We start from the raw sequence: 72,089 nt of genomic DNA on the forward strand, positions 1-72,089 counted from the left end.
CCACCACCCCCACCCCCCAGCAGTGCAGGGGCAGCCTCCACCAGGCCCCCATTCATGTCCAACTCATGTCTCCCTGCACCCCCACCCCCAGCCACCAGGGGCAGCCTCCACCAGGCCCCCACACATGTCCCCCTGCACCCCCACCCCCCAGCAGTGCAGGGGCAGCCTACACCAGGCCCCCACTCATGTCCCCCTTCACCCCCACCCCCCAGCAGTGCAGGGGCAGCCTCCACCAGGCCCACACTTATGTCGCCCACCACCCCCACCCCCAGCCACCAGGGGCAGCCTCCACCAGGACCCCACTCATGTCTCCCATCACCCCCACCCCCCAGCAGTGCAGTGGCAGCCTCCACCAGGCCCCCACCCATGTCCAAACCATGTCTCCCTGCATCCCCACCCCCCAGCAGTGCAGGGGCAGCCTCCACCAGGCCCCCACTCATGTCCAACTCATGTCTCCCACCACCCCCATGCCCCAGCCACCAGGGGCACCGTCAACCAGGCCCACACTCATGTCTCCCACCACCCCAACCCCCCAGCAGTGGAGGGGCAGCCTCCACCAGGCCCCCACACATGTCCCCCTGCACCCCCACCCCCCAGCAGTGCAGGGGCAGCCTACACCAGGCCCCCACTCATGTCCCTCTGCACCCCCACCCCCCAGCAGTGCAGGGGCAGCCTCAACCAGGCCCACACTTATGTCTCCCACCACCCCCACCCCCCAGCCACCAGGGGCAGCCTCCACCAGGCCCCCACTCATTTCCCCTATCACCCCCACCCCCCAGCCACCAGGGACAGCCTCCACCAGGCCCTCACTCATGTCTCCCATCACCCCCACCCCCCAGCAGTGCAGGGGCATCCTCCACCAGGCCACCACCCATGTCCAACCATGTCTCCCTGCACCCCCACCCCCAAGCCACCAGGGGCAGCCTCCACCAGGCCCCCACTCATGTATACCACCACCCCACCCCCCAGCAGTGCAGGGGCAGCCTCCACCAGGCCCCCACCCATGTCCAACTCATGTCTCCCTGCACCCCCACCCACCAGGGGCAGCCTCCACCAGGCCCCCACTCATGTCCAACTCATGTCTCCCTGCACCCCCACCCCCCAGCCACCAGGGGCAGCCTCCACCAGGCCCCCAATCATGTCTTCCACCACCCCCACCCCCCAGCCACCAGGGGTAGCCTCCACCAGGCCCCCACTCATGTCTACCACCACCCCCACCCCCCAGCAGTGCAGGGGCAGCCTCCACCAGGCCCCCACTCATGTCCCCCTGCACCCCCACCCCCCAGCCACCAGGGGCAGCCTCCACCAGGCCCCCACTCATGTCTCACATCACCCCCACCCCCCAGCAGTTCAGGGGCAGCCTCCACCAGGCCCCCACTCATGTCCAACTCATGTCTCCCACCACCCCCAACCCCCAGCCACAAGGGGCACCCTCAACCAGGCCCCCACTCATGTCTCCCACCACCCCCACCCCCCAGCAGTGCAGGGGCAGCCTCCACCATGCCCCCACTCATGTCCAACTCATGTCTCCCACCACCCCCATGCCCCAGCCACCAGGGGCACCGTCAACCAGGCCCACACTCATGTCTCCCACCACCCCAACCCCCCAGCAGTGGAGGGGCAGCCTCCACCAGGCCCCCACACATGTCCCCCTGCACCCCCACCCCCCAGCAGTGCAGGGGCAGCCTACACCAGGCCCCCACTCATGTCCCTCTGCACCCCCACCCCCCAGCAGTGCAGGGGCAGCCTCAACCAGGCCCACACTTATGTCTCCCACCACCCCCACCCCCCAGCCACCAGGGGCAGCCTCCACCAGGCCCCCACTCATTTCCCCTATCACCCCCACCCCCCAGCCACCAGGGACAGCCTCCACCAGGCCCTCACTCATGTCTCCCATCACCCCCACCCCCCAGCAGTGCAGGGGCATCCTCCACCAGGCCACCACCCATGTCCAACCATGTCTGCCTGCACCCCCACCCCCAAGCCACCAGGGGCAGCCTCCACCAGGCCCCCACTCATGTATACCACCACCCCACCCCCCAGCAGTGCAGGGGCAGCCTCCACCAGGCCCCCACCCATGTCCAACTCATGTCTCCCTGCACCCCCACCCACCAGGGGCAGCCTCCACCAGGCCCCCACTCATGTCCAACTCATGTCTCCCTGCACCCCCACCCCCCAGCCACCAGGGGCAGCCTCCACCAGGCCCCCAATCATGTCTTCCACCACCCCCACCCCCCAGCCACCAGGGGTAGCCTCCACCAGGCCCCCACTCATGTCTACCACCACCCCCACCCCCCAGCAGTGCAGGGGCAGCCTCCACCAGGCCCCCACTCATGTCCCGCTGCACCCCCACCCCCCAGCCACCAGGGGCAGCCTCCACCAGGCCCCCACTCATGTCTCACATCACCCCCACCCCCCAGCAGTTCAGGGGCAGCCTCCACCAGGCCCCCACTCATGTCCAACTCATGTCTCCCACCACCCCCAACCCCCAGCCACAAGGGGCACCCTCAACCAGGCCCCCACTCATGTCTCCCACCACCCCCACCCCCCAGCAGTGCAGGGGCAGCCTCCACCATGCCCCCACTCATGTCCAACTCATGTCTCCCTGCACACCCACCCCCCAGCCACCAGGGGCAGCCTCCACCAGGCTCCCACTCATGTCTACCACCACCCCACCCCCCAGCCACCAGGGGCAGCCTCCACCAGGCCCCCACTCATGTCTACCACCACTCCCACCCCCCAGCAATGCAGGGGCAGCCTCCACGAGGCCCCCACTCATGTCCCCCTGCACTCCCATCCCCCAGCCACCAGGGGCAGCCTCCACCAGGCCCCCACTCATGTCTCCCATCACCCCCACCCCCCAGCAGTGCAGGGGCAGCCTCCACCAGGCCCCCACCCATGTCCAACTCATGTCTCCCTGCACCCCCACCCCCAGCAGTGCAGGGGCAGCCTCCATCAGGCCCACACTCATGTCCAACTCATGTCTCCCACCACCCCCACCCCCCAGCCACCAGGGGCACCCTCATCCAGGCCCACACTCATGTCTCCCACCACCCCCACCCCCCAGCAGTGCAGGGGCAGCCTCCACCAGGCCCCCACACATGTCCCCCTGCACGCCCAACCCCCAGTAGTGCAGGGACAGCCTACACCAGGCCCCCACTCATGTCCCCCTGCAACCCCCACCCCCCAGCAGTGCAGGGGCAGCCTCCACCAGGCCCAAACTTATGTCTCCCACCACCCCCACCCACCAGCCACCAGAGGAAGCCTCCACCAGGCCCCCACTCATGTCTCCCATCACCCCCACCCCCCAGCAGTGCAAGGCAAGCCTCCACCAGACCCCCACCCATGTCCAACCCATGTCTCCCTGCACCCCCACCACCTAGCCACCAGGGGCAGCCTCCACCAGGCCCCCACCCATGTCCCCCTGCACCCCCACCCCCCAGCAGTGCAGGGGCAGCCTCCACCAGGCCCCCACTCATGTCTCCCACCACCCCCACCCCCCAGCAGTGCAGGTGCAGCCACCACCAGGCCCCCACTCATGTCTCCCACCACCCCCACCCCCCAGCAGTGCAGGGGCAGCCTCCACCAGGCCCTCATTCATGTCCAACTCATGTCTCCCTGCACCCCCAGCCACCAGCGGCAGCCTCCACCAAGGCCCCCACACATGTCCCCCTGCACCCCCACCCCCCCAGCAGTGCAGGGGCAGCCTACATCAGGCCCCCACTCATGTCCCCCTGCACCCCCATCCCCCAGCAGTGCAGGGGCAGCCTACACCAGGCCCCCACTCATGTCCCCCTGCACCCCCACCCCCCAGCAGTGCAGGGGCAGCCTCCCCCAGGCTCATACTTATGTCTCCCAACCCCCAGCCACCAGGGGCAGCCTCCACCAGGCCCCCACTCATGTGTCCCATCACCCCCACCCCCCAGCAGTGCAGTGGCAGCCTCCACCAGGCCCCCACCCATGTCCAAACCATGTCTCCCTGCACCCCCACCCCCCAGCAGTGCAGGGGCAGCCTCCACCAGGCCCCCACTCATGTCCAACTCATGTCTCCCACCACCCCCACCCCCCAGCCACCAGGAGCACCCTCAACCAGGCCCACACTCATGTCTCACACCACCCCCACCCCCCAGCAGTGCATGGGGAAGCCTCCATCAGGCACCCACACATGTCCCCCTGCACCCCCACCCCCCAGCAGTGCAGGGGAGGGGCAGCCTCCACCAGGCCCACACGTATGTCTCCCACCACCCCCACCCCCCAGCCACCAGAGGCACCCTCAACCAGGCCCACACTCATGTCTCCCACCACCCCCACCCCCCATCAGTGCAGGGGCAGCCTCCACCAGGCACCCACACATGTCCCCCTGCACCCCCACCCCCCATCAGTGCAGGGGCAGCCTCCACCAGGCCCACACTTATGTCTTCCACCACCCCCACCCCCCAGCAGTGCAGGGGCATCCTCCACCAGGCCCCCACCCATGTCCAACTCATGTCTCCCTGCACCCCCACCCCCCAGCCACCAGGGGCAGCCTCCACCAGGCCCCCACTCATGTCTACCACCACCCCCACCCCCCAGCACTGCAGGGGCAGCCTCCACCAGGCCCCCACCCATGTCCAACTCGTGTCTCCCTGCACCCCCACCCCCCAGCCACCTGGGGCAGCCTCCACCAGGCCCCCACTCATGTCCAACTCATGTCTCCCTGCACCCCCACCCCCAGCCACCATGGGCAGCCTCCACCAGGCCCCCAATCATGTCTACCACCACCCCCACCCCCCAGCCACCAGGGGCAGACTCCACCAGGCCCCTACTCATGTCTACCATCACCCCACCCCCCAGCAGTGCAGGGGCAGCCTCCGCCAGGCCCCCACTCATGTCCCCCTGCACCCCCACCCCCCAGCCACCAGGGGCAGCCTCCACCAGGCCCCCACTCATGTCTCCCATCACCCCCACCCCCCAGCCACCAGGGGCAGCCTCCACCAGGCCCTCACTCATGTCCAACTCATGTCTCCCACCACCCCCACCCCCCAGCCACCAGGGGCACCCTCAACCAGACCCCCACTCATGTCTCCCACCACCCCCACCCCCCAGCAGTGCAGGGGCAGCCTCCACCAGGCCCCCACACATGTCTCCCATCACCCCCACCCCCAGCCACCAGGGGCAGCCTCCACCAGGCCCCCACTCATGTCCAACTCATGTCTCCCTGTACCCCCACCCCCCAGCCATAATGGGCAGCCTCCACCAGGCCCCCAATCATGTCTACCACCACCCCCACACCCCAGCCACCAGGGACAGCCTCCACCAGGCCCCCACTCATGTCTACCACCACCCCCACCCCCCAGCAGTGCAGGGGCAGCCTCCACCAGGCCCCCACTCATGTCTCCCATCACCCCCACCCCCCAGCAGTGCAGGGGCAGCCTCCACCAGGCCCCCACTCATGTCCAACACATGTCTCCCACCACCCCCACCCCCCAGCCACCAGGGGAACCCTCAACCAGACCCCCACTCATGTCTCCCACCACCCCCACCCCTCAGCAGTGCAGGGGCAGCCTCCACTAGGCCCCCACACATGTCTCCCATCACCCCCACGCCCCAGCCACCAGGGGCAGCCTCCAACAGGCCCCCACTCATGTCCCCCTGCACCCCCCCCGGCCACCAGGGGCAGCCTCCACCAGGCCCCCACTCATGTCTCCCATCACCCCCACCCCCCAGCAGTGCATGGGCAGCCTCCACCAGGCCCCCACCCATGTCCAACTCATGTCTCCCTGCACCCGCACCCCCCCAGCAGTGCAGGGGCAGCCTCCACCAGGCCCCCACTCATGTCCAACTCATGTCTCCCACCACCCCCACCCCCCAGCAACCAGGGGCACCCTCAACCAGGCCCACACTCATGTCTCCCACCACCCCCACCCCCCAGCAGTGCAGGGGCAGCCTATGCCAGGCCCCCACTCATGTCCCCCTGCACCCCCACCCCCCAGCAGTGCAGGGGCAGCCTACACCAGGAACACACATATGTCTCCCACCACCCCCACCCCCCAGCCACCAGGGGCAGCCTCCACCAGGCCCCCACTCATGTCTCCCATCACCCCACCCCCCAGAAGTGCAGGGGCAGCCTCCACCAGGCCCCCACCCATGTCCAACTCATGTCTCCCTGCAACCACATCCCCCTGCCACCAGGGGCAGCCTCCACCAGGCCCCCACTCATGTCTCTGTTAGGGAGAATTTTCTGTTTAGGCTGAATGTCCTAACCTAGTGAGTCCCCCAGCAGCTTTGCTGTATTTCTGTAGTTTGTTTTTTTCCATCCTGCCAAGAGTGAGACTCTTTTTCTCCCAGTCTTGGATATGAGTGTGTGTAATTCCTTTGAATGTCAATGTGTTCTATGGGCTATGGGGTCTTTTACTCCATAGGGTCTCATATGTTTTGCTATGTGTGTTACACTGCACCCTCCGTGCCGTAGCACTGGGGCATCCTAGCGGACCTCCATCATAGACTCCATACCCTGGGACTGACTACTGTCTCCACGGGAATTGTGGGATGTTTTTATCCACGCATCCAAGCCCTACCTCAAAACTGTGCAGTACTGACATGGAAAACATCATGATGGCCAGAGCTTCCCAGAAAATGCACAGGGAAATGCATGAAGAATAGGCTGCCACTCATTTTTGCCGATGTTATGGGCACAGAAGGACACTGCCTAAAACCACCATTGGACTACCCACACAGTAGTCTGAAACCATTGGGAATGGCAATGCTGATTGCCAAAAGCAAACCCATAACTGTTGGGAATTCATTTTCTTAAATCCCAAAAAGGGGTGCAGTACCAGTACTCACCACTATCAGAAAGCCGGCGTTTTAAAACCACCAGATTTTGTTTAAAACTGAATAAATGAACCCAAGGCAAGCCAAAGAAAGACTTACTGAGAGGTGGATCCAATGTAAAGTTATATTCTGAAGTGACTTGAAGGTTTATAACAAGACTGGCTGAGCTGTGGATTTCAGCAGTTTAAGTAAATTTGGACTGAAAGACACTAAAAATCTAAATGTTTAAATTGACTGAGTGACCTACTTTTGAGTGTCACATAGGTTTCAATTGTTTAAATGCCATAGTTGAACTTAGAATCAGCATTCTAGCTGCATATGTAAAAATGTTTAGTTTTATTTGAATGCAGAAAACTGGGGAACTGAAATGACATGTAGCTAAAAACTGGCTTAAAGAGATTCCAATTTTGCCTGGCAACTACCCCCCATCAGGAGTGAAACTTGAGTCACAGCTGTGTTCCCAGGCCTATCTGCCTTTTGCTGGCCACACTAAGGATATGCCATCTCTCTGATAATTGAATTAAGGGGAGCCCCCACAGAATACAGGAGTTCTGAACAAAGCCCTGACCTGACTCAGGCAAATGTTTTATTGGCGGGAGTCGTAAATGGAGCTTCCTCCTGGAAGGACAGGGGAGGGGCACTGCCTGTGAGAGCAAGCTGGCTTGGCAGAACTGGAAAAACCAGAAATTCAACCTTGTGCTGGGGGGAAACCACACCCCTTTGGGGCCAGAACATAACTCTAAAAAGATGAATAACTCATAGTACGGACTTGTGAAAATTATTTAAATGATACCATAATTCTTGTGATTTTTCTGCCCACATTTTAAGACGTGTTAGGACCCGGTGGTATGTTCAGGGGGGTTTTAGCGGAAAAGAGGATATTACTCAAAATGTGTGCATGTGAACAATCTGACACTTCATCAACTAATGTCCATACTCCTTGCGCACATGTGTGTAAATTTGGGTTAATGTCCGAAATTGCAAAATCAGTTAAAAAGTGCAAATATTGCCATTTCTGAATGCAAGCTCCCAGGAAGAGCAGATTTGGACAAGGGTATACCTCCTGTGATATGTGAGGGGTGCATATGATTTTAAAACAATATGTACCTCTGAAAATATGTATTTGGTTCAAATCTAGATTTGTGTGCAAGTTGACAGGAGGAGTGGACTTTCTGCAGGCTGTAAAATGACATCACTCTGACACAACTTAGCTCCCCCAATCAGGGGAGAAATGAAAGCTTGGCCAATTGCAAGTGGAGAGGGGTAGAGCCTAGTGTTGCTGCACACACACCCATTTTAAAAACAGATAAAAGCAGACAGACAGGACAGATAGGGACATTCAATTCCATTTGCTGCAACGCGCTCTGCCGGACCATACCACATCCAGAGATCCAGACTTCAAATCCATCAATCTCCAGAATCAAGAGAGGCTAGAGAGAGAGCAGACCAGACCGCTGTTAGCAGAACCAGAGAGAGCTGACCCAGATCACTGTGAAGTGCAGAGACCAGAGTCCAGTCTAAAACCTGAACAGATCCGTGGCGAGGCCCATTCTATTTCTAAATATATTGTGAGTACATAGCAGAACTGTGCAGAACCAATCTCTTAGTTAAAATAATATAATTCAAGCTATTTTAATCTAAGTAGAACTGTCTCCTAACTGTCACTTGTCATTTGTAAAGCTGTCACCTGTCATTTTCTAGTTGCAAGCTGCACTTGTCTTTTTGAACTTTAAAATTTCAAATCTGAAAAACGACCTTTATTTAATCGCTCATATCTCCGTGACCGTTTGTCCTAGAGACTTGCAGTAACTTTCCTCTGAAAGCTGGGAATCGTGGCTTTTCTACGAACCTAGAACCTAGATACTTTTGCCGCCATCGCGAAAAACGCACGCACGAATTTGCCGCGATTTGCAAATTTCTCAACGTGTGAAAACAGCAGTTTTTTTGCTTTCATTTGCCAAAAATTCGTTTAACCTGCTAGTTACTCCTAGATCCTTGCTAAAGTGAGCCTGAACTCATCCCAAGTATATTTCACTCACCCTGAACCTCCTAGAGGGAATTAAAAGCATTTTAGTATATTTTTCACTTCATTGCCAGCACATATAAAAGCATTTTGGGCCTGTGTTTAAAACTCCGATCTGTAATCTAAGCTTGCTGGGGTGAACTGAATTACAGTTGATTGCATTTCTGAGAACTGTGTGCTTTCCTTCCATTTCCTTGCATTGCATAAAGGGGGGAGGGGATTGCCAGAGAAAAGTGATTACATTGTTTTGTTGAAAGCATATTGAGTATTTTCTGTACTGCATTTTCATTCCACCTTACATCCATCTGAACTTATATAAAGCATTCTCTACCACCTTATTCTTCTGTTCCTATTCACAAGTGTGCTAGTGCCAGACTATCCATTATTGATTACTGCTCAGATTCAGTGTGATATCCAATTATTAAATTATTATAAAGTGTGATATATATATCTTTTGTTTAAATTATCAAATAAACCTTTTAACTTGCAAAACAGAACTACTTCTTGGCTCAGTGGGGTCAGGGAGATTCAAAGAGAGGGGTGTTATATAGGGGTAGTCATCCAGAACGCATGAACTGGACATAAAGATATATTAATAAGGGTTTCCATTCAGTATCCCAGACTAGGCATTGACTTAGCTGTAGTGTTGAATGAATCCTCTTACAGCATGTAAAGTCACCATTGGCTTTACTAGACCTAAATTTACTAACATAACCAGTACAAACCATCCTATTGTGGACATACTAGTAGGGGTAATTTGATTACTCCTGGGTCTATTATTCGAGGGGGCACTGTCCCGTCCCCCCTCGTCGAGTTTTGGCTGGTGGCAGTGGAAACTACTTGTTATGTTCGATCCCGAATATAACCCTATGGTATTCTTCCCATTGTTGGAGATTGATACTTTTCCTCGTTAATCTCTAAAATACCACCAGTTTACTTATCTTAAATAAGTCTATCGGATGGTGTTTTCTGCCAGAACTCGGTTTTTAAAATGGCGTCTGTGTTCGTCTCTGTGACTCCTAAACCAAAGGTTGAGCCCTTTGTTCCACTTTTGGCGGGCTTCTGTACAGAGACCCTCCAAAGTGGTGCCATTCTGTCTGGGTTACCACAGGGGTGTGGGAGGGGGTTTAGGCACCCTGGACTGAGTAGCCTTGCCAATTCCATTCGCACTCTGGTGTGATTGGCCCAAGTGGTGAGCCACCCCGCTCACCACTTAGCGTGTTTTGATTGACAGCTAGGCTGAATGAATGGGGGTTTTCTGCATAAAAGCAGGGCTTTTGGGACTGGATCTTCAGAAGTCGCCACAGGACCTAAGAATCCGACGAGGGTAAAGCTGAGCCGACCTGCAATGATGACACCTCTGGTGGAGCCCTGCGGAATCGACTCACCACTTCCCAACGACAGAGGAGATCTCCCTGCCGGAGAGTCTCTTCCCCTGACTGGTGGGAACAACCAGTCCCCTTTGCTTTTTCTTCGCTCCAGGACGCAGTGGTCGAATGGCCCGTGCAGAGCACCTCGGCAACCGGATAGCCACTACCCCTGTACCACGACCAAAAGGTGGTGCCTTGTGACGGAGCACTCCGTGGCTGGTCTCTTCCCTGGTGGTGCACCGGACTTCACTTTTCTTCGACGACGAGATCATCTCTACTCTTGGCAAAGACCCGACGTGCATCAATCACCAGGAACAACTGCCCCCGGCGGAGCTGTCTCTCCACAAACAAGGTACCGTGTCCACCTGGCTTCCCTTTCTGCCGGATTGAGTGAGGTGTCTAAATCCTCGCCTTTCCATTGGGTCGCCTCCAAGCTTTCTTTAACGTGCTGTTCTGAACTGGTCCAATCTTTCCATAACAATTTTGCGATAAAGACTCGAAGCGCATTTCCACTGAGACACTTTTTGGGACATATCGCCTTGCCTCTCTCCGAGTGGGCCTGGCCTCTGAACTTTGTGATCTGCAGTAGACCCTGCCTTACTTGCCTTGCATTTGTCCGAAAAGTATTGGTACCGAGTTGACTTCATAACCTGCCTTATTTTTCTCTCCCGTCCTAACGAATACTAGAGTACCATTTAGTTTGAAGCATACACCTCTGTCTGCAAATAAGTGATGCCTGTGAACCTAGACTTGTCAAACTATTTGTTAGGCGGAAACCTGTGCAGTTCCCTCTGGGACCACTGCAAAAGATTTAGGACTACAGGTGTTTGGCAGTAAACCCACTTGGTAGCAGTCTGTACCACACAGATTCACTTGGTAGCTGTGGCTGAGCAGTCAGACTTCCCTCAAGAAGAGTTAAGCAGTATGTGGAGTATACAATATAGAGCAATTCTTCACAGTAAGACAAGCAAACACGCAACAAGGCTTCAGTGTAAAGATATACAGGTATTTATTTATAACGGAACATCTATAGAAAACACTCTGGCACTATCACGGCAAACAATTCAATTACAATTACTCTACGAAGCAAAAGATCAATCCCCCTTACAAAAGTTTTTACCAGCATCACTTATTTGAAGACAGAGGTGTATGCTGCCACCTAGATGGCACTCTAGTATTCGTTAGGACGGGAGAGAAAAATAGTAGGTTACGAAATCAACACAGTTCAATACTTCACGAGAAAAATGCAAGGCACGAAGACAAGAACCACAATAGATCATAAAGTTCAGAGGCTAGGCCCACTCGGAGAGAGGCAAGGCGATATGTCCCAAAAGGTCTCTTTGTGGAAATGCGTTCGAGACTGTGTAGCAAATTGTTAGTGGAAGATTGAACCAGTTCAGAACAATACGCTAGAGAAAGCTAGTAGGCGACCCTATGGAGAGGCGAGGATTAAGACACCTCACTCTATCCCGCAACAAGGGAAGCCAGGCGGACACAGTACCTTGATTGTGGAGAGACAGCTCCGGCGGGGACAGTTGTTCCTGCTGGTGGATGCACGTCGGGTCTTTGCCAAGAGTAGAGATGATCTCGTCGTTGAAGAAAAGTGAAGTCCGGTGCACCACCAGGGAAGAGACCAGCCACGGAGTGCTCCGTCACAAGGCACCACCTTTTGGTCGCAGTACAGGGGTAGTGGCTATCCAGTTGCCGAGGTGCTCTGCACGGGCAATTCGATCACTGCGTCCTGAGGCGAAGAAAAAGCAAAGAGGACTGGTTGTTCCAACCAGTCAGGGGAAGAGACTCTCCGGCAGGGAGATCTCCTCTGTCGTTGGGAAGTGGTGAGTCGGTTCAGCAGGGCTCCACCGGAGGTGTCGTCGTTGCAGGTTGGCTCAGCTTTACCATCGTCGGATTCTTAGGTCCTGTGACGACTTCTGAAGATCCAGTCTCTAAAGCTCTGCTTTTATGCAGAAAACCCCCATTCATCCAGCCTAGTTGTCAATCAACACACGCTAAGTGGTGAGCGGGGAGGCTCACCACTTGGGCCAATCACACCAGTGTGCGACCTGAGCTGGCAAGGCAACTCGGTCCAGGGTGCCTAAACCCCCTCCCACACCCCTGTGGTATCCCAGACAGAATGGCACCACTTTGGAGGGTCTCTGTACAGAGGCCCGCCTAAAGTGGAACAAAGGGCTCAACCTTTGGTTTAGGAGTCACAGAGACGAACACAGACGCCATTTTACAAAAACTGAGTTCTGGCAGAAAATACCATCCGATAGACTTATTTAAGATAAGTAGACCGGTGGTATGTTAGAGACTAACGAGAAAAAGTATCAATCTCCAACAATGGGAAGAAACCCATAGAGTTATATTCAGGGTCGAACATAACAAGTAGTTTCCACTGCCACCAGCCAAAACTCGACGAGGGGGGATGGGACAGTGCCCCCTCGAATAACAGATCCAGGAGTAATCGACTTACCCCTACTAGTACGTCCACAATAGGATCGTTTGTACTAGTTCTGTTAGTAAATGTAGGTCTAGTAAAGCCAATGGTGACTTTACATGCCCGGGGAGACAGTAGTCAGTCCCCGGGTATGGAGTCTATGACGGGGGTCTGCTAGGACGCCCCAGTGTTACGGCACGTAGGGTGCGGTGTAACACACATAGAAAAACATATGAGACCCTATGGAGTAAAAGACCCCATAGAACACATTGACAGTCAAAGGAATTACACACATTCATGTCCAAGAGTGGGAGAAAAAAGAGTCTCACTCTTGGCAGGATGGACAAAACAAACTCCAGAAATCCAGCAAAACTGCTGGGGGACTCACTAGGTTAGGAAATTCAGCCTAAACAGAGAATTCTGCCTAACACTCGCCCCCACCAGACTAAGGGACAGGAGGATTTAATCCACTCCTGGATGAATCTCATACCTCTAGTCGATGACATACATCCTAGAGAGACCATCAGCATTTTGGTGGTGACACCCTGACCTGTGCTCAATGGTGAAATCGAACCCTTGCAGGCAGATCGACCATCTCAATAGTTTTGGGTTTTCCCCTTTCATTTGCATTAACCATCTGAAGGTTTGGTGGTCAGTCTGAATGACAAAAGTAGAACCATACAAGTACGGCCTAAACTTCTTCAGAGCCCACACGATAGCAAAGCACTCTCTTTCGATTGTTGCCATTGACATTCAAAGGAATTACACACATTCATGTCCAAGAGTGGGAGGAAAAGAGTCTAAATCTTGGCAGGATGGAACAAAACAAACTCCCGAAACAAAGCAAAGCTGCTGGGGGACTCACTAGGTTAGGAAATTCAGCCTAAACAGAGAATTCTCCCTAACACTCGCCCCCCTAGACTAAGGGACAGGAGGATTTAATCCACTCCTGGATGAATCTCATACCTCTAGTCGATGACATACATCCTAGAGAGACCATCAGCATTTTGGTGGTGACATCCTGACCTGTGCTCAATGGTGAAATCAAACCCTTGCAGGCAGATCGACCATCTCAATAGTTTTGGGTTTTCCCCTTTAATTTGCATTAACCATCTCAAGGGTTGGTGGTCAGTCTGAATGACAAAAGTAGAACCATACAAGTACGGCCTAAACTTCTTCAGAGACCACACAATAGCAAAGCACTCTCTTCCGATTGTTGCCCAGCTTGTTTCAGGATCCTTCAGCTTGCGGCTGATGAAGCAAACGGGGTGCTCCCTACCTTTCCCATCCAGTTGACTGAGCATGGCACCTATTCCTACATTTGAAGCATCTGTCTGCACAATGAAGTGTTGGCGGTAATCAGGAGCTCTGAGTACTGGGGCTTGGCAAATTGCCTTTTTCAGGTTTTCAAAAGCCTCATTGCACTCCTCGTTCCATCTAACCTTTTTAGGAAATTTGGGCGAGGAGATGACATTCAGTGGAGAAGCTATGGTCCCATAGTTCTCTATGAACTTCCTGTAGTACCCAGTGAGGCCTAGGAAGGCTCTCACTTGGGTTTGAGTAGTAGGTGTTGTCCAATTTTGCCCAGCTTCAATCTTACTGAGCAAAGGCCTTATTTCTCCACCGCCTACCTCATGTCCAAGATAGACTACCTTACTCTGTCCAGTTTGGCATTTACTCGCCTTTATGGTCAGATTGGCTCGTCCAAGAGCCTGCAAAACATCTCTCAGGTGGGTTACATGTTCTTCCCAGGAATTGCTGAACACTGCGATGTCATCCAAGTATGCCATGCAGAAGTCCTCCATCCCATTCAGAACCTGGTTTACCATCCGTTGAAACGTAGCAGGTGCATTCTTCAATCCGAAAGGCATTACCTTAAACTGGTATAGGCCAACGGGGGTAGAAAATGCAGTTTTCTCCTTGGCATGGGCTGTCAGGGCTTTTTGCCAATAGCCTGACGTCAAGTCAAATGTGCTGAGGAACTTGGCGGCGCCAAGTTTATCCACCAACTCATCTGTTCTTGGCAAAGGGTGGGCATCAGTCTTGGTGACTGCATTAAGAGCTCTATAATCTACGCAGAATCTAAGTTCTTTAGATCCGGCCTTTGGTACTAACACAACTGGGCTAGACCATGGACTAGTAGAGGGCTCTATTACCCCGAGATCGAGCATATTGCTGACCTCACGTTTGATGTGGGTTTGTACGTTTTCTGACATGCTGTATCCTCTGCTTTTGACTGGCAGACAGTCACCAGTGAGTATGTCGTGCTGGCCCCAAGGGGTCAAGCCTGGTGAAAGCGAGAACAGAGAGGCAAACTGATTCAACATAGATTTGCACTCTTCTTGTTGCTCGGGTGTCAGCTTGGAGGAGAGATTTACTCCTTCAATTTTTTCATCTAAAGGTAAGCCTCTGAGGAGATCCGGATGAGCTTCACTCTCTTCTTCTTCCTCGGATCATGCTAGAAGCAACGCTCCTACATCAGGCCGTGAGACATACGATTTAAGTCGGTTGGTGTGAAAGACTGTCGGAGCCTCCTTGGGATTGCCCAAGTCCACCAGATAGTTAACTTCTCCGAGTTTACCCACGACTCGGAAGGGTCCCATCCACTTATCTTGCAAGGCCCTCTGCTTTGTTGGGATCATAACGAGAACGAGCTGGTCTTGAGCAAACTCAACCATGTTAGCCTTTTGATCATGCCAGTGCTTGACCAATGCTTGTCCAGCTTTCAAGTTATCCCTTGCTTCCGTCATCATGTGTGACATTCTCCTCCGGAGACCTATCACGTAGTCAGTTACTCTGACTGGCTTGGGGGAAGGAGCACTCTCCACCCCCTCCTTAATCAGGGCCAATGGACCTCTGACGGGATGACCATAGAGTAGTTTGAAGGGCGAGTAACCTACGCCCTCCTGAGGTACTTCCCTATAAGCAAAGAGAAGGCATGGCAGTAGAAGGTCCCACTTACGCTTAAGGGGTTCCTCTAAAGCACCTATCATGCTCTTCATGGTTCGGTTGAACCGTTCTACCAACCCATTGGTTTGTGGGTGGTAAGCTGTTGAGAACTTGTAAGTAACTCCACAGGTTTTCCACATGGCCTTCATGTAGTGGGACATAAAGTTTGACCCCCTGTCAGAGATTACTTCCTTCGGAAACCCGACCCTAGTAAAAATACCAAGGAGGGCCTTAGCCACAGCCGGGGCTGTAACAGTCCTCATAGGAATTGCCTCAGTATACCTAGTAGCATGGTCTACTACAACAAGTATAAACCTGTTGCCTGAGGAGGTTGGAGGATCAAGGGGACCAACGATGTCAATCCCTACTCTCTCAAATGGGACTCCCACGACAGGGAGAGGCACTAAAGGTGCCACATTCTTGGAGCCAACCTTACCAGAGATCTGGCAGGTGTGGCAGCTCCTGCAGTGTTTTTCCACTTCGGCCCCCATCTTTGGCCAATAGAAGTAGAGAGAGAGCCTTTCTTTAGTCTTCTTGAAACTCAATTGACCAGCCAAAGGAATCTCGTGGGCTAACTGCAAGAACTGTGGTCTGTTCTCTTGCGGTACTACAAGTCGCTTGTAGTCTCCAGGTGCAGACTCGGTCGGTTCACTGTAGAAGAGGCCATCTTCCCAGTGCAACCTGTATTTCCCAGGCTCTTGCCCTTCAGCCTGAGCTTCTGCCTGGTGGCAAAGACCTTCCAGAGTTGGACATTCCCTCTGTCCCTTACTGAAGTCTCCCCTGCCGGGTCCACCTTCTGCCAGTAAAGACTGCAGCTAAGGATGGTCAACAGGATCCAGATCTCCAATGAGTTCCTGGTCTTCCCTTAGCTCTTCCTCAGAGTCTAATTCAACCACACATGGTTGTACCTCCCTCTCAGCCTCGGCGGGAGGTGGAGTTACGGGTGTAACTTTGGACAACCGCGGGGAAGTCTGTGTTAGCTGCACTGGAAAGCTGGCTGCTGGTTTCGGGATAGAAGTCTTAGGTTTCCCTTTCGCTTCTGATTTCTTGGAAACAGCGGCCGACAATTCCAGTGGAGCAGGAGTGATTTCCTTCTTCATCATCTCCTGGAGAGTACCGCGCATGGTCCTCTCTCTTGCGAGTCTGGTTAGCTCCTGTAACCATTTACTAGGAGGTCTGGGAGTATGCGATACAACTCCGAGAGTTTTCAAATCGTTACCCAACAGTACGCGTCCTGGTACCTCACTCTGTATGCTGACAGGTATCTTCACAGTCATGTCGTTACACTGGATGAGAACTGGTAATTGGGGAAGCATCTGCACAGGCCCTCCAGCTAACTTGGTGAGGCGTTTGCGTGCCTTAGCAACATCCTCAGCCTGAAAAAACGATTTATTCACCACAGTTATGCTGGCCCCAGTGTCCATAATGGCAGGAGTCTCCTGACCATTCACCTGGACACTGTCCTTATAATACTCTTTAGTATTATCGGGGATAGAATTATAGACATCTAAACTGTTAACTCAGCTTGCTTCTGCTCAGCCAGGGCATTCATCTGTCTGAACTCGAGCTCTTGGTTTCATTCAGATTGAGCCAAGAACTGTTTGTATTCTAATTCGAGCTTCATTTTTTCAAGTTCAAAATAAGCAGGGTTACTTGTGGGACTTGGTATGGGCCCCGTAGGCACAGCTGGTAAGGCAGGTGGAGGAGCAGGGGAGACAGTTTCGTTAGCCTCTCCTTCCTCGTCAGCCTCTTCATCGCTATCATCAGAAATAGGATTTAGATGAACACCATCACTGTTATCTACATTTGCTGGAGAGATTGGTTCCTCTGAACCAGTACCCAGACTTTGGTTCGCCAGCAATCTCTCTATTAGTTCTAACTTCTTACCTCTTACAGGAAGATTCTCTTGCCTACAGAGAGCTCGCAAACTCTCAGTATTTTCATCTAACAAGGACTCTTGACTGTAAGCTCTCATCGTAGACATGTTTCTGAAAGTTGCTTTTTAGTGCTAAGTTTTGTGGTTAGTTATCCTAAAGTGTCGAAAAAGCACTCTAAACGGTATACTCGATACAAATCCCACCGTTGTACACCAGTGTTAGGCGGAAACCTGTGCAGTTCCCTCTGGGACCACTGCAAAAGATTTAGGACTACAGGTTTTTGGCAGTAAACCCCCTTGGTAGCAGTCTGCACCACACAGATTCACTGTTGGTAGCTGTGGCTCAGCAGTCAGACCTCTCTCAAGAAGAGTTAAGCAGTATGTGGAGTATACAAGATAGGGCAAGTCTTCACAGTAAGACAAGCAAACACGCAACAAGACTCAGTGTAAAGATATTAAGGTATTTATTTATAACGAAACATCTACCAAAAACCCCATGGCACTATCACGGCAAACAAATCAATCACAATTACTCTATGAAGAAGAAACGATCAATCCCCCTAGCAATATGTCGACAAGTCTAGGTTTTTCCGGCACCACTTATTTACAGACAGAGGTGTATGCCTCAACCAAGATGGCATTCTAATATTAGTTAGGACGGGAGAGAAAAATAGGCAGGTTACGAAATCAACACAGTTCAATACTTCATGGGAAAAATGCAAGGCAAGACGCCAAGAACCACAATAGATCATAAAGTTCAGAGGCCAGGCCCACTCGGAGAGAGGCAAGGCGATATGCCCCAAAACTCTCTTAGTGGAAATGCGTTCGAGTCTTTGTAGCAAATATTTATCGGCAGATTGACTAGTTCAGAAAAATACGTGAGAAAGCTTGGAGGCGACCCAACAGAAAGGAGAGGATTAAGACACCTCACTCGAACCGTTCGAAAGGGAAGCCAGGCGGACACGGTACCTTGTTGTGGAGGGCAGCTCCGGCGCGGGCAGTTGTTCCTGGTGGTGGATGCACATCGGGTCTTTGCCAAGAGTAGAGATGATCTCGTCGTCGAAGAAAAGTGAAGTCCGGTGCACTACCAGGGAAGAGACCAGCCGCGGAGTGCACCGTCACAAGGCACCACCTTTTGGTCGCGGTACAGGGGTAGTGGCTATCCGGTTGCCGAGGTGCTCTGCATGGGCAATTCGACCACTGCGTCCGGAGGCGAAAAAAAAGCAAAGGGGACTGGTTGTTCCCACCAGCCAGGGGAAGAGACTCTCCGGTAGGGAGATCTCCTCTGTCGTCGGGAAGTGGTGAGTCGGTTCTGCAGGGCTCCACCGGAGGTGTCATCGTGCAGGTCGGCTCAGCGTTACCCTCATCAGATTCTTAGGTCCTGTGGCGACTTCTGAAGATCCAGTCCCAAAAGCCCTGCTTTTATGCAGAAAACACCTATTCATTCAGCCTAGCTGTCAGTCAACACACGCTAAGTGGTGAGCGGGGAGGCTCACCACTTGGGCCAATCACTTCAGAGTGCGACCGGAGTTGGCAAGGCAACTCGGTCCAGGGTGCCTAAACCCCCTCCCGCACCCCTGTGGTAACCCAGACAGAATGGCACCACTTTGGAGGGTCTCTGTACAGAGCCCGCCAAAAGTGGAACAAAGGGCTCGACCTTTGGTTTAGGAGTCACAGAGACGAACACAGACGCCATTTTATAAACTGAGTTCTGGCAGAAAATACCATCCGATAAACTTATTTAAGATAAGTAGATCGGTGGTACGTTAGAGATTAACGAGAAAAAGTATCAATCTCCAACAATGGGACAAATCCCATAGGGTTATGTTCGGGGTCGAACATAACAAGTAGTTTCCACTGCCACCAGCCAAAACTCGACGAGGGGGGACGGGACAGTGCCCCCTCGAATAACAGATCCAGGAGTAATCGAATTACCCCTACTAGTACGTCCACAATAACATGGTTTGTACTAGTTCTGTTAGTAAATTTAGGTCTAGTAAAGCCAATGGTGACTTTACATGCCCGGGGAGACATTAGTCAGTCCCCGGGTCTGGAGTCTATGGTGGGGTCCCACTATGACGCCCCAGTGTTACGGCACGTAGGGTGCGGTGTAACACACATAGAAAAAACATATGAGACCCTATGGAGTAAAAGACCCCATAGCCCATAGAACAGATTGACATTCAAAGGAATTACTCACATACATGTCCAAGAGTGGGAGAAAAAGAGTCTCACTCTTGGCAGGATGGAAAAAAGACTCCAGAAATCCAGCAAAGCTGCTGGGGGACTCACTAGGTTAGGAAATTCAGTCTAAACAGAGAATTCTCCCTAACAGTGGAGGCTGCCCCTTGTGGGTGGGGGGTGGGGGTGATAGGGGACATGAGTGGGGGCCTGGTGGATGCTGCCCGTGCACTGCTGGGTGGTGGGGGTGGTGGGAGACATGATTGGGGGCCTGGTGGAGGCTGCCCCTGCACTGCTGGGGGGTGGGGGTGATGGGAGACATGAGTGGGGGCCTGGTGGAGGATGCTCCTGCACTGCTGGGGGGTGGGGGTGGTGGGAGACATCAGTGGGGGCCTGGTGGAGGCTGCCCCTGCACTGCTGTGGGGTGGGGGTGGTGGGAGACATGAGTGGGGGCCTGGTGGAGGCTGCCCCTGCACTGCTGGGGGGTGTAGATGGTGGGAGACATGAGTGGGGGCCTGGTGGCGGCTGCCCCTGCACTGCTGTGGGGTGGGGGTGGTGGGAGACATGAGTGGGGGCCTGGTGGAGGCTGCCCCTGGTGGCTGGGGGTGCAGGGGGCCATGCGTTGGTGGGCAGTAGTGCAAGGTGACATGTGGGTTGGCTGGGGGGCATGGCCATGGTGGATGGGGTGCCTGCAGGACATGTGCAGTGTAGACCCCTGTGGTGTGGGCCACCTGCAGGGGCCGTGGAGGGTGTAGAGGGAACACCTGGGAGGACCCACATGTGCAATTCACGTGTGGTGCTCCCCGCGCACCCCTGTAATACACGTACCCTGATGGAATCGCGTGTGATACTTCCTGCGCACCCCTGAAATACACGTACCCTGCTGCTTTTGCGTGTGATACTTCCTGCGCACCCCTGTAATACACGTACTCTGATGGAATTGCGTGTGATACTTCCCGCGCACCCCTGAAATACACGTACCCTGCTGATTTTGCGTGTGATACTTCCCGTGCACCCCTGAAATACACGTACCCTGCTGCTTTTGCATGTGATACTTCCCGCGCACATCTACCAAAAACCCCATGGCACTATCACGGCAAACAAATCAATCACAATTACTCTATGAAGAAGAAACGATCAATCCCCCTAGCAATATGTCGACAAGTCTAGGTTTTTCCGGCACCACTTATTTACAGACAGAGGTGTATGCCTCAACCAAGATGGCATTCTAATATTAGTTAGGACGGGAGAGAAAAATAGGCAGGTTACGAAATCAACACAGTTCAATACTTCATGGGAAAAATGCAAGGCAAGACGCCAAGAACCACAATAGATCATAAAGTTCAGAGGCCAGGCCCACTCGGAGAGAGGCAAGGCGATATGCCCCAAAACTCTCTTAGTGGAAATGCGTTCGAGTCTTTGTAGCAAATATTTATCGGCAGATTGACTAGTTCAGAAAAATACGTGAGAAAGCTTGGAGGCGACCCAACAGAAAGGAGAGGATTAAGACACCTCACTCGAACCGTTCGAAAGGGAAGCCAGGCGGACACGGTACCTTGTTGTGGAGGGCAGCTCCGGCGCGGGCAGTTGTTCCTGGTGGTGGATGCACATCGGGTCTTTGCCAAGAGTAGAGATGATCTCGTCGTCGAAGAAAAGTGAAGTCCGGTGCACTACCAGGGAAGAGACCAGCCGCGGAGTGCACCGTCACAAGGCACCACCTTTTGGTCGCGGTACAGGGGTAGTGGCTATCCGGTTGCCGAGGTGCTCTGCATGGGCAATTCGACCACTGCGTCCGGAGGCGAAAAAAAAGCAAAGGGGACTGGTTGTTCCCACCAGCCAGGGGAAGAGACTCTCCGGTAGGGAGATCTCCTCTGTCGTCGGGAAGTGGTGAGTCGGTTCTGCAGGGCTCCACCGGAGGTGTCATCGTGCAGGTCGGCTCAGCGTTACCCTCATCAGATTCTTAGGTCCTGTGGCGACTTCTGAAGATCCAGTCCCAAAAGCCCTGCTTTTATGCAGAAAACACCTATTCATTCAGCCTAGCTGTCAGTCAACACACGCTAAGTGGTGAGCGGGGAGGCTCACCACTTGGGCCAATCACTTCAGAGTGCGACCGGAGTTGGCAAGGCAACTCGGTCCAGGGTGCCTAAACCCCCTCCCGCACCCCTGTGGTAACCCAGACAGAATGGCACCACTTTGGAGGGTCTCTGTACAGAGCCCGCCAAAAGTGGAACAAAGGGCTCGACCTTTGGTTTAGGAGTCACAGAGACGAACACAGACGCCATTTTATAAACTGAGTTCTGGCAGAAAATACCATCCGATAAACTTATTTAAGATAAGTAGATCGGTGGTACGTTAGAGATTAACGAGAAAAAGTATCAATCTCCAACAATGGGACAAATCCCATAGGGTTATGTTCGGGGTCGAACATAACAAGTAGTTTCCACTGCCACCAGCCAAAACTCGACGAGGGGGGACGGGACAGTGCCCCCTCGAATAACAGATCCAGGAGTAATCGAATTACCCCTACTAGTACGTCCACAATAACATGGTTTGTACTAGTTCTGTTAGTAAATTTAGGTCTAGTAAAGCCAATGGTGACTTTACATGCCCGGGGAGACATTAGTCAGTCCCCGGGTCTGGAGTCTATGGTGGGGTCCCACTATGACGCCCCAGTGTTACGGCACGTAGGGTGCGGTGTAACACACATAGAAAAAACATATGAGACCCTATGGAGTAAAAGACCCCATAGCCCATAGAACAGATTGACATTCAAAGGAATTACTCACATACATGTCCAAGAGTGGGAGAAAAAGAGTCTCACTCTTGGCAGGATGGAAAAAAGACTCCAGAAATCCAGCAAAGCTGCTGGGGGACTCACTAGGTTAGGAAATTCAGTCTAAACAGAGAATTCTCCCTAACAGTGGAGGCTGCCCCTTGTGGGTGGGGGGTGGGGGTGATAGGGGACATGAGTGGGGGCCTGGTGGATGCTGCCCGTGCACTGCTGGGTGGTGGGGGTGGTGGGAGACATGATTGGGGGCCTGGTGGAGGCTGCCCCTGCACTGCTGGGGGGTGGGGGTGATGGGAGACATGAGTGGGGGCCTGGTGGAGGATGCTCCTGCACTGCTGGGGGGTGGGGGTGGTGGGAGACATCAGTGGGGGCCTGGTGGAGGCTGCCCCTGCACTGCTGTGGGGTGGGGGTGGTGGGAGACATGAGTGGGGGCCTGGTGGAGGCTGCCCCTGCACTGCTGGGGGGTGTAGATGGTGGGAGACATGAGTGGGGGCCTGGTGGCGGCTGCCCCTGCACTGCTGTGGGGTGGGGGTGGTGGGAGACATGAGTGGGGGCCTGGTGGAGGCTGCCCCTGGTGGCTGGGGGTGCAGGGGGCCATGCGTTGGTGGGCAGTAGTGCAAGGTGACATGTGGGTTGGCTGGGGGGCATGGCCATGGTGGATGGGGTGCCTGCAGGACATGTGCAGTGTAGACCCCTGTGGTGTGGGCCACCTGCAGGGGCCGTGGAGGGTGTAGAGGGAACACCTGGGAGGACCCACATGTGCAATTCACGTGTGGTGCTCCCCGCGCACCCCTGTAATACACGTACCCTGATGGAATCGCGTGTGATACTTCCTGCGCACCCCTGAAATACACGTACCCTGCTGCTTTTGCGTGTGATACTTCCTGCGCACCCCTGTAATACACGTACTCTGATGGAATTGCGTGTGATACTTCCCGCGCACCCCTGAAATACACGTACCCTGCTGATTTTGCGTGTGATACTTCCCGTGCACCCCTGAAATACACGTACCCTGCTGCTTTTGCATGTGATACTTCCCGCGCACCCCTGAAATACACATACCCTGATGGAATCGCGTGTGATACTTCCCGCGCACCCCTGAGATACACGTACCCTGCTGCTTTTGCATGTGATACTTCCCGCGCACCCCTGAAATACACGTACCCTGCTGATTTTGCGTGTGATACTTCCCGCGCACCCCTGGAATACACGTACCCTGCTGTTTTTGCGTGTTGTACTTCCCACGCACCCCTGATGCACACATACACAGGACAATCGCGTGTGGAACTTCCCGCGAACCACTGAAATACACGTTCCCCACTTGGCGTTTGCTGTTTGCCAGCCCTGTGAACTGGTCCAGTGTTAGCGCAGCCCTTTGCGATGATTTCAGGATTTATAAGGCTTTTCCTTGCGCGAGGGCGTTCTTGGGGGCGTAACTGGCGCTGCTGCAGGGTCGCTGCGCCACTCTGCGCCACGGCTGGTTTTGGAGGCTAAAATCCATGAATACGCTGTGCGGTGAAAAGGATTTTTTCGCACGCGGCTGGCGCAGTGTATCGCACGGGGACACTGTGCGTCAGCCGCGTGCGCCATTTTTGTGCGAATTTCTATGAATTACCCTGTAAATGTTTTAAAAGTAAAATTAAATGTAATGGGCCTCATTCCGAGTATGGCGGTAAGGGATAGCGGCCACCGCTAACGAGAGCGGTGGCGGTAATCCCTTACCGCCATACTCCGAGTTCCCTTAGCGCCATGGTGCTTTTAACACCTGCTTTTAGCAGGCGTTAAATACCATGGCGCTAAGGGACCTTGATGTTAATTACGCCACCGTAATTTACGGTGGCGTAATTGACGCCTTCCCCACTCCCATTATGCCCTATGGGGCAAGAATGGGAATGGGGAAGGGTAAATGGGGATTGGGGAATTACCGCCCCGCCAACCTTGGAATGGGGCGGTAATTCCGCCAACCACCAAGGCGCTGCCGGTCCGGGTACGGCGTCAACCAAGGCGTTAATAGCGCCATTGGTTAGCGCCGTACTCGGAATGAGGCCCAATGTCCTCAAGCATATTACCATTGGTTGGCCTGAACCTGTTTTTATTACTGGTACTCAAAAGGAAATTCTTCAACTAATGTGGCACCTTCGAAGAAAGAGGGTTTCTGCTGGTCACCTTAGTGATGTGATGTGAAGGGCGGGGTATGTTAATATTATGATGTCATGATATGGGTGTTAGAGGGTTATGTTCCAGCAAATGTGTTTGCCCAATCAAAGATAACCAATATATGTAGCACTATAGGGCCTCAGTATTACTTACCAATCATTTCTTTTGACCTGCCCCAAGGTGTAACTTATTACGTTATGGAATTTGTTTGGGTTTTCCTTATAAAAGTCGAGGTTGATAACTTTTTAACCAGTTCAGCTTGCAGGACTGCCTTAATTGCTCTTCTCCCAGTTGTGGGGAGGTAATATGTGTGTGCTTTTTCCTGCACAGTGTCACTCTTCTATTGTGTACTTTTTGTATCTTTTTTCAGACTTTGGGCCTCTTTACGACCCTGGCATTAACCAATGGCGCTGTTAGCGCCATGGTTAACGCCGGTAACTTACCAAATCCGCCACGGTGAAATGGGGAATTACCACCCCATTCCAAGGTTGGCGGGGCAGTTATTCCCCATTTACCATCGGCCCTTCCCCATTCCCATTTTTGCCCCATAGAGCTCAATGGGAATGGGGAAGGCAGTAATTACGGTACCGCAAATTGCGGTACATAATTACCTTCAAGGTCCCTTGCGGGTCCCTACTTTACCGGCTGGTACAGACCAGCCTTTAAGGTCGAGAGCCGCAAAGGGACCTCGTAGTAAGGCGTTAAGGGGTTAACGGCGCCGCAACCTTTTACGGCGCCGTTAACCCCTTAATGCCTGGGTTGTAATGAGGCCCTTTCTCTTTAGGAAGTCCCTCTTTACAGATGGCGAGCCAGCCAAGAGGCTCAGTCTACTTGGACTGCAACTCACAGCAGCTTGAGGGCTCTCCTGTTGCATAACACTGAGGGCATGCAATGTGTCATGCAGCACCAGATAGTGCACTGAAGGAAACAGCTTAAACCTGCCCTATTTATCAAAACAGATGACTTGAATTATGGACCCTCCATGACCCAGAGTGGGATGCAGGCCCTTTGACGGGAGTGAGTCAGCTTCATAAATTATGTGAGCAACTACTATGCACAAAGGAAGCACAATGTAGATAATGTGGTATTTGGGGTAGAGGTTTATGTTTTGGTTGAGAGATAAAAAAGAATGGTATACTCGTGACAAGGGTTGTGGAAGACCACGTGGTATGCTTCTTTGAGGGGCCAATATAAAGAGAGGAATACTCCACATATAAGGGAAGAAAGCTGAATTTTTATTATTTTTATTTATGTGAATGTTGGTGCCATTGTTTTGTTGTGGTATAAAAATAGGACATTAGAGGAGTTTTAAGTATGTAATATATATATATATATATATATATCAGTGAAAAAACTTTGTTAAAGGGACGTTATGGTTAAGTTGCGCTACTAAAAACCTATGAAATTCAGTGAAAAAAACTTTGTTAAAGGGACGTTATGGTTAAGTTGCGCTACTAAAAACCTATGAAATTCAGTGAAAAAACTTTGTTAAAGGGACGTTATGGTTCCAAGTACAACCGAAAAACCCTTGAAATTCGCCAGTTATGGTAAGCTAAGCAACCATAACTCGCACCACCACCGTGCACTGCTAAGACTGACACCCAGGACATCAAAGATGACATCACAAATGTCATTGATGACATCACTGATGACATCACATGTCTGGCTCACTATTTTTTCTTTTGCTGACATATCTAGGCCACATGGTTTTCTTCAGTAACAGTCAGAAACTAAGAATTGTATTTTATTTGTAGACATATCCTTCTAGTAGGTTCTTACAGTAATTCCCTTAGAGTACAGTCACATCATATGAAACATATACATATGGGAAAACACAAGCTTGAAAGACAGCTATTCTTTTTGTGCATAACGATAATCACTAGACTTATGAGCACTTTCTGATAGTTCTGTTTTTTTTATGGCTGTACTTTCCCTGTATATGGTGATATTTGTATACATTGTACTCACACTAATTTCCTTAGGGTCCAATCACATCAAGTGATACATATACATAGGGTAAATAGCAGCTTTGAAACAGAGCAATCATTTATTTGCATGAAACTAATCAGTTAAGTTATGAATTGTTTCTGCTACTACTTGTGCTTTTTTGCTAACTTCACTTTCCCTGTATATACCCATATTTGTATGTGTTCTTGTGTCTTTGTGTTTTGTCTATAGTAATGCAATTATGTAATACATGGGTTTTATTAGCTACTTATTACATATTTCACAGTACACAAAAATCTATTAAGAAAACAATTATCATTTCATTATTCAACATATTAACATTACGAATATCATACCCTCATCTTGTACGCTGCACACAATGTTATGTTTCTGTATGAGTAGCTTAGTATACTAGATAGAACCCCATAATAGGATGCTATTTATATCAATGCATCGTTCAATGCACTTATTAGGGTATATTTCTTGCAATGATTCTTGACACTTTTTTCACAACATAATAAGAATCCCTTCTACACATATTTCATGAGAAGTACATACACATGTGATGTCATCAGTGATGTCATCAATGCCATTTGTGATGTCATCTTTGATGTCCTGGGTGTTAGTCTTAGCAGTGCGCGGTGGTGGAGCGAGTTATGGTTGCTTAGCTTAGGGTTTTTCGGTTTTACTTGGAACCATAACGTCCCTTTAACAAAGTTTTTTCACTGAATTGCATAGGTTTTTAGTAGCGCAACTTAACTATAACGTCCCTTTAACAAAGTTTTTTCACTGAATTTCATAGTTTTTTAGTAGCACAACTTAACAAAAATGACTTTGACTTTATATACATGTCATATGGAACTGACTAGATCTCTTCTTATGAACGTGATGTCCGCAAACGTATTTAATGTTCGCGGACATGTTCGGAGAACAGTACCACTACCTAAAAACTGTGGGGGGGGTGGTGGGGTATGTTTGATTGTTATATCATAATATAGGCACATTTAACAAATTCAAAAAGCAGCACATAAACACATTATATATAGTAATACATAAGAAATGTAACCCATATATGTAACACACTAACCATTCATTTAAATACAATGGGCCTCATTACGACCCAGGCGGTAAGTTACCGCCTGGGCCGTGACTTTACCACCATGGCGTAAACTACGTTTACGCCATGGTGGTTGGCGGACTTACCGCCCCATTCCGACCTAGGCGGGGCGGTAAGTCCCCAATCCCCATTTACCCTTCCCCATTCCCATTTTTGCCCCATAGGGCATAATGGGAGTGGGGAAGGCGTTAATTACGCCACCGTAAATTACGGTGGCGTAATTAACTCCATGGTCCCTTAGCGCCATGGATTTTAACACCTGCTAAAAGCAGGTGTTAAAAGCACCATGGCGCTAGGGGACCTCGTAATTGGCGGTAAGGGGTCGGCGCAGCTAACGCTGGCGTTAACCCCTTACCGCCAGGGTCGTAATGAGGCCCAATATGTTCTGAAATGGAATATACCACAAGAACATAAATTGGCTTCCAGCATAATTACCTCACAGACACAACAGAACTGAGAACAAGACCAGACCCACTGAATACGTAGGACTTATCTTACCAGAAATAGTAAGTGTACTTCATTTTACTCATATATTTATAAACTTTCTGTATTAGAGTAAAAAATATGTTATCTTTTTTTTTTTTTCTCACAGAAATGTCTAGTACTCTGGAATGGCTAGAGAACAATTTCCCACATGAAGAAATGTCACAAGATAGTGAAACTAATGGTAAACACTTTATAATATAAACCATTTAAATATTATTATTTTGTATACATTTAACATATATATATATTTTGTACAGAGCATAACAAAATAGAAACTACCTCTGAGGAAGCTGTTATGGAAAACACGCTTGACAACATAAAAGAAAAAATGGATTTACTGTTGACCAATTTTAATAATTTGAAAACTTTTGTTGAAGATCATTTTAAAACAAAAACGTCATACCATTGCCCCACATGTACTTGGCCCTCCTCACCATATCCCAGTCAATTATCCCCAAACCCTCTCCATAATCCAAAACGTTTTGATGAGATTTCCATCCCCTCTTCACCTAATACCAATCATGTTGAAACCCCAAATTCTCCTGTTTTTGTTTCTGTTTCTGTCATAAATTATTAATATATGTTAAATAAAGTTTAATTTTTATATTGTATTGTGAATAGTTTTTTTTTTAAAAACAATAAAAGTGTCCCCGGACAGTGAGTGCGAATGTTCTGAAATGTTCGTACATAAACGAAAATGGAGGTGTCCTGAAAAACACCACACCTGCTCGTACTGTTCGCTAGCAAGTTGAAACTGTTCTAAGAACACACGTGGTGTCCTGAAATGTTCGTAAAGAAACAAAAATGAAAGTGTTCTAAAGAACACTAAGAGGCCGATTCATGGAATAATTAGCGCGGCGCAAGTGGGCAAAAACGTGCGAATCGCAGTGGAATAGCGAAAATCGCAGTGAACGTGCGAAAATCGCACGAAAAGCAGCGCACGTCGATTCATGGAAGTCCGTGCGCGAGAAAACCAGCGGATGTGCGATAAAAAGTGCGCGGCGCACGTTAGCGCACAGGCCATCTAACAGCGTGCGCCAGGTCACAGCGAAAATCGCACAGGCCACAGCGAAAATCGCACATAGCGCGGCGCACGCAATAAAAGTAGGCGGAACACGGGCGTAACACTCGGAATGGGGAACAACTTGCCAAAACGTGGGCGTCACGGGGGAAGTACAGGGCACAAGTGCGCGGAACGCCCACACGCTCGCCTACAACACGTATTCATGGAATAGAATAGGGGAAAAAAGCGCACGCTCAAACCAGCGCACAGGCACAAACACGACCGCCACAAGAAAGGAGGCGGTAGCGTCTCTGCGGCTGTAAGAAATGTGCGCCAAAAGGTGCGCCAACAAATAGCACCTATATACTGCCATGATGAATGTCCCATACTGTGGCCCTCCAAGAAAAATGACGTGCAAAGGGGTACCCACAAACACGGACACCCGCTGACAAAAAATACGTGTGCATGTATACCGGGGTGCGCGGGAAGTGTCACACGCGATTTGCAGGGTACGTGCATCACAGGGGTTCGCGTGAAGTTATTCACGCGATCGGGCCTGGGGGAGCGGGCTACGTGTATTACAGGGGTTCGCGTGAAGTTCCACACGCGATCGGGCCTGGGGGAGCGGGCTTCGTGTATTACAGGGGTTCGCGTGAAGTTCCTCACGCGATCGGGCCTGGGGGAGCGGGCTACGTGTATAACAGGGGTTCGCGTGAAGTTCCTCACGCGATCGGGCCTGGGGGAGCGGGCTACGTGTATTACAGGGGTTCGCGTGAAGTTCCTCACGCGATCGGGCCTGGGGGAGCGGGCTTCGTGTATTACAGGGGTTCGCGTGAAGTTCCACACGCGATCGGGCCTGGGGGAGCGTGCTACGTATATTTCAGGGGTTCGCGTGAAGTTTCACACGCGAATAGCCTGGGCGCGTGAATTTGAGGGGTGCGCGGGAAGTTCCTCACGCGATCGGGCCTGGGGGAGCGGGCTACGTGTATTACAGGGGTTCGCGTGAAGTTCCTCACGCGATCGGGCCTGGGGGAGCGGGCTACGTGTATTACAGGGGTTCGCGTGAAGTTCCTCACGCGATGGGTCCTGGGGGAGCGGGCTTCGTGTATTACAGGGGTTCGCGTGAAGTTCCACACGCGATCGGGCCTGGGGGAGCGTGCTACGTATATTTCAGGGGTTCGCGTGAAGTTTCACACGCGAATAGCCTGGGCGCGTGAATTTGAGGGGTGCGCGGGAAGTTCCTCACGCGATCGGGCCTGGGGGAGCGGGCTACGTGTATAACAGGGGTTCGCGTGAAGTTCCTCACGCGATCGGGCCTGGGGGAGCGGGCTACGTGTATTACAGGGGTTCGCGTGAAGTTCCTCACGCGATCGGGCCTGGGGGAGCGGGCTTCGTGTATTACAGGGGTTCGCGTGAAGTTCCACACGCGATCGGGCCTGGGGGAGCGTGCTACGTATATTTCAGGGGTTCGCGTGAAGTTTCACACGCGAATAGCCTGGGCGCGTGAATTTGAGGGGTGCGCGGGAAGTTCCTCACGCGATCGGGCCTGGGGGAGCGGGCTACGTGTATTACAGGGGTTCGCGTGAAGTTCCTCACGCGATCGGGCCTGGGGGAGCGGGCTTCGTGTATTACAGGGGTTCGCGTGAAGTTCCACACGCGATCGGGCCTGGGGGAGCGGGCTACGTGTATTACAGGGGTTCGCGTGAAGTTCCACACGCGATCGGGCCTGGGGGAGCGGGCTTCGTGTATTACAGGGGTTCGCGTGAAGTTCCACACGCGATCGGGCCTGGGGGAGCGGGCTTCGTGTATTACAGGGGTTCGCGTGAAGTTCCACACGCGATCGGGCCTGGGGGAGCGGGCTTCGTGTATTACAGGGGTTCGCGTGAAGTTCCTCACGCGATCGGGCCTGGGGGAGCGGGCTACGTGTATAACAGGGGTTCGCGTGAAGTTCCTCACGCGATCGGGCCTGGGGGAGCGGGCTACGTGTATTACAGGGGTTCGCGTGAAGTTCCTCACGCGATCGGGCCTGGGGGAGCGGGCTTCGTGTATTACAGGGGTTCGCGTGAAGTTCCACACGCGATCGGGCCTGGGGGAGCGTGCTACGTATATTTCAGGGGTTCGCGTGAAGTTTCACACGCGAATAGCCTGGGCGCGTGAATTTGAGGGGTGCGCGGGAAGTTCCTCACGCGATCGGGCCTGGGGGAGCGGGCTACGTGTATTACAGGGGTTCGCGTGAAGTTCCTCACGCGATCGGGCCTGGGGGAGCGGGCTTCGTGTATTACAGGGGTTCGCGTGAAGTTCCACACGCGATCGGGCCTGGGGGAGCGTGCTACGTATATTTCAGGGGTTCGCGTGAAGTTTCACACGCGAATAGCCTGGGCGCGTGAATTTGAGGGGTGCGCGGGAAGTTCCTCACGCGATCGGGCCTGGGGGAGCGGGCTACGTGTATTACAGGGGTTCGCGGGAAGTTCCACACGCGAATAGCCTGGGCGCGTGTATTTCAGGGGTGCGCGGGAAGTTCCACACGCGAATAGCCTGGGCGCGTGAATTTGAGGGGTGCGCGGGAAGTTCCACACGCGAATAGCCTGGGCGCGTGTATTTCAGGGGTTCGCGGGAAGTTCCACACGCGAATAGCCTGGCCGCGTGTATTTCAGGGGTTCGCGGGAAGTTCCACACGCGAATAGCCTGGGCGCGTGTATTTCAGGGGTGCGCGGGAAGTTCCACACGCGAATAGCCTGGGCGCGTGAATTTCAGGGGTGCGCGGGAAGTTCCACACGCGAATAGCCTGGGTGCGTGTATTTCAGGGGTGCGCGGGAAGTTCCACACGCGAATAGCCTGGGCGCGTGAATTTGAGGGGTGCGCGGGAAGTTCCACACGCGAATAGCCTGGGCGCGTGTATTTCAGGGGTTCGCGGGAAGTTCCACACGCGAATAGCCTGGGCGCGTGTATTTCAGGGGTTCGCGGGAAGTTCCACACGCGAATAGCCTGGGCGCGTGTATTTCAGGGGTGTGCGGGAAGTTCCACACGCGAATAGCCTGGCCGCGTGTATTTCAGGGGTGCGCGGGAAGTTCCACACGCGAATAGCCTGGGCGCGTGTATTTCAGGGGTGCGCGGGAAGTTCCACACGCGAATAGCCTGGCCGCGTGTATTTCAGGGGTGCGCGGGAAGTTCCACACGCGAATAGCCTGGGCGCGTGTATTTCAGGGGTGCGCGGGAAGTTCCACACGCGAATAGCCTGGGCGCGTGAATTTCAGGGGTGCGCGGGAAGTTCCACACGCGAATAGCCTGGGCGCGTGTATTTCAGGGGTGCGCGGGAAGTTCCACATGTGATTTGACAGTGTGGCTCCTCCCAGGTGTACCCTGTACACCCTCCACGGCCCCTGCAGGCAGCCCACACCACAGGGGACTACCCTGCATCCCTGGTCATGTCCCGCAGGCAGCCCACCCAACATGGGCATGCCCCCCAGCAAAGGCACATGTCTCCTTGAACTAATGAACACCAACACATGTCCCCTTGCACCCCCACCCCCCAGCACTGTGGGGCACCTGCCAGCAGGCCCCCACCCATGTCCAACTCATGTCTCCCACCACCCCCACCCCCCAGCACTGTGGGGCACCTGCCAGCAGGCCCCCACCCATGTCCAACTCATGTCACCCACCACCCCCAAACCCCAGCCACCAGGGTCACCCTCCACCAGGGCCCCACTCATGTCTCCCACCACCCCCACCCCCCAGCACTGTGGGGCACCTGCCAGCAGGCCCCCACCCATGTCCAACTCATGTCTCCCACCACCCCCAAACCCCAGCCACCAGGGTCACCCTCCACCAGGGCCCCACTCATGTCTCCCACCACCCCCACCCCCCAGCACTGTGGGGCACCTGCCAGCAGGCCCCCACCCATGTCCAACTCATGTCTCCCACCACCCCCAAACCCCAGCCACCAGGGTCACCCTCCACCAGGGCCCCACTCATGTCTCCCACCACCCCCACCCCCCAGCACTGTGGGGCACCTGCCAGCAGGCCCCCACCCATGTCCAACTCATGTCTCCCACCACCCCCAAACCCCAGCCACCAGGGTCACCCTCCACCAGGGCCCCACTCATGTCTCCCACCACCCCCACCCCCCAGCACTGTGGGGCACCTGCCAGCAGGCCCCCACCCATGTCCAACTCATGTCTCCCACCACCCCCAAACCCCAGCCACCAGGGTCACCCTCCACCAGGGCCCCACTCATGTCTCCCACCACCCCCACCCCCCAGCACTGTGGGGCACCTGCCAGCAGGCCCCCACCCATGTCCAACTCATGTCTCCCACCACCCCCAAACCCCAGCCACCAGGGTCACCCTCCACCAGGGCCCCACTCATGTCTCCCACCACCCCCACCCCCCAGCACTGTGGGGCACCTGCCAGCAGGCCCCCACCCATGTCCAACTCATGTCTCTCACCACCCCCACCCCCCAGCACTGTGGGGCACCTGCCAGCAGGCCCCCACCCATGTCCAATCCATGCCCCCCTGCACCTGGGTCCCAACATTCCCCAATCATGTCCGTAATGCCCATCCTCCCCTGCCAAAAGGCCCAACCAACTATCACACCCACCCACATATCAAAGGCAATTACATGTTACACCCCCAATGTAAATAATGCAATTTAACACATGTCTGTCACACACAATGGCTGCAAGTGAATGACAAAACACCCAACATGACATGCCTGAAAGCAATGAGATGATACGACACATTGAAGATTAAAAAAATAATATGTATTGAACAGCAAATAAGAAAAAACACAAAGCAAATCAAACAAAACAAGATGAATGTCCATGAAAAAATTATGAAAAAATAAAATAAGCCAATCAAGAAGATAATCCTGGGTCCATGAGCCCTACCAAATTAAACCTAACTGACTACTAACTAAAAAGGGAACTATATACAAAAAAGTGGTGCATTGTCCAATCGCAACCCAAAAAAAATTCAAAAAAACAAAGGAAACCTAACCCTAACTATACAACTATATACAAAGGCAGCGGGCTATTCGGACGGCTCACTGGTTGTTGTCATGGGCCAGGGCATCCTCGAACTCCTGCTCAATGGCTTGGAGGCGGGCATGTTCCCTGGCCCCGAGGTCCCGCAGGGATAACGCAGTGTCAAGCTCAAACTCCCTGCGAAGACCCTCGAGGCACTCAGCCCGCCTCAGCGCCCTCCGCATGGAGTCCTCCGCCCTGACCATCGTGAGCCGTTCCTCCTCTGCCCGCTGCCGCTCCGCACCTATCCGCTGGCACAACCTCTCCCACACGGAAGCCACTCCCATTCCAGGGTTCTCCTGCCCTCCGGCCGATGCCTGCACCCCTGATGTTGATGGCCCCGAGCCATGATGCCTCCCACGTTGAGCCTGCTGCTGCCTCCGACGCAACTGCCTGTGCCAGCACGACGGCATCCAGGCTGATGGAAACCACCGACGCCGTCGTGCACGTGCCCTGCCCGATGATGCCGTCACATCCTCCATCTGCTGGGGTCCAGTTGCTCTGGTGTCCACCCCTGCTGGATCTCTGACTCCCGACTGTGGCAGGGATGGGATCCCCACCGAGCTGGCTGCATTGGTCGGGGCAGGTCCACAGGGGGCCCTGGTGGCATCTGGGCTGGAAGACGGCAAGGAGAACGACTGGTGGATAGCCTGCACAGAGGAGGAGAGGGCCGCCACATTGGCCAAAACATGCAGGAAACCCCCGAACATGGCCGATCCCAATTGGGCCACGTCGGCACGGTGCACTTCGTGATGACGTGCGTGCTCCTCCCGGGAAGCACGCACGGCATCACGAATCGCAGCCGTGCGCAACGCGACCCCAATCAGGACCTTCTCCGCACGGCCAGGGGTTCCCACGTCCGCAGGTGGAGGGGAGTCAGGTGACATGGACATCCCCTCTACCTGCGGACAGGCCTGGGACGGGGCATCCCTGCTGGTGCATGGTGGTGCACTCACAGGGTCAGGGACAGCGACATGCACAGGCCCCTCCACGGTGACCTGTGCTGCCTCCTGCCCCTGGCCCTGGACTGCACCACTTGCACCAGCAGGGATGCCCCCACCAGGCCCCATGTGTGCCCCAGTGGCGGCCTCCTCCTCCTCTGTGCAAACCACCAACCTGGATGGCTCCTCACCGTCTCCCACCGTAGCAGGCCCCTGTGGGGGCTCACCCACCCCTTCCGCTGCAGCCGTGGGGGCATCCCCGCCGCCTTGCTCCACAGCGCCGTCTCCGCCCTCTTCTTCACTAGCCGCTGCGTAGAGGGAGACAAAGAACACAAGCATCAGGGCACTGTACAATGGTCCCCTAGACAGGAAGCAATAGCAGATGAGCACCACTGTCAAAGTACACTTCCATCATGTCCCTCCACAACACATGGGCCAGTCCAGGCAAAACACACACAGTAACAGGCATGGTGCATGCCATGGACATTTCCATGCATGTCCAATGGACTCTTGAAACATTCAATGATATGTAACTCACATGCATCATGGCTCATGCCCATCACATGCACACACATCACCTCAGTCACATCCATCTGGCCCCAAACACACCAAACACAGCGGATACAAGGGTAATTTTGCTGCTTTACTGAATCTCTGCATTGTCACACACATGTGTCATGCATCCATGGCATGCACAAGTCACAGACACGCAGGTCAGGCACACAGACATGGCTACCATATATGTACCTGGCATCAGCACCCATCCCTCACCCCCACCCATGTTCAGGTACAGAGACTGGCATGCTCTCATGTTCATAATCTGATTAGGGCTCCCCATGCGGCATTTCAACACATGCAACAACCATGTGCATCACACATCACTGGTCGCACATGCATTACCATGATGTCCCTGCACACATACATGCATACATGGGCTATGGCACACATACAGGCAAGTATCATAGAACCAGCACACCGCAACATGCCCTGTCTCACACAGTAATGCATGGACACTTACCGCTCAACTCCAGACGGGCCTCCCTCTCAAGGATCTGGGCGTGGAGCGCTGGGCGTACGCGTTCCAGGACCCTCATCTGGATGGTACTCATGCGGCCCCGGCCCCCCTCCACGAGGCGCCGGGCCTTCACAAGGGTCCTGGACCTCAAGTCCTCCCAGCGCTTCTTGATCTTCAGGACGTCGCGGGTTGCCACCCCCTCCGCGTTGATGGCAACCACACAGTCGGCCCAGATCCTCTGCCGTCCTTCCTTGCTGGCGCGGGACGATCCAAAGAGGGCATCATACTGCCCCAGGACATGCTCCACCAGGACACCAACTTCGGTGACAGTGAAGCTGGTGCCCCTCTGCCCCTCTGGCCTGGGGTTGCCACTGGTGCCAGATGTGGAAGTGCCCGACATGGCAACCCCAGAGGCAGGTGTGGGTGGGCAACTGGGTCCTGGGGCTGGGCTGTGGAGCGATGTAATACCAGTCGGGAGTCTTCAGTTCCAGCAGGGGTGGACACAGCAACTGGACCCCTGCAGATGGCTGATGTGCAGGCACCAAATGGCAGGGCACGGTGGCAGCAGGCAGGCAGGCAGGCAGCAGCAGATGGCACGTGGGAGGCTGCTCGGGGCACTGGGGGGCAGTAACTCGGCCTTCTGGGCAGGAGCGTGGGCTTCCGTGTGTTTTCGCGTGGCCAGCTTGATACGGAGTGATTTGGCACGTGAAAATCCTGCACGTCAGCGTGAAATCCGAGGAAAGGCCCTTAGCGCGTAAGCGCGTCAGCACGCATACGCGATTCTATTGGACCAGAGTCCCTCAGCGCGTAAGCGCGTCTGTGACGTGACCCGCACGGGTGTTCCCCACTCAGGACGTGATGACGGGGCACACGTGGAGATACTGCACGTCAGAGTGTCATCGCGTGTAATTGGACAAAAGTGCGCGTACACGCGATTGGCCTATGTACGTGTATTTAATGGGTGCGCGGCCACTTACACACGCAAGTACGTCAGCGAACCTGTATCCCGTGGTGCGTGTGAATTTCCACACGCTATTGGACTGGGAACAGGATTCCAGGGCTGCGCGGGTCACACGCTGTATCCCGTGGTGCGTGTGAATTTCCACACGCTATTGGACTGGCAACAGGATTCCAGGGCTGCGCGGGTCACACGCTGTATCCCGTGGTGCGTGTGAATTTCCACACGCTATTGGACTGGCAACAGGATTCCAGGGCTGCGCGGGTCACACGCTCGCCTAGAACACGCGCTAAGCATAAATTGCGGACTTTAACAATAACAAGCTCAGACGCCAGGATGAACATACCGTTCCTAGCAGCAGTGGCAGTGGGCTACCAAAGGAGGAGGAGGAGGATAGTCAGGGCCAGAATATTCACACCCAGAACCAGCCTTTTCGGGATGCCTGATGACCAGGTGTATGGGAGGTACAGGTTTCCACCACACATCATACTGGACCTGGTGACTGAGTGGGAGGATGACCTCACATCACCCACCCTGTGCTCCCAAGCACTCAGCCCCCTGGAGAAGGTCCTCAATGTACTGCACTTCTTAGCCACTGGATCATTTCAGCGGACAAGTGCCATAGTGGGTGGGGTGTCACAGGCCACCCAGTCACGCTGCCTACACCAGGTCTTGAACATCATGACTGCACGCCCATCAGTCCGCAGGCACATATACCTGCCCAGAACACCTGCAGAAAGGCATGCTGCCGCCCTGGATTTTTACGCAGTGGCACGATTCCCCAAAGTGCTAGGTGCCATCGACTGCACCCATGTGGCTCTACGTCCCCCCAGGGCATCTGAGCACATCTATAGGAACCGCAAGCACTGGCATTCCATCAACGTGCAGGTAGCATGTAATGCCAAGGGAATCATCACCTCAGTATATGCCAACTATCCCGGCTCCACCCACGACAGCTTCATTTACCGAATGTCCACCCTAAGCCGGGACCTAGAAGCTGGGCGGCATGGCGATACATGGCTGCTTGGTGAGTATGTATGCCACTGCACATGCATGCATGTTGGATACTGAGCAAGGTCACAACCTCACCAATGATACCAATCCCCACCTCCACAGGGGACAGTGCCTACCCTCTCAGCCCCCACATGATGACGCCAATTCGGAACCCCACCACGCCACCCCAGGTAAGATTTAACACAGCCCACATTACAACCAGGGGCATAGTGGAGCGCACATTCGGAGTGCTGAAGTCACGCTTTCGCTCCCTTGACCGTTCTGGCGGGCAGCTGTTATACGCTCCCCCAGTAGTGTGCAGGATCATAGTGGCAGCATGTGTCCTGCACAACGTTGCAACACGCCGGGGCCTGGCCGTGGACATGGTGGTGGCCCCACATCCCCAACCACATGCACAGCCGCTGCGCATGGGAGGGGAAAGGGCACGGGGGGAGGCAGCCCGTACACAGCTAGTGGCTAATTACTTCACATAGAAATCACACCCCTGTGGAGTGCACACTGCCCTGGCACATTCCATCTGACAATCAATGATGACTCAACCTGACACTGATCCTGAATGTGTGGAGAATGAACCGGGAATTCCATGTCAGCCTGAGATTGTTCACCTGGAAGTGTCACAATGTGTGCATCCCTACCCACACAGACACCACCAATGCAGTTTTGTGAAGTTACACATTGAAGCAGCTAAAATGAATACCCACTTGCAAAATGCAACAAGAGGACAGTGCCATGTCAGCCAACCCAACCCCAGCACTGCCACACGACACACCGTGCCATGTCATGCTAATTGCAGGTAAACAAAGTAATCCCCACAACATTACATCACTCTCACTATGTACAGTGGCACTATTAGAAACCTGCAACACCTGAAATGCTCACAGCAATGCCGGACCAACAACATACTTGAGCACGTAGTACCATTAACATGACATCAAAAATGTAACATATTAGTAGTCTCACCACCTGGAAATGCCTGCACTCCCACCACTACCAACTGTGCAGTGTTGGCGCCATGTAGAGTTGTAGGTGCACTGCTGCCAACATGGTCCCCATCGCCAGACTAGAGGTCCTTGTGTGGACTTGAGGAAGGGACCTGCAAATTGGGAGGTAGACACAGAAGAAGAGTTACACATCAATGCAACATGCAGTGTACAACACAACAGCAATATGCACTAGGAATGTATACACAGTATTGACTACAGACTGGCCACACAGGTCATGGGAGTCCAACGTCACTGTGTAATTCACTGTCACTTGGGCACACCCTTTGCAAGCCCATGGAAACGGGAAGCAGGAGGGGTGTGTGTGACTCAAACCCAAGCATCTGAACCAAATACATTACAAGCCTGCATGTGCCCAGCCACAATGCAGCGTATGCCCACAGGAACCACGGAAGCCAACAGATCGGAGCCAACAGATCGGAGCCAACAGATCGGAGCCAACAGATCGGAGCCAACAGATCGGAGCCAACAGATCGGAGCCAACAGATCGGAGCCAACAGATCCTCCCAAAAAAATTGGGAATAAAAGAAATCAAAATAAAAATAAAAATAAGAAAAAATCAAAAATGGCCATTGATGGGCCCGGGGGGGTTGGGGAGGCCACCCAGGAGGTCCGAGGACAGGATGCACACCAGAACCCACCTGCGTGGATCCTGGGAAAATAAAACACCTCCATGGGCTCATGGCCCACACGGCTACCCTATTGTGGGAGTGTCACTGCTGTCGCTATTATCACCCTGTGCAGCTGCATCCGGAGGTGGTTGCACTATGGGAGGCAGCCCACGCAAGGCCCTAGTCTGCTCCTCCATGGCTGCAAGCATGCGGGTGTGGTAGGTCTGGTTCTGGAGGATGAGTGTGCGGAGGTCCCCATGCAACAACTCACGGGATGCCCGGACCTCCGCCCTCGTTGCCTGCATCTCAGCTGAGAGCGTACGGGTGAGACGCTCCAGCTGCTGTTCTGTCCTTTGGTGTGTTGAAGCCTCAAGCTCAACAAGAGTCGTCCTGAGGTGTAGGAGCTCCTGCCTCAGGGCTTCCCTGTGGCCCTGGGACTCAATGGAGATGGCCTCCTGCAGAGTCGCCAGTGCCGCCCGCCTGTCCCTGTTGGACCCCAACATGTCCTCCCTGTGTGACTGGCAGATGGAGTCAGTTGCCTGCTCTAGTCGCTCCATCAGCCTTTCTGGGGGGACAATGGAAGTGGCCACCCTATCCATGGCCTGAGCCATCATCTCGGATGATGCAGCCTGTTGGGTAGCCATACCGTAAATGGATTGCTCCCATGCGGTATTGCCAGGTGGCGTACGGCCACCACGTCGGCGGGCACCACACCTGTCTGGGGCAAGGCGAACTGCGCCTTGCTGTGCCGGCACTGCCTGAGGCTGCAGGACTGCATTCCCCCTCTGATCTGCTGGCCCAGGAACAGGATCAGATGTCGCGGAGTGTGACCCTGCATCCGTAACCACCAAAGGCGTAGCTGCCAACACTGACATCCCCATGGAGGGTACTGACCCTGGTGCAGGTGGGTGAGACAGAACAGAATCCCTCCCTGGAACACTCACCAGCGACGGCACGTAGGTCTCATCCGAATCAACACCTGAGTACAGCTCGGGGGAGGTGCAGCCAGAGACACCCCTTGAGAGCACGACCTGCAGCACTTGTGGGTTCTCCCCCACCACCACACCACGTCCCTCACTGGTGGTTGGTCGGCCCTGGGACACCTCCTGGGTCTGCACCATCTCCACAACCCCAGCAGTATCAGGTGCGTCTTCCCCTGCAAAGACATGAAAACAAAGTAATGGAAACAGGCATTAGCACCATGGCACACATTGAGGGCTGAGAAGCAAGAGAACCAGTACTTGATTGACATGTCCCACATGACTAAAACCCTCCCATGCATGCACCCTCACTGCGTATGAAGTGCAGGCAAACGGCACACACTGATGACACCAAGATGGAAGATGAACAAATTTTCTGCATGCTGCCTGGCAGTGGCATCACACATTGGCCTGTGATTGGCAGGTGAAACACACATGCCATCACACAGATGGCATGTACCATTGCTATTGAGTGAAGATGGAGAGGAGGGCAGCACCTATTCATTCAGTCCAGTTCCCGCATGTAATAGCTTTTCTGATTCTAACAGGTCAGATTTTTCACCTGGAGCTGCCAGTCTGTAATGGTCAAATTGCACAGGGACATGTGTGTACAAATGATATCCAGGTAACAAAGTCACTCCCCTTTACCATACCCATGTCAGACATGTGACTAGTGGACAGCGACATGCCTAGTGAAAGTGGTGGAATGCAAACAAACTGACTGAATGAACAGTGAAAAATAAGCAAATCTGTTGTGTCAAGGTGACACTTCAAGGGCAACTGGCGTGCAGTTGTGCTAGATGTCTACTGTTGGCAGAAGGGATACTGCTATGGCCAAATGCAGCTGCGCAGGAAGTATTGCATGAAGCACATGGCTGACCCATACGACTGAGGCGCACACACTCTCTCCTGGCACCCAAACAGAAGCCCTCACACACACACCATGCACATGTATGACACACACATGCATGTGCACTCACCGGACAATGCCTCGTAATCAGCCAGATCTCCCACGCCTTGGATCTGTTCCTCCGTGACGTAGGTCCCAGCGACTGACTCATGTGGAGTGAGTTCCATGTCTACTACTGGAGACCCACCTCCAGTCACTAGAGTTGCGGCATGACTTGAGGCCAGCTTACTCTTTGCCCTGCGCTTTAGGTCATTCCAGCGCTTATAGCAATCATTGGCTGTGCGCCTCACGATTCCAAGGGCACTTACGATGTCCGCAACGGTCTGCCAGTGTGCCTGGCGTTGTGCAGGTGTGGTCTTGGATCCTGCAACAATGACCATCTCGTTGTCATGTCCGGACACATACTCGACAAGTGCATTCAGTTCGTCATCCGTGAAGCTGGGCTTCCTGGACGGGCCGGACTGTGTAGCCGTGTCTGGGGCATCAGCCTGTGCCGGACGAGCACTCTTCCTCTTCCGCTTGGAAGGTGGTGGTGATCCTGAGTGTCCTGCGCCGCTCTGGACACTAGGGGCAGGAGCCCTGGTGGACTCTGTATCAGGAGTGTGGGATTGCACACTCAGCATGGGAGTTGGTGCAGGCATTGGCTCGAGTGTGATGGTGTCAGGGGGAATCTCAGCAGCATGGACTAGGACCGACACTGTCCTGGCTGGGTGTGTGAGGGCTGGGGTGGATGGAGCCGCAGCTGCCCCTGCAGCCACTCCGCCCTGCCTCCTTGGTGCAGTAGATGACCTTGCTGCCCCAGATCCACGTGGCATGATGGCATCAACGTGCACCAGCGCACGTGTCGTAGCCCTGCTGACCTGGAAGTCAGCCATGGAGTCAGCCAGGTCTGGTGCCACAATGGGCTGGTCCAACAAGGGCTGAGCATGGATGGTGTCAGCCACTTCAGCCTCAACGGGAGGGGGGGAGGAGGGGGAGGGGGGGGGATGATGGGTGCCCTTGACTGGTCCTCCACACATGGGGGGACAGGCTCACCCTGCAAGTTACGACCACGTCCCCTACCGGATCCACCACGGCCACCACTTGTGGCTCTTCCACCTTTGCCACCCTTACGGAATCCTCGCCTCCCAGCCATGGCACTGATATTAATGTGCGTATGGGAGTGGCTGTAGACAATTGTCCTGGGCAATTGGGGGTCAAAGGGGTTGGGTACCAGATGGTAATTGTACCCTAGTGCTCTAGCACGGCTGATTGTAACCCCTGGGGAAAGATGACGGGTCACGCAACGCACAGGAGGCCCAAAAAAGGGAGATGACGTGCACGCAACCCCTCCTAGACCACGTGTGCAGAAAGAAAAACCTGCACTACGCTGTGGCACCCAGTAACACAAGAATGAACGTATGCGTGTCACACGCAGCCTAGAATGACCTCTGAAGGGGTAGGCAACACACGGGGCAAGCACAGAAGTTGGATACGTGCGTGACTCACCGTCTGCCAGGTAAAAGAGCGTGAAGAATGAGCGCGTTTGGCTGGCTAAACCCCCGCCAAAAGAAGATGTGTACGCTATCTGAGAAGACAGGACAACAGTAGAAGGGGACACTGTTTGAGGGAACAGGCCCAGGTAAACCAGTAAAAGAGAAAAAAGAGAAAAAGCTGTCAGAGGTAACAGGGAATACGAACTGGAAACGCCGTGAAGTAAATCGCGTGTGAAACGACAAGAAGTACAGATTTCGCTCTCCACGAAAAGCACGTACAAGGAAATGGTGTTCTACATGTACCTTATATACAGGCCCACACGTACAGCGTCACTTACGCGGCGTGTACGTTCACCAATCACACGCTTTGTCACTCCTGCGTGTAGATCCATTTTCACCAATCACACGCTTTGTCACTTCTACGTGTACATCCATTTTCACCAATCACACGCTTTGACACTGGGTCGTGTCACGCAACAATTTCCTGCACGTGCAGGTGACTATAGGCGCGCATATGCTGTTGACGGGTTTACGCGCTAAGGGCCTTTGCTGACGTGTGGGATTTTACTACCTATCAGGCTGTCCACGCGTTCACAAACGAGAGACCACGCTCCTGGCCAGGAGGCGAAATTACTGCCCCCCAGAGCCCTGAGCACGCTCCCACCTGCCATCTGCTGCTGCCTGACTGCCTGCTGGCCACGTGCCCCACAGTGCTGGTGGGTGGGGGTGTTGGGAGACATGGGTGGGGGCCTGGTGGAGGGTGCCCCTGCACTGGTGGGGGTGGTGGGAGACATGGGTGGGGGCTTGGTGGAGAGTGCCCCTGGTGGCGGGGGGTGGTGGGAGACATGGGTGGGGGCCTGGTGGAGGCTGCCCCTGGTGGCGGGAGGGTGGGGGTGGTGGGAGACATGAGTGGGGGCCTGGTGGAGGCTGCCCCTGCACTGCTGGGGGGGTGGGGGTGCAGGGGGACATGAGCAGGTGTGCAGGGTAGTCCCCTGTTTTGTAGACTGCCTGCAGGGGCCGTGGAGGGTGTACAGGGAACACCTGTGAGGACCCACCCAGCCTAATCGCGTGTGATGATTCCCACGCACCCCTGTAATACACGTACCCTGGCTAATCGCGTGTATAACTTCCCGCGTACCCCTGTAATACACGTACCCTGGCCAATCGCGTGTTAAACTTCCCGCGTACCCCTGTAATACACGTACCCTGGCTAATCGCGTGTATGACTTCACGTGTACCCCTGATATGCACGTTACCCGCTTTGCGTTCCTTGTTTGGCTGCCCTGTAAACTGGTCCAGAGTTAGCGCAGCCCTTTGCGATGATTTAGCGATTTTGCTGGCTTTTCCTTGCGAGAGGGCGTTCTTGGGGGCGTTACTGGCGCTGCTGCAGGGTCGCTGCGATACTCTGCGCCACGGCTGGTTTGGGAGCATGTAATCCATGAATACGCTGTGCGCGGAAATCGGTTTTATCGCACGTGCCTGGCGCAGTCAATCGCACGCGGACACTCTGCGCCAGCCGATTGCGACACTTTTCTGCGAAATTCTATGAATTACCCTGTATATCTGTCCGTAATATTCGCTATCAACTTAAAACTGTACTAAGAACACATGCGGTGTCCTGAATTGTTCGTAAACAAACAAAAATTAAAGTGTCCTAAAGAACACTATACCTGTCCGGTACTGTTCGCTAGCAAGTTCAAACTGTTCTAAGAACGCTATTGGTGTCCTGAAATGTTCGTACGTAAACGAAAATGGAGGTGTCCTGAAGAACACTATACCTGTTCATAGTGTTCGCTACCCAATTGAAACTGTTCTAAGAACAAAATTGGTGTCCTGAAATGTTCGTACGTAAACTAAATTACACGTGTCCTGAAGAACACTATATCTGTCCTTACTGTTCGCTACCAAGTTTAAACTGTTCTAAGAACACACGCAGTGTCCTGAAATGTTCGTTTCACGTGTGATGCACTTTTAATTACTTCAGAACCCGAACAGTGTCCGTAGGACATCAATGCGCATGCGCTAACCAATCTCCGTGAACTTGGTGTCCTGCGGCAGGCGCGTCCTTCGCGGACTAGTTCGCAAACGGATCATATGACCGCGCCCAAGCTCATCGTGTGTCCTGAAATGCAGACACTGTTCGTGTCCCCAAACAATTTAAAAGTACATTTTCAGTTAATCCATAATATTTTTCAATAAAATCTCACCATGCCACAAGTCCCACATAGCAATCTTGGGTTTCTATATACCTTTTGAAACTTTCCGATCCTTTTTTTGTGTTCGATCTGTCCGCGCACAGTGTGCATGTCCGTGGACCGCGCACAAGCACCCCTATAAAAGACCACGGCCAAGAGCTTATTCCCACTGTGTTTCTGGCTATTCTTCAGAACATAGTGATTTTTGCTGCCACCTGCAGACTACACCATCATCGAGATGGCATCCTTGGCTGCTGAACTGCCACTTGGTGCTGCACCTGCTTCAGCACCACCACCACCTCCCCATAAGCCTGAAGAGGGGAACAGGACTGAGGATGCGGAGGAGGAAGAAGAGGAGGAAGAAGAGGATGATGAGAATGAGGCAGAGGAAATGCCTACTACCCGCACTAGGCGTGAGTCTTTGGTGTGGCGGTTATTTACCATTCATGGGAATGGTCCTAAGGCTTGTGCGAACCATGTTACCTGCAATGAGTGAAAATGATACTCAGTCAAGGGAAGCACGGTAACTACAGCTTTGGGACCACTACTATGAAGCGACACCTGAGTTCATTTCACTCTGGGGCTATTCGCAGGGTTGTACCTTGCAAAGAACGTAGCAGGTTGATTTCCTCTACTTCATCCTCTGTTTCTGATCCTGACACCACAAGGACCACCTCTGTGGGACAGCGTCTTTCTCAAGCTGCCTCACAGGCCATACAGAATGCTGATGACCCTTACCTTTCGAGGGTCACAGTTGTATGTATGTACTGTGACACAGTACTCTGCAGGGGGGAGCGACTTCGGAGTGCTTTTGAGACTAACGTCTCAGAGCATGAGAAGACCTGCTCACTACCCAAATAAAACCCACTCTACATCTTCCTCTCTCAGCTCGCCCTTTCTTATCCCTGTGGTTGATGTCCCCCCTTTACCCTCCTTTACCCTCCTCTACTAGTGTGTCGTGTCTGAAAAACCAAAAAAAATACAAAATTACAAAAATAAAAAAAAATAAGGCTCTTTTCAGAGCCGCCTTTCCCAGTTAAAAAATAGAAGTGAAAATAAATGAAGCAGGGCTCTTGGTATTTTTTAGAAGTCCGCGGACAGTTCGCGAACATTAAAAAATTTGGGTTGCTACTCCATCACAAACATTGTAATGTTCTCTGGAAAGAAGTGGTGGCTCTGAAAAGAGCCTTTGGGTGGTGTTTGTAAGTCAAAAATTGTAAATGCTTAACATCTACTTCAAAATCGTTGTTGTAATTCCAAAAAAGGTCGCAATGCATTTTGTACATTTCTCAGAAAAATCTGATTGCCAGCATAAGTAAGACGGACTCCATCTCTACGAAAAATGTATGTGCTACAAAACATAATATTTTCATTGTGAAAAGAAGACATGCCAAAATCTCTTAGAAAGCCACAAACAGCCTTATTAACATTGCGCCTTGCTTTTTCCATTTGTGGACCAAATGAAGAAGAACAAAGCCACATTTGTATCTGCGCAATCCGTGAAAATATCACTTGAGAATTAGGAAACATGTCCATAACCTTCCTAAGTCCTTCTTTCATAGCAAATTGCAAAAAAATTCCAGTCGCATGTCCTAAACTGTTCCCTCCACAATGAATTACAATTATGTCTGGATGTTGCTCTGTCTCCAAAGTAGCAGAGAGAGGTAGCAAGTCCAACCACTTCATTCCACGTACTCCATGCCACGTGTGGGAATCCAAGTTCTACAGCTACTCCACAGCTTTCTGCATGCACCTTCAACCAATGTATCCACAAATCTCCTAAAATCCAAACAATCTGTTTTCTGAAACACACAGCCATAGCTATCGTTTGTTCTCTCAGCAAAAAGAGTATCTGAGAAAATCTCTCCTGGCACAACACACCCACCAAACTTTCCTGACCAATCCCTTTCAGTGCTTATTCTCATTTGCATGACTTCTGAACCCAAAAATCCCCGGATGTAACTCCCAATGTCCGCGAACTACCGCCATGTCCGTGGACATATCGTAACATGAACAGCCCTTTTACCATTTCCACTACACTCTCTCTGCCATTCCCTCATTGGATGTACCTCAAAAATCACATGACCATGCACCAATCACAATCAAGACCTCTACATCTAACTGCATCATCATAGATCAGCACTGCAAATGTACTCTGAATCTCTCTGAGTACAAGTGTCATATCATTGGCAAGCAGCATCTACCAGAAATACTGTACAAGTCTTCAAGATTTCTACTTGCAGCTCCATGCATATCCATATGCATGAACACAAACTTCAGGTATGCATATTTTCTGTATAGTAGATGACATAGCTCTCAACCATTTTTGTTTTACAGGCGGGTGAAATCACCCGATTTTGTTTTTGGTGGGTGAGATGCCCATTGGAATGAATGGGCGTGCAGGAGGCTTGGCGGGTGAGTCTTTCAATTAAAAAAAATCAATATCTAAATTAAAAACAATGCTATATACAAACAAAGTTACTAATTTGAAGCTTTTACAATTGCAGTGAAGACCAGTTTCCTGAAAAGAAGCAGCCAAATTCGAAGAAGAAAGAAAAACTAAGAAGTTACCTGTTAATTTAAAAAAAAAGTAAGTAAAATATCACCATAATATTTGTATTATTAATCAAATTTACTATAGCATTAATACGAGCTATTTTGGTTTCTTAAAATAGAGATTTTGTACCATTTTGTCCAAAAATGTCCATGTCTTAAACAGCGATTTACAGCCAGAATGGCCCACAAATTTCTATTTTTGGACACACAAATTAGCCAACTGAACCACTACAATTTTCATATTATAGAACAAACAACTGTTTTAATTGTATACATTAGATTTACTATTTGTACTTTTCCACACCACTAGCTTACTTTTTTTTGTCATCTGAACCCCAGTTTAGTAACACATACATTCAAGAATACCTATCCCTACTAGTTTTAGTTCCCAATGCACAATCACACACCATTACATACATCTTTATCACCTTACTCAAACAATCATGCACACAGCACACATTCATTCCAGAACACCCCAACCCATATCTTCTTTATTTTTTTCAACAGACCCTAAAGAATGCCTACCAAAAGACAAGTCCGTAGAAAGCAACGCAAAAGTAGAGCAAATGAAAATAAAGGTGTCCAACATAAGCATCCATCTCTAGCAGAATTTGTAAAAAAAGTTGAAACAAAACAACTAATACAATCATTTAGTGAAACACAAGAAGTTTCAAGTACAACAACTTCGCTTCCTCTACCAAAATGTAAAACAAACCAAAAAACAATTAACAGAAAATCAGCTATCAGTACAGATAAAACTGCTTCTTCAAATTTTAATGTAGTGCAAAGTAAGCATACCAAGAAAAGTATTTTAGCCAAAATATACCGTCACAAAGTCCTTCAAAATCTTATAAAAACAGGAGAGAAATCAGGTTCAAAGCTTAAAACCTATCGTAGGAAATTAATCTTAGAAGCATTGATGGACAGTGCAATTCTTCTCAAAAGAAATGTATTTATTTTACTGTTAAACAAAATGAAACCACTAACAAAACTAATAACTAAATTACAAAAAAGACTTCTCAATAAGCGTAATGTCAACAGAAAGAACTTCTTAAGTATCTGCAGAGGTGAATGTAATCACACTACGAGCACAGAACCATTTTTTAATGAAGAAGCGTACAAACAAAAGCAAACAAATACAATTGCCATAAATAGCAGTGGTCGAGGTTATGAAACAGTGATTAATACCATAATGGAACAAGAAGTACTCCTTACAAAAATATACCCTGAAAACTTAGAATTACCCCTCCATTCAACTGAATCAGAACGTCTAGTGTACAAATGGCCATGCACGTCAATGTGTAACATTTCCAAACAATGTTTCAAATCTTTACACCAATTCCTCAATAAATATGTAAAAAGCAAAGACAAAATCAAAATTACATTACTGCAAAATATAGATACCTGTCCAGTGCGCAAGTACACAGGACTACAAGGACATTCATTGGCCTGCATTACAGGACCTACTTGTAAAACCACTTTCCATGATATCAAAAGGATATCAACACATCATTCAACTATAAGAAATCTAGTCTATACACTGTACTATGCTAAAAGTCCTGCTTTAGCACTAGCAAAGTTAAATAACATCCTTATACATGGTACAGCAAAAGACCTACTTGAAGAAATTGACTATATCCAGAAAAAATATTTTGGAAGTGAAAGCCATTTACAGAATGAAATAGCTTTAAACCAATTAAGCAACAATTTGCTAAACACATACAAAAAAGAAATACTAAAATTTAAGAGTACATCAGCTGAAGTACCAAACCATGTATGTGTATGTTGCCGTAGAAATTTTTATAAAAGTAACACAAAAACTGTGGACCTATCATACAAAATAGAAGACAATGAAGATTATAAATGGTTTGAATTAGCTCTCTACCTTCTAGCAGAAAACAAATATGAAATAACTGAGCCCTTAATACTTTGCAGTTATTGCACTACAAAACTTGACAACAACCAAACTCCTTCAGGTTCTATCACAAATAATTTGGAATTATACCCAGTACCAAAACCTCTACAACAACTTAATTTATATGAGAGCATCATAATTCAAACAGTACACCCATTTCAAGCAATAATACGCCTTCAACCAAAAACAGCAAAATTACCTCCCTCTGAATTGGTAAAAGGCATTTGTGGAAAAGTAGTTTATTTACCATTAAATCTAAAAGAAAATGTGCATACTCTAGGAGTGCAACGTCCAATGCAGCAATCTTTAATTATATTATTTAATGGAGTACCTACAAAAGACAAAAAAATATGGCAACAGCTGGTAGATTTATATAAAGTTAGACACGCCTTCCAATATCTTAAAGAGAATAATGAATATTACGAAGAAATTAATATTGAAGAAAACTTGAAAGATACAACTGAAATAATTCAAGAAACACAAGAAGCTGGTCAATTTGAGCTACTAGATCCTGCTACAATATCAAATACTTTAGACCATTATACAATTCATCATTTGCACTGTAATGACACTGTACAAGATGTACTGGAAACTTACCAAATGCGTCAAACAAAAGGATCGCCAATCAGTATATGGGAAAAAAGTATAGAAGCACGTGCTTTTCCTCTACTCTTTCCTACTGGCAAAGGAGGAAGGTATGATGATAGACCTATTCAAATATCAGCTTCAGAATACCGCTCATTACGGATGTATTCTGAAGATCCCAGATTTAGACAAAATGTGAAATACATATTCCACCTACTCTTTGAAAGTGAACTAGCAACTTTATGTTACGGAGTTGGACACATATTAAAATCAGGATCACACTTTCAAAATATGACAGCTACACAATCATTAGAGAAAGTGCAACAAAAGGATGAGGTTTTACAATCAAATATTACAAATCTATTAGAAAATATGCGTGGTACTAAAGAGTACTGGTTTCGCCGTCATGCAGATGTACGTTGTATGATCAGAAACCTTGGCCCACCCACTTGGTTTGTTACATTAAGTTGTGCAGAATATGCATGGGAAGATTTACATGATTTCCTACGCATATCAAATAAAAACAAAACAAACATAGATATTCTAACACCTGGAGAACTTTGTTCTTTGGATCCTGTTAATGTTTCAAGATATTTTCACCATCGCTTCATTGCTATGCTACATTTTATTTGTAATAAAACTGTTCCTCCCCTTGGAGAAGTGCAACACTTCTTTTGGAGAAAAGAATACCAAGCCAGAGGAGCACCACATATCCACATGCTTTTATGGATTAAAGATGCTCCTAAATTTGGTCAAGACAGTGATGCCACTGTTTTACAGTTTATTGAAAAATATGTCACTTGTGAAATTCCATCAGAAGCCACAAATAGTGATCTTCGTGCACAAATTTTACAATTTCAAAGACACAAATGTGGAAAATATTGTCGTCGCAAATACAAAAACAAAGGCAAATACTACACCAAATGCCAATTTGGTTTCCCTAGACCAGTTACAAATACAGGTCAAGTAAACAACCTCATGTCTTCAGTTAGACATAGTGTTAAAGGTAAGTCACCTAAAAATACATATTACATAAAAAGAAAAGAAGAAGAAAAATATATCAATGATTATAATGCAATCATTACCCACTTATGGAATGCAAACATAGATGTGCAGTACATTGCACACAATTCTACTGCAGTTGCACAATATGTCACAACATACTTAACTAAAGCAGAAAACACAGAGCTCCAAGACCTCTGGAATGACCTGTCATCAGATTAAACAGTATCTCAGAAATTATACAGCTTGGGCACAAAAATGCTCACCCATAGAGAATGTGGATCTTATGAAGCAGCTGATCGTTTAACTGGTACTTCATTGTATGGTAAATCTGAAAATATAGTATGGCTAAGTCTTGGTCCAGCTAAATCTAGAAAAAGAGTTCTAAAGTAATATGAAGACATAGAAACAATAGCCAAACATGATCCCAACAGCCAAGACATTTTAAAAAACAATTTATTGGACACATACTACCCAAACAGAAGTAATACTTTGGAAAACATGTGTCTATACCAAATAGCCCAGAACTACACATACAAAAATAATATGAAACCTGATGAAAAAAAAGGTAAATATAGAGTGACAGACTGTGAAGGCAGCTTAGTTAAACTCACTAAACCAAATTTAATTAATCAATTCAAATTGTCATTGAAGACTACTCAGCATAAAGAAGTATATTACATGTCCCTGCTACAACTCATCAAACCATGGAGAAAAGAAGAACAAATACTAGATAACTATGACTCATATGAGGATGCTTTCAAAGCAAATGAAAGCACTATAACTGATGTAAACTTTGCACAGTACAAAACAATGTTGCACAATGAACAGCAACATGAAGAAGAATTCCAAGCCCAACTAGATAAGGATACTCCTGACAGTAGTCAACCTTCTGTAACAGGAAGCCAAGAACCACTGGGAGAACAAATAGTAACAAATGAGGCAGAATTAGCTATGATAGAAGTAGAAAACACCATGTGTCAGTATGAAGATAAGGAAGACTTAACTATACTACAATCAAAACTAAACAATGAGCAAAGTAGCATTTTTCAAGACGTAACAAAACAAATTGCACATGGTGTAAAACATGAAAATAAAGAATGTTCCTGCCATAATTATAAACCTATACTACTGTACGTCAGTGGTGAAGCTGGTTCTGGCAAAACATTCCTAATCAAAATCATTAGTAAGTTCCTTCAACAATTGACAAACAACAAACTGTCAGCTGTTGTCACTGCCCCCACAGGTTTAGCTGCCTACAACATAGGTGGTGTTACATTACACCGATTACTACTATTACCAGTAGAACACCAGAACAAATTAGACTATTACAAACTTTCTGCAGAAGCTGTAATGGAATTACAAAGAGTATTGAAACAAATGAAAATGCTACTAATAGATGAAGTGAGCGTGGTCTCCAACCTGATGTTAGCTTTGATTCACCTCAGATTACAATAAGTACTCAAAACAGACTATGAAGAGTTCTTTGCAGGAAAACACATTATTGTTTTTGGAGATCTGCTTCAATTAACACCAGTAAAAGGTGAACCTATTTTTAAAACATTAGGGCACAAACTCTGCCGTAAAACTGTTGGCAGCATTGGAAATGTCAACCTTTTGCAACATTTCCAATACAGAGAATTAACAGAAAACATGCGCCAATCTGCAGATCTAACTTATGCCAACATTTTAAAAAGTTTGAGAGTTGGTATAATTTCTAAAGAAGCAGAAGCAACATTGAAAACCCGGCACATTAATGCACTTTATGGCGATAATGCATGTGCTACAGATGTTATGGAACAATTAGCCACAAAAATGTCAATTGTATGGCCTTAATGCCAACTATTGCAAGCTGTCTCAAATTCAATGAAATCATGCTAAGTAAAGAAATGCAACCAATAATGGAAATTAGCGCCACAGACAAACTAGATGTACATGGTATGACACTACCCATGTGTGACCAAGCCACAACAAGACTAAATAATTTAGAAAAATCAATCTCAAACACTGCAGGCTTAGAAAAGATGTTAAATTATCCTTAAATTGCAGAGTAATGCTTAAACGTAACCCTGACGTGGACCAAGGACTAGTTAATGGAGCACTGGGTTCAGTTGTTGGCTTTCAAACATACCCACGTGACAACAAAATTCAGTTTGTCAATATACTCTTTGACAAACTTTCAGAAGTAAAACGGATAGGACGCTCAACAGCTAGATTCCTTCTCTTCAAAGATATGTATGTATGCAGAGAACAATTTTCTCTAACTCTTGCATACGCAGTCACGATTCATAAATCACAAGGTCTTACCCTAGACAAAGCAATGATAGATATTGGTAACACAGTCTTTAAAGAAGGCATGAGCTACGTAGCACTATCACGCTTATGTACACTTGACGGTCTATTTCTAATCAACTTTGATGCAAGTAAAGTAAACGCTGATATTCCTTGCATTTTAGAATATAATAGACTTCGCTCACTATACACTCCCCATCTAAACACATATTCTGTTCCACAAAAACTAAAACGTTGTAAAAGAAAACTAAATCAAACAGAAATGCAACAGGACGTCACTGCAAATCCTCCAAAGAGAGTAAAGAAACTAATACTTCATCACGTACCACAAATAAAAAAGAATCAATTAGAGAAAGTAAACCAGGTACTTCTTTAAAGAAGGAAGACAAACTTCAAAAAAAGCAGTTAGATACAGAACTACCTGGACCATTTCAATTCTCAAATATAGTAATGAATATTCTATTTCAATTACCACCAATTGTTGACAACATTTACTTACACAGTACAAAACCATTGTGTTGGCAAATGTTAGTACTTCACAGAAATGCAGCAAACAATCCTGACAACACATATAGTGTTTTTGGAATAAGACGACAATTGGACTACTGTGCTGGAATGGTGAAATTCACTATAAACTCACAGGAAGATCCACAAGAATTTCTAATGTACTTACTACAAATACTGGAAAACAAAAACATACCTATAAATGAAATCTTTCAGATTTCATACATGTGGAAACATACATGCACTCTCTGCAACAATGTGACACAAGAAGAAATCCCCAATGAACGCTTCATATATATATCAATACCAAATTGTGAATCCATTCCATTTCAGCAACTTGTACAAAATGCAAACCATGGTAGATTATGCTCTACCTGCAATTCAGATAATCGCTCCACGTTAGTAATACAAACACATAGTAAATACGTAATACTAATGCTTCTACGTTACAATTCAGATGGTACCAAAAACAACTGCAAGCTGACTGGATTCACACATGGTCAAATATCACTTGGTAAGAAAACCTTCACAACAATGGGTATAATCTACCACGCAGGAGCCACAACCAATTCAGGGCACTACACTGCATATATAAAAAAGAAATGTGGATGGTTTGAATGTAATGATAGTACCATTACTCTAAAGCAGAGATTACCAGCAAATCTTACAAACGCTTATTTGATGTTCTTAAAACCAAAATTTGATAAATAAACTGTATTTAAACCTTTAAGTAAATTTGTGTTACAAAAATATAAACTGTTAGAATACTCCAAAAGCTATCCAACTGCTCAAAGATTCTACAACAACTAATCAGATAAATGAATACCACTAAATTAGGCCAAAAAATACCCAGTTAGAATACGCCAATTGGTATCTAACTTTCCCAAAATTTAACAATATCCAAATAGATAAATCAAAACCACTAAAATATATTAAAAAAATAGACAGTTATAATACACCAATTGGTATCTAACTGCTCCAAAATTTTATAATATCAAAACAAATGAAGAATCTGTTACTGCTCCAAAAAAAATACAACAAAGCAAAGTATAAAGCATTAGCCAGAAACAACAAGTGAACACTGAAAACAAACAAATAAACTGTAGCATAACAGAAAAAGGGTTTTTTTTAATCCAACATGGATTTTTTTTTCTCCCACAGACCCAATGATTTTAGCAACAAATACAGAAACTGAGCAAATTGCACAGTACTCTGATTTGTACTCTACTAAATATGAGGGTCGAAAAAAAATAAAAGTATATTGCTTATACAATGTAATAAGTCATTATAAAATACTAATACTAACATGCTATTTTCTTTTATCACAGAAATGAAGAAGAAAAACATGGACTCCCATTACTAGACCAAACAGTAAGTATACAATAATAAGGACAACCATAGCAGCATATCACATCCATAGTATCTAATAAGTTTGTTCCTCATACATTTGTTTTTCACCAAAAGTTATTAGCAAATATGAATGTGATATGCTGCGGTGGTTGTTGCCAGGGCATACAGTCAAATAGTCATGCACCCAAGACTGTATGCCCTGGCACCAACCAACGCAGCATATCACATCCATAGAGTCAAACATTTCAACTATGATCTATGGGAAACTTTTAATGTCCGCGAACAATGTGAGTGTTCTTAGAACACTTTGAACGTGCCAGCGAACAATACGGACACCGTTTTCAGGACACCCCCAACGAACATTTCAGAACAACGCGATAGTTCTTAGAACACTTTCAACTTAACAACGAACAATACGGTAGCGTCCTAAGGACACCCCCTACAAACATTCCAGGACACCGGGAGTGTTCTTAGAAGCGTCTTCAGAACACCACCATCTTGTTTACTTGCGAACATTTCAGGACACCGCGAGTGTTCTTAGGACACATTCAACTTGACAAAGAACAATACGGACAGCGTCCTCAGGACACCCCCTACGAACACTCCCCAGACACGGCAATTGTTCTTAGAATCGTCTTCAGAACACCACCATCTTGTTTATTTGCGAACATTTCAGGACACAGCGAGTGTTCTTAGGACACATTCAACTTGACAAAGAACAATACGGACAGCGTCCTCAAGACACCCCCTACGAACACTCCCCGGACACCGCGAGTGTTCTTAGAAGCGTCTTCAGAACACCCCCATTTTGTTTATTTGCGAACATTTCAGGACACCACAAGTGTTCTTAGGACACATTCAACTTGACAGAGAACAATACGGACAGCGTCCTCAGGACACCCCCAACGAACACTCCCTGGACACCTCGAGTGTTCTTAGAAGCGTCTTCAGAACACCCCCATTTTGTTTATTTGCAAGACGATTGGCCAATCAGGACACTTTCCGCGGAGCGAACAGGGAAGTGTGTCCGCAAACCCAACACTGATATCACTAATTTTTTTTTACCTACTTTTTGCTCATTTTAAAAAAAAAACTACTGGACGGATTTTCACCAAATTTGCAAAAGCACGCTTTCGGGAGCAAGCCGCTGCTCCTGGTCCAAATATGGTGGAAATCCGTCGAGCGGTTTGGACTGTAGGCGTGAGCAAAATTTTTATCCCATTCACTCTATGGAGAGTGAGTATAATGTATACAAATATGAGCATATAGAGGGAAGGTAGAGTAATAAAAATAAAACTATGAGAAAGTGCTGATAACCATAATGATTATCTTCATGCACAGAAAGGATTGCTCTCTTTCAAGCCTGTATCTTCCGCTATGTATATGTTTCATATGATGTGACTGGACCCTAAGTCTACAAATATAGTACCTTTTCAATTTTTACTTCCTGACTGTTACTGAAGAAAACTATGTGGATTCGATATGTCAGTAAAGGATAAAAAGGGAGAGCCAGCCATGTGATGTCATGATGTCATCAATGACATTTGTGATGTCATCTTTGATGTTCTGGGTGTTAGTGTTAGCAGTGCACGGTGGCGCGAGTTATGGTTGCTTATGTTACCATAACTGCTGAATTTCAGGGGTTTTTCGGTTTTACTTTGAGCCATAACGTCCCTTTAACAAAGTTTTTTCACTGAATTTCATAGGTTTTTAGTAGCGCAACTTAACCATAACGTCCCTTTAACAAAGTTTTTTCACTGAATTTCATAGGTTTTTAGTGCACACCTTAGCCATAATATCCCTGTCTTCATATACATGTAACATAGAGCATACTAACCCCCTCGTAGTGATTTTCATATACGCGGACTACCGCCATGTCCGCGGACACATCGAAAATCTGAGCGTGGTGAATGTAAATTTAAATAGTGTGCCCCATTTCCCCTTTGAAGTTGGCTCTGAAAAGAGACTTTTTTTTTTTTTACAGATGCTTGACAGACACCTGTTATTTTGTATTTTTTTTCATGTTTTTTTTTCTTACTTTACTCCTAAAATCTTCACATAACCTTCTCCAAAGCAACCCTTACATTCCAAAATACAAAGGCATTTCCCGTAAAAGATAAAGAAATGCCATCTTCTTTAAAATTAACAGCATTACTGGCATCAATATTCTCATTGTTACAGAAGAACATACCAGCTCTAAGCATGAAGGCACACATGCCTCGGTTGATGACACACCTAGCAATATTTTGCTGAGGACAAAAAACTGAACTATTGTCCCATATTGCCCTAGGTAGTAATCCAGAAAAAATTACTTTTGCATTTGGAAGGATCTTCATTACTGCTTGAACCAAGCGTTCCAAATCAGCCAACAAAGTAGGGGCACTGACGTTGCACAAATGGAAAGCACCATAGTGCAAAACTACCACATGCGGACTGTTCATCGTGGCCATATCCTCACAAACTTGTACAATTCCCTGTACATTGCAATCAGGCACACTGCTCCACACCACCACCACTCCTTTCACATCAAAGTTCTTTGCAACATGCCTGCATTCAGTGTACTGCTGTAAACCATGCACAAACATATCTCCGAGCACCAACACCCTGACTTTCTCCACTTCTGCCATCTTCACCACACACAGTCTCTTTCAACACAAATCCACAACCTCGACATCTGATTGGCTGATCCGTAGAGTCTTCTTTCCATGTTGGATTTCCTGGAAAAACCCAGATGTACCACGTCCTGTCCACGAACAGCCGCGGTGTCCGCGGACGGCTTCCACTTTACTCTCTGTGCCATTCCCTCATTGCATACAGCTAAGCAATCACACAATACGAATAACGTCCTCAGAACAACCCCATTTTGTGAATTTTCGAACATTTCAGGACAATTATTATTTCATTATTCAACATATTAACTTTACACATATTATACTTTCATCTTGTACTCTGCACACAATGCTATGTTTCTCCATTAGTAGCTCAGTATACTAGATAGAATCCCATAATAGAATGCTATTTATATCAATGCATCGTTCAAAGCACTAATAACGGTATGATATTTATTGCAATATCCTTGACACTTTTTTCGCAACATTATAATAAAAATCACTAGTACACAAATTCCATGAAAAGTACATACACACGTGATGTCATTAGTGATTTCATCAATGACATTTGCGATGTTATCTTTAATGTCCTGGGTGTTAGTCTTAGCAGTGCACGGTGGTGGCACCAGTTACTTTTCAAAGCTTACCATAACTTGCGATTTTCAGGGGTCTTTCGGCTGTACTTAGAACCATAACGTCCTTTAAACAAACTTTTTTTAATATCACGCAAACAATATACAAACATGGCGTGCAAAAACCAACTTCTACAGATGGCTTTACACAGAATGTTTCAAAGTAAGAATGTATGCTCGTTCACAGTGAAGGTCAGCTGCTTCCACAACTTCTACAGATGGCTTTACACAGAATGTTGCAAAGTAAGAATTTATGCTCGTTCACAGTGAAGGTCAGCTGCTTCCATTTTTTTCCCGGGCCCCGGAGAGGCTCACGAAGCGGACTATAAGGTTGTATTGTGTTTTGACCTTGACAGACAGAGATTGTGATGAAAGACTTCTCTTGAAGGAGTGTTGCTAAAACGTGAGAGAAGATAAAGATGACATTTCTGAAACGAAACCACTTTTATATATTATATCACTATGCGAAAGATCGTTGGCACACACGGAGTCGTATTTTGGGACTGTACTACTCGTAGACAATGGGAATTGCAATTGTACTGTAAGCAACCCTTTAGATTATTTTATACCAAATATAATTACAATAGCGTAGCATTAAAGACCGCTCAAGTTGAACTTGTTCGTTGAAAGTGGCACAATGTTTTCTACCACGCACTATCACCGCCGAATTGATCCCCTGTCGTTTAGAGGGCTCTGAAAAAGGCAGACGACACAGGGTGGGTTAATAGATACCTCACGGTTCTTAGCGCTATATGAATGGGAAAATATTATTATTTTATTATTAACATACTCTGTTGCACTATCTTCGATAGCAAATATTTTCACGCCCTAATAAATAAAATGATGATTTTTAATGAAGATCGGCTGGTGATACTAATTTATGTTTTTTAAAACAGGTATGTGGCTCCATTCTGCCTATGTCATGATTTACAGACTCCAGCAGATGGCTTCTTCAACTGCCAGGTGCAGGTCTAAATATGCAACTTCATGACCCTCAGCATTTCATGGGACAATCACCAAAGACCAATATGCCCTTACGCAGTACTAGCGGCTACAAACAACATACCAACCAATAGGGTGGTCTCGTTGTTGGAGCAACCTTCCGATTATCAGAGCGACCATTTACTGCTTTTATCATAAACCAACAGCCTATCTACCGCAAAGGAACAACGCGTGGCTCCAAATAAACTTTTGCTAGTTTACAGCAGAGACAATAGCAAATCGCTGAATATTCACTAAACATTTCATGTGAAATAAATGTACTTTACCAAATGTACAATCCTGCTGTTTACTTTTAAACCACAGTTTCATATTCCGAATTGTGGCGCACTGAGTTGTAAGCTGATCTAACACTCTCTGTACCGCAAAGGAACATCACGTGTCTCAACATGAAATTTTGCGGATCGACAACAAAGACAAATGCAAATTGCTGAATATTCTCTAAACATTTGATGTCAAATAAATGTACTTTACAACATTTACAATCTTGCTGTTTGCTTTTAAATCACAGTTTCATATTCCGAATTGTGGCGCGCTGTGTTGCGACATAATGTGTGTTGTCTTCCGGGTTCTGTGTAAAGTCGCTTAGTACTGGAGACGACTGGGCGCGTTTGATTACGCACCCTGTAACGTCACAAAGAGAGGCGGGGAATATGAATGCTTTGATAATATCAGGCTTAGGGGCGGGAGATATGATTTAGTGTCGCAAAAGCAAGTCAGCCAGGTCAATAGCGCCAGTCATAGGATTATCACATAATGTCGGTGCACACGAGCCGGATTTATCGTTTCTTTAGTGGACAAAAAGTCAGTTGACGCCCATAGGAAATTGTATTATTAGCGAACAAAAGGAGTGCTCTTAAAACACTTTCACCCTGACAACGAACAATACAAACAACGTTCTCAGAACACCCCCATTTTGTGTAATTGCAACCATTTCGGGACACTGCGAGTGTTCTTAGAACACATTCAACTAGACAGATTACAATACGGACAGCTTCCTGAGGACACCCCCAGTTTGTGTATTTACGAACAATTAAGTACACCGCGAGTGTTCATAGCTCATTTTTACCTTCCTTGCGAACAAAAATGACACATACTCCGTCCTCTAAACACCCCACCATTTAGTTTATTTACAAAATGTCAGAACAGCCGTGTTCTCCGTGGACAAATCGAACGCAACAAAAACGTCTAGCACATAAAAAAACAAAACATTGAACCTATCTCATACTCCCCCACCCTACCCAAACACTCTTACACACCAACACACGGCACTAAATACAATTTTTTATCCACGTTTCACTGCGCTGTACGCGGTCGACTGCGAATACAAGATGGCGAGCGCCACAGAAAATCTGACGCGCTCCACGCCCCTCGCTGTCCAATCAGCGAACACTTTGCATGTCTTCGGACATGATGCAAGGCCATGGGCCAATCGGGGTGCTGTCCGCGGAGCGAACAGGGAAGTCCGTCCGTGAAGCGAACGCAGATATCACAAATTTTTTTGCCTTACATTTTGGTCATTTTTAAAAAAACTACTGGACAGATTTACACCAAATTTACAAAATTATGCTTTTGGGACCAGGCCGCCACTCCTGCCGCAAATTTGGTGTAAATCCGTCCAGCGGTTCGGGCTGTAGCCGTGCGCAAAGTTTTTTCCCATTCAGTCTATGGGAAAAAAAAAGTTTTGGGACCCCCCCTATAACTTTTCCCCCCCTGGACGAATCCTCACCAAACTTTGCAAATAGAATTCAGAGTGACCCAACTACTTTTCTTGCAAAGTTTGGTGAAGATCCGTCCAGGGAGAGTGAAGTTATAAGCCACCCAAAAAGTGCTCTTCCTATGGAAATAGCAACTTAACCATAACTACATGTAATATATATATATATTCAGTGAAAAAACGTTGTTAAAGGGACGTTATGGTTAAGTTGTGCTACTAAAAACCTATGAAATTCAGTGAAAAAACTTTGTTAAAGGAATGTTATGGTTCCATGTAAAATCGAAAAACCCCAGAAATTCGCCAGTTATGGTAAGCTAAGCAACCATAACTCGCGCCACCACCGTGCACTGCTAAGACTAACACACAGGACATCAAATATGACATCACAAATGTCATTGATGACATCACTGATGACATCACATGTCTGGCTCACTCTTTTTTCCTTTACTGATATATCTATGTCAGTAACAGTCAGGAACTAAAAAAATACCTGTACTATAGTACAAAGTTTTACTTGGAACTATAACGTCCCTTTAACAAAGTTGTTTCACTTAATTTCATAGGTTTTTAGTAGCGCAACTTAACCATAACATCACTTTAACAAAGTGTTTTCATTGAATTTCATAGGTTTTTATTAGTGCAACTTAACCATAGTGTCTACAAACATCTGATTTCATTGCAGACCTTCCAGAGAGTGCCACATGACCATATGCTGGCGTGCACCATGATGACGTGTCCGAGAACCCGTACGCACTTCACAATAAGATCTGTGCTTCGCGGACATTTTGGAACTGCATTTTCTACCCATCTAGGAACTTTCAACTTCAAAATTTCCCTTGCACAGCTCCAACACCTATTCCTACTCATCCATTTACAATCTAGTACACAGTACATACTTTTAGCAAAACTGCTATTTATCTTAAAATGGCATCAGCTAAGGCCATCCCTCCTCCCCAAGAGACACCACCACTGCTGTAATCAATGAGCATGAGAAACACTGCCCCCTACCTTAGAAATAACACATGTGTACCATTTTCCCCTGCCACTTGCCCCTCCATATTAGTGTTTGGTGTCTCTTCCCTCATTTCCCTCCCCACTTTTCGTTCTTAGCTCTCCTGCCAAAAATAATCCATCCAAAAACAAAATAAATGTTCCTTTACGAACCCCCTTTCACAGTTAAAAAATAGAACAAAAATAAAAACCATAGACTCCATCTACTTTATATTTCTCAGTAAAGTACATAGGGCCTCATTACACGGATGGCGGTAGGGATGTACCGGTACCGGTAAAATACCGGTACCGGTAAAATACCGGTACCGGTAAATCCCTACCGACTTAGTACGAGGTCCCTTTGCGGATTGGGGGATTTAATGCCTGCTTTTTGCAGGCGTTAACACCCAACCCGCTAAGGGACCTCGGAGCTAATTGCGGCACCGCAAAATTGTGGTGCCGTAATTAGCGCCTTCCCCATTCCCATAGAGCCCTATGGGGCAGAAATGGGAATGGGGAAGGGCAATGGCGGAAGGGGGATTTACCGCCCCTCCAACCTTGGAATGGGGCGGTAAATCCCCTTTCCCCCAAGGCGGTGCCGGTATTTTACAGGCATGAGCCATGGCGCTAATAGCGGCATGGCTCACCGCCTACCGGGTAATGAGGCCCATAGACTCAGTAAGATTTTCCAACATTTCCATTTGCATTTTGTGTTATACTAATGGAAATATTGGGGCGTTCAACCTCCGTTCTAGGGACTGGAACGATGGATGCCGGCCCAGCAGCCCAAGTTATCAGCCCAAGTGAAGCAAGAGTGGATAACGAGGTCTCTGGCTCATTACCCCCCATTCCAGCCCCTGAAATGGGGGATGAAGGCCATTAGCTGCCTAGCTTCCCAAAGTGGGAACCCGTGGTACTTAAAAAGAGGATTTTTCGTCCTGCACGGGACGCCTTTGGCATCCCGGTTTACGAAGGAAAATCCTTTTCCAAGATGGCCACCATAAAAAGGGAAGGCGGGGGTTCCATACAGGGCCCCTCTTCACTTTGCATGGCAGCCTGCAAAAGGCAAAAAAGAAAACCCTGTGACCATATTACCACAAGCACATTTTTCTTCCCTTTCAAATCTATCTTAATTTCGAATAACTTTACCACAAAGCCAGTCCCAGGTGGACATGGCCACTTTAATCCTATGTTGTGTCCCTTCTGGTCATGGCCAGTATCCACATTATCCAGATCATGACCTTATACCATGACCCCGACATTCTGGCCACTGCCCATGGCTACAGCCTACCCCTCAGTCACTAAAGCTATACCGCTACTTTTTTAACTACATTATGACACTTGTCAAATAAGAAAACACTGCCACATTTGCAAAACCATGCTTTTCAATCCTTGCCAATGAGCCTTGCGCAAATTTGCTGGAAATCCACCTATGTTTTATTTTTTTCAAAACTTTCAAATGAATGCACATACAATTGTCATATAAGCTCTGCACAAAATCCCAACAAACTTTCTAAACTCATTCGAAATCACGTCAGAAATATCCCACCCATCATCATCACCCCTCACCTCCCCAAACATTATTTCATAAGTTTCACAAGTGCAATGCTCAGAAAATATTATTGTCCCAAGGGTTCGACCATGTATTTTTATACATACGTTGATCTATCGCAAAAATTTCCAATTCACTGTACTTCACTTTTCCTCTTTTAAAAACATATGACATTTGGCAGCAGGGTGCGTCCATCTTGTGCTATTATTATCCATTGCTGCATCTGCCTAAGGTAAACTGCCCTGACGTCACTAAATCATATGCCCCCGTCTGGCCCTCACATCACCAACCCTAGTGATATTCTACACATTTGTCTGTGATGTTCCTCTTCAGCGTAGCCAAACACGCCCATAATCACCTATGTGACGTGGCACAGAACCCGAAAATCAACACACATCGACTAAAAACACAGCACGTCACAATTCGGAATATTAAACCGTTCTTTAAAAGAAAACAATAACACTGTACAATTTGTAAAATACTTTTATTTCACAATAAACTCTCCGAGAACATCCGACTATTCCCACATTCAATCAAATTGCAAATTTGTTTCTTCCCTCGTGATCCAAAATGTTAATTGTGAGCCACACTTTGTTCTTTTTCCATACACAAAGTGTTTGTTTTCGATAAAGGAACCGCTTGGGTCGCACAGTGAATTCCAGGGCTTCTGCATCGACTTGGGACTACACCACCATAAAGGATGTTATGTTACTCCTAATCGCTAGTGCAGAGTACGGGCACATTGGCCCTGGGCGATCGTCACAAAAAACAGTCACTGTGATCCAGCCGTTGACAACTACGTGCACCTGTCGATTGAAGAAGCCATCAGTTGGCATCTGGAATCTATGGCAATCGCAGAAAGGCAGGATGTAACTATTTGGAAAACATAACAGAAAATGTGTATCAATACCCGAACTTTATTACAATATATCTATTGACTTTTTAATTCAGCATAGAGTTTAAACAAACAATTAGCACACACATCAAACAATCTCAACAAAGACAAAAACAACGTGGAAACTGATAATTCGATATGGTCATACATGACATTTTAATGAAATATTAGCGTTGAACCTGGGTGAACCTAGTGATAGTCTACATGCACCTAGATCTCGCACTCCCCATAACCACATAAAAAAGACAACCACACAGAAAGATAGTATTTGCGTTACATTGCAATAAGAAACACAGAACAAACAAATAGAATATAACCCAAAATTAATCTTCAAATAATTATAAGTTAAGGCCCGTTCCAGTATACAGTCGTCAAAATCAAACTTACATTATATTCACCTTTTCCATTCTCTTGGCATAAATCAGACCATAACGCTCACTGCGCTCGCACCAAAGATTCTTCATGAACTGAATTTACATGTTCATTACACACTTTTGGAATGCATAACCTTATCAATGTTCATTATTACAAACCTCCTCTCACTGCATTCCATACGGAATATTCCCTTTCTCTCAAGGTCAAAAAACAATTGTACCTTATACTTTGTGTCCCATGCGTCGGCTTCCATAGCTCGCAACCAAAAAAGCAAGCTGGTGACCTTCACTCAGAATCTAAATACATTCTCACTTTGCAACAACATGGCTCAACACATCCATGAGAACTCGTAGTCTCATACACGTGCAGGGCCGCTGTTTCCATCAAACACTGCAGGTGGCTGCCTCAGATGCCAGACTCTAGGGGGCGGCAGTCTGACTCAATTATTATTTTAAATACATTTTAACACAGACACATTAGTCCTTCGCCTGTACTTTACGCACATTATATTGTGGAACACCTCCAAATGTACCGTATGACTTTTGTGACAAAAAAACACCACTTTTTTGCTTCTTGCTGCCATATGCTATCCCATCCTTATCAACCCTCACCTCCCCAGACAGTATTTGATAAGTTTAACAAGTGCATTGTTGTGTTTTTTTTATATGTTTTTGCGGTGATGTCCGCGGACACCAAAACACGGATCCAAGATGTCGGGTGCATCAGAACCATCTGACGCACTTCACGCTCTTCACCAGCCAATGAGCAAACGCGTCACATGTCCGCGGATATGACGCGACCGATTAGCCAATCGTTATCTAGCCCACGGAGCAAACAGGGAAGTGTGTCCGCGGAGCGGACATAGATATCACAAAATTTTTGAGACCTACTTTTTGATTGTTTAATAAAAAGTACTGGATTTTTTTTCACCAAATTTACAAAAGCACGCTTTCGGGACCAAGCCGCTGCTCGTGCCGCGAATTTGTTGAAAATCTTTCCAGCGGTTTCAGCTGTAGGCATGCGCAAAGTTTTTCCCCCATTCAGTCTATGGTAAAAAAGACATTTTGGGACCCCCCTATAACTTTCTCCCCCCTGGACCAAACCTCACCAAACTTTGCAAGTGAGTGGGACATATACTTTTTTTTTTCGCATGGGTTGAGCAGTGGCCTTGTAATATTACACAGCCACGTTAGTGGCTGTGTAGTTAAGGTTAAGTTGCTAACCCCATAGGAAGAGCACTTTTTGTGCGGCTTATAACTTCGCTCTCCCTGGACGAATCCTCACCAAACTTTTCAGAAAAAAGTATATGTCCCACTTGGTTAGGTTTGGTCCGGGCGGGGCAAAGTTATGGGGGGGTTGCAAAATGTATTTTTTTCCCATAGACTGAATGGGGAAAAAACTTTGCGCACGCCTACAGCCCAAACCGCTGGACGGATTTTCACAAAATGTGCGCCAGGAGCAGCGGCTTGGTCCCGAAAGCGTGCTTTTGTAAATTTGGTGAAAATCTCTCCAGCAGTTTTTTTTTAAAACGATCAAAAAGTAGGTCTAAAAAAATTAGTGATATCTATGTCTGCTCCGCGGACACACTTCCCTGTTCGCTCTGCGGACAGGACACCTATTGGCTAATCGGCTCGCGTCATGTCCACGGACATGTGACACGTTCGGTGATTGGATGGTGAAGAGCGTGAAGTGCTTCAGATTGTTCCAATGCGCCTGCCATCTTGGATCCGCTGACAGCGCGGTGGCGAACAGAGGCGAAATGCAGTTTTGGGGAGTGTTTTGGTGTACAAGAGTGCTTGGGGAAGTTTGTGGAGTAAGAGATGGGTCAAATACTGTATTTGTTTAGGTGGCAGGTGCTACTGATGTATTCGCCATTCCCACGCTGTCCGGGATGTCCGTAATTAGTGAAAATGAGGGGTGTCCTAAGGACAGCATTCCCGTCCGTGCTGTCCACAGGCAAGTTGAAACAGGACAAGCGCGGTGTCCGCGGACATAAAAATTGCCCATATGCCACAGTTAAAATGTTTGATTCTATGGGTGTGATATGCTGCTGTGGTTGTGGCCAGGGCCTAGAGTCTTGGGTGCATGGGCGAAAGCCATGCACCCAAGACCGAAGTTATATGCACCAAAGTTATAAGACACCATGGGTTGCTTATAACCTTGCTCCCCCTGGATGAATCCAGTGTACTGTGCAATTTGCTCAGTTTCTGTTTTTGTTTTTCAAATCATTGGGTCTGTGGGAAAAAAAATCCATGTCTGATTAAAAAAAACCTTTTTTTGTCATGCTACAGTCTATTTGTTTGTTTGTTTCCAGTGTTCACTTGTTGTTTCTGACTAATGTTCTATCTGTTGGCTTGTTACAGATTTTTGGAGCAGTTACATACCTGTTGGCATATTCTAACTATCTATTTTTTTTTATAATTTAGTGGTATTGGTTTATCTGTTTGGTTGTTGCAAAATCTTGGGGCAGTTAGATACCTGTTGGCGTATTCTAACTGTTTATTTCTTATTATAATTTAGTGGTATTCATTTATCTGTTTGGTTGTTATAGAATATTGGGGCAGTTAGATACCTGTTGGCGCATTCTAACAGTTTATAGTTTTTTAATTGAAGTTTTGTTAATGTTTAAGTACAGATTAGTTATTACATTTTAGTTTTAAGAAGATTAAATAAGCGTTTGTAGGATTTGCTGGTAATCTCTGCTTTAGACTAATGGTACTATCATTACATTCGAACGATCCACATTTCTTTTTTATATATGCAGTTTAGTGACCTGCATTGGTTGTGGCTCCTGCGTGGTAGATTATACCTATTGTTGTGAAGGTTTTCTTACCAAGTGATACTTGACCATGTGTGAATCCAGTCAGCTTGCAGTTGTTTTTGGTACCATCTGCATTGTAACGTAGAAGCATTAGTATTACGTATTTACTATGTGTTTGTATTAGTAAGGTGGAGCGATTATCTGAATTGCAGCTAGTACGTCATCTACCATGGTTTGCGTTTTGTACAAGTTGCTGAAATGGAAAGGATTCACAATTAGGTATGGATACATACACAAAGCGCTCATTAGGGATTTGTTCCTGTGCCACATTGTTGCAGAGAGTGCATGTATGTTTCCACATGTATGAAATCTGGAATATTTCATTTATAGGTATGCTTTTGTTTTCCAATACTTTTAGTAAGTACATTAAACATTCTTGTGGATCTTCTTGTGAGTTTATAGTGAATTTCACCTTTCCAGCACAGTAGTCCAATTCTTGTCTTATTCCATGAACACTATACGTGTTGTCAGGATTGTTTGTTGCGTTACTATGAAGAACTAAGATTTGCAAATACAATTGGTCTGTACTGTGTAAGTAAATGTTGTCAACAATTGGTGGCAATTGAAATAGAATATTCATCGCTACATTTGCGTAGCAATTTACACCAGTTATATTTGAAAATTTAAATGGACCAGATAGTCTGTGTCCAAGTCAATTTTTCGGAGTGTGTGTTGCTTCTTTGAAGAAGTACCTCAGTTACTTTGAGTAATAGGTTCTTCTTTGGTTGTGGTAATTGGTGAAGTATTAGCTTATTTTACTCTCTTTGGAGGATTTGCAGTGAGATCCTGTTGCATTTCTGTTTGAAATAGTTTCTTTTACAACGTTTTTTGTGGAACAGGATATGTTTTTAGATGGGGGGGTGTATAGTGAACGTAGTCTATTGTATTTTAAAATGCAAGGAATATCAGCGTTTACTTTCAAAGTTGATTAGAAATAGACCATCAAGTGTACGTAAGCGTGATAATGCTACGTAGCTCATGCCTTTGTAAAGACTGTGTTCCGAATATCTATCAATGCTCTGTCTGGGGTAAGACCTTGTGATTTGTGAATGGTGACTGCGTATGCTAGAGTTAGAGAAAATTGTTCTCTGCGTACATACATGTCTTTGAAGAGAAGGAATCCAGCTGTTGAGCGCCCTATCCTTTTTACTTCTGAAAGTTTGTCAAAGAGAATATCGACAAACTGAATGTTGTTGTCACGTGGGTATGTTTGAAAGCCAACAACTGTACTCAGTGCTGCATTAACTAGTCCCTGCACCACGTCAAGGTTAGGTTTAAGCATTACTCTACAGTTTAAGGATAAGTTTAATATTTTCTCCAAACCAGCTGTGTTGGAGATAGAATTTTCTAAGGTATTTAGTCTTGGTGTGGCTTGTTGACACATGGGTAGTGTCATAACATGTACGTCCAATTTGTCTGTGGAACAAATTTCAATTATTGGTTGCATTTCTTTTTTCAATATCGTTTCATTGAATTTGGAACAGCTTGCAAGAGTTGGCATTAAGGACATATAATTGACATTTTTGTGTGCTAATTGTCCATAACATCAGTAGCACATGAGTTATGGCCATAAAGTGCATGGCTGTGCCGGGTTTTTAATATTGCTTGTGCTTCTTGAGATAGTACACCAACTTTAATACTTTTTAAAATGTTGGCGTAAGTGAGGTCTGCAGATTGGCTGTTAATTCTCTGTAATGAAAATGTTGCCAAAGGTTTACATTTCCTATGCTGCCAACAGTTTTACGCAGAGTTTGTGTCCTAAGGTTTTAAAAATAGGTTCACCTTTCACTGGTGTCAATTGAAGAAGATCTCCGAAAACAATAATGTATTTTCCTCCAAAGAGATCTTCGTAGTTTCTTTTAAGTACTTCTTACAATCTGAGGTGAGTCAAAGCCAACATTAGATTGGAGACCATGCTCACTTCATCTATTAGTAGCATTTTCATTTGTTTTAACACTCTGCGTAGTTCCATTGCAGCTTCTGTAGAAATTTTGTAATATTCTAATTTGTTTTGGTGTTCTGCTGGAAGGAGCAGTAATCGGTGTAAAGTGACACCACCTATGTTGTAGGCAGCTAAACCTGTGGGGGCAGTTACAAAAGCTGACAGTTTGTTGTTTGTCAATTGTTGAAGGAACTTGCTGATGATTTTGATTAAGAATGTTTTGCCTGAACCAGCTTCACCACTGACATATAGTAGTATAGGTCTGTAATTTTGGCATGTACATTCTTTAATTTCTTTTGTTACTTCTTGAAAAATGGTACGCTGCTCTTTGTTCAGTTTTGATTGTAGTACAGTTAAGTCTTCTGTATCTTCTTCATAGTGACACATGGTGTTCTCTACTTCTGTCATAAATAATTATGCCTCATTTGCTATTAGTGGCTGTCCCAGTGGTTCTTGACTTTCTGTTACAGAAGTTTGACTACTGTCGGGAGTGTCCTTATCTAGTTGGGCCTGGAGTTCTTCTTCGTGTTGCTATTCATTGTGCAACATTGTTTTGTACTGCGTAAAGTTTATATCAGTGATAGTGGTTTCATTTGCTTTGAAAGCTCCTTCATAGGAGTCATAGTTTTCTAGTATCTCTTCTTCTTTTCTCCATGGTTTAAAACGTTGTAGCAGGGACATGTACCCTCGCACCCCTATTAAAGGCCACACCCCAGAGCTGATCTTCATTGTACTTCTGGCTATTGCAGATTGACTTTTGCTGCCTTTGCTGCTCTTGCTGTGATTATCTCATCAACCCTGATGGCATCCATGGCTTGTGTTATTACATCTGCCTCAGCACCACCCCCAAACCCTCCACCACCACCACCTCCCCAAGGGCCTGCAGAGGGGAACAGGCGTGAGGATGTAGTGCACGGGGATGAAGAGGATGAAGAGAATGAGGTTGAGGAACTACCTACTACCAGCACTCGCCGGGAGTCTTGGGTGTGGCGGTTGTTTACCATTCATGGTAACGTACCAAAAGCATGTGCGAACAAGGTCACCTGCAAACAATGCAAAATGGTGCTGAGTCGTCGGAGACGTGGTTCGTACAGCTTTGGTACGACATCCATGAAGCGACACCTAATGTCGTTCCACAGTGGGGCCATTCGCAAGGTTGTACCTTGTGATCAACATAGTAGGTTGAGTTCCTCTACCACATCCTCCGTTTCTGCTCCTCTCACCACAAGAGACACTCCTGTGGGAGAGCGCATCCCTCCAGCTGCCTCACAGGCCATTCACAATGCTGTTGACTGTTACCTTTCGAGGGTCTCAATATTGTGTGTGTACTGTGACACAGTACTCTTCCTCTCTCCACCTGCCCTTTCTTATCCCGGTGGTTGGTGTCCCTTCATTACCCTCCTCCCCCCCCCTCCTCTCCTAGTGTGTCGTGTGTAAAAAACCAAAACAAAATAAAAGAACAAAAAAAAAGGCTCAACCGTGCAGGGCCCTGTGCATATTTTGGAAGTCCTCAGACAGTCCCTGGACATATAAAGTTTTAGGGTGCTGCCCTAGCAAAACCAATGCACTTTTCTCTGGGAGGAAGTGGAGGCTCTAAAAAGAGCCTTTTGGTGGTGGTTTTGTGTGTTTGAAAAAATTGAAATCGTCAACATATACTGCAAAATAGATGACTGTAATTCCCAAAAAGGTCGCAATGCATTTTATACAGAAAAATCTCATTGCCAGCATAAGTAAGATGGACTCCATCTCTGCGAGAAATGTATGTGCTACGAAACATAATATTTTCATTTAAAGAAGACATGCAAACATCTCTTAGAAAGGCACAAACAGCCTTATTGACATTGCGCCTTGCTTTCTCCATTTGTGGACCAAATGAAGAAGAACGCAGCTATATTTGTCTTTGCGCAATACGAGAGAAAATTACTTGGGATTTTGGAAACATGTCCATGACCTTCCTAAGTCCTTCTTTCATTGCAAATTGCAAAGATATTCCAGACACCTGTCCTAAACTGTTCCCTCAATTATGTCTGGAAGATGCTCTGTCTCTAAAGTAGCACAGAGAGGTATCAAGTCCAGCCACTTCA

This window comes from Ambystoma mexicanum, chromosome 7q, assembly GCF_040938575.1.
Source record: "Ambystoma mexicanum isolate Mex_15411 chromosome 7q, UKY_AmexF1_1, whole genome shotgun sequence".
NCBI lineage: Eukaryota > Metazoa > Chordata > Amphibia > Caudata > Ambystomatidae > Ambystoma > Ambystoma mexicanum.